The 72,089-nt window shown below is 43.0% G+C and overlaps 3 non-coding genes across 3 annotated transcripts; 1 reads left to right on the top strand and 2 right to left on the bottom strand.

Moving 5' to 3' along the window:
* Positions 1–40,916: 40,916 nt before the first annotated feature.
* Trnas-cga (transfer RNA serine (anticodon CGA)) lies at positions 40,917–40,993 on the bottom strand. The gene has a single exon. It is a non-coding gene; the product is annotated as a tRNA-Ser (tRNA).
* Positions 40,994–41,217: 224 nt separating this feature from the next.
* On the bottom strand, positions 41,218–41,294 carry Trnas-cga (transfer RNA serine (anticodon CGA)). The gene has a single exon. It is a non-coding gene; the product is annotated as a tRNA-Ser (tRNA).
* A 306-nt stretch (positions 41,295–41,600) lies between these two features.
* On the top strand, positions 41,601–41,677 carry Trnas-cga (transfer RNA serine (anticodon CGA)). The gene has a single exon. It is a non-coding gene; the product is annotated as a tRNA-Ser (tRNA).
* Positions 41,678–72,089: the final 30,412 nt, after the last annotated feature.

A 72,089-nucleotide genomic window follows, 5' to 3' on the forward strand; every position in this document is an offset into this window, starting at 1 on the left:
CCTAGTGAAAGCACTGTGGACTACACACCACCCTCCGAGGTTATGGCAGTTTTACTTTTGTTGTGCTTAACCACCATCTACTCTCAGAGAGGATAAGTGCAAAAGAGGTGTATAGCACAGAGCCTACAACGCATCGTGGGGATGGTGGTTATCGCTGAAATAGCCGGTCTTCGGTTACATGGTTTTTTTTTTCACCCCGGTTTAAACTCACAGTTAAAACCGCTCAAAATAATGGGTTCCTGAAATAACCGATTTTCTGTTTTTTCATTCGAGTTTTTTCTGTTATAAACGTACAAATAGAACCAAAATTGAAATATTTTAACTTTCAAGTTTCAACGAATCGAAGTATTAAGGAGCATATTAAATACGCTAGTAAAACAAAACTTAGACCATCCACCGTTTACTGCTTTCCATGAAAAGTGATAAGTCGTTGAATACTGCGCAAAATCACCAGTATTCACCTATTGATTCTATGGTTTTGAAGGTCTGTTCAAAAATAGTGGTTTAATCGTGAATCGTACCACTGTTTGGACACTGCAAATACTGCTGAAGGGAGAAAACTGAGGTACAAGGACTGTGTTTTTCGTGATAATTTATCCGTTTTCGAGGGCTACAAACAGATAAAGGCATATTACGAGGGGCGTTTGAAAAGTCTGTGCAAAGTCAGAGAGATGACACCACCGGCGCGTATCAGGGTCATGTTTACTTAGCATCATCTTTGGAAAGAACGCACACCAAGTTTCAGCCACATTAGTCTATTTATTTGTGTTTGGCATTCGTGTGAACCGAGGAAGTCGAGTGACTGTCAAAAAATGGACGACAAAGAATTTTGTGTGGTGATTAAACGTTGCTTTATGAAAGGCAAAACGCCTCAGGAGACTAAAGAGAAGCTTGATAAATATTACGGTGACTCTACAACTTCGATTAGAGCAGTTTATAAATGGTTTCAAAATTTTCGGATTGACCATATGGGCACAAGTGATGCTGGACGTTCTGGACGCCCTGTGAAGGTTACGACTCTAAAAATCATTGATAAAATCCATGATATGGTGATGAATGACAGAAGAGGTAAGGTGCGTGAGATTGCTAATGCTGTGATCATCTCTAATGAACGGCTACACAATATTTCGCGTAAAGATTTGGACATGAGAAAGCTATCCGCAAGATAGGTTCCGCGATTGCCCACGTTTGACCAAAAACTGAATCGTGTAAAGTGTTGTAAGAATTGTTTGCAGCTGTTCAGGAAGAATACGCTGGACTTTAAGCTTCGTTTCGTCACTGTGGGCGAAAAATGTATACATTACTATACTCCTGAGACCAAAGAATAATCTAAACAATGAGTTACCAAGGGAGAATCTACACCAAAAAGGGCGAAGACCATTCCTTTGGCCGGAAAGGTTATGGCGACCGTCTTTTGGGATTCGCAAGGGATAATCCTCATAGACTATCTGGAAAAGAGTAAAACCATTACAGGTGCATATTATTCATCGTTATTGGACCGTTTAAAAACCGAGTTGCAAGAAAAACTCCGGCGATTGGACCGCAAAAAAGTCATTTTCCATCACGACAATGCACCAGCACACACCTCAGCAGTTGTGTTCGCAAAATTAATGGAAATAGGATTGCAACTCGTTTCACATCCCCCCTATTCTCCAGACTTGGTTCCCTCGGACTACTATTTGTTCCCCAATTTCAAGAAATGGTTGGCGGGACAAAGATTTTATTTAAACGAGGAGGTGATTGCAGCAACTAATAGCTATTTTGCAGACTTGGACAGTTCCTCTTATTTGAAAGGGCAATAGCTATTTTGCAGACTTGGATAATTCCTATTATTCGGAAGGGATCAACAAATTAGAACAACGTTGGATGAAGTGTATAAGTCTAAAAGGAGACTAAGTTGAAAAATAAAAAAGGTTTACCCCAAACACGTAAGTAGTTTTTATTTTTGAAGAGACTTTTCAAACGCCCCTCGTATGTAGACATAGGCAGCTGATCAGCTACTTTCTGTTTTTATTGTATACTATGAATGAATTGTTGCTAAGTTTTTAATTCATTACTGTTACTAAAATTTCCTTTCTCTTATATTACTTCATAGACATGGAGACAAATCTTTAATGTTTTAAAGCAAATGAAACATTGTACTTCATTGCTACGTCACTTCGTAAAAATATTTCCAGTGTAAGGTTGGTGCCATTCTGCAATGAAAGGAATATCCGGCGATGACAGTGAGAAACTTCCCTATAGACCAGAAGGGGGCAGGTCTTACACACTCCACGTGCACGTGTACCTTCAGGCAAGACACATAGCAAAGCGACTTTATTGTCTCAGCAATGCTGTAACAATTCTTATGACTTGTGTTTGTTGCTCGTTTCTGTCATCATTGTTATTAAAACAGCACTGATCGCTTTTCCATTATCCATAACAACGCAGTGTTTCAAACCAATCTCAATTTTACGAATAAAAATTTCTCATTTTACTAAAAAAAGTTTATTGAAAAAGGAAAAATTGTAACACTGCTGCTGTGGGTAACTGATATTTCGGTTTTACTAGGGTGACCAGACGTCCGGATTAATCCGGACGTGTCCTCCTTTTTAGGTCTTTGTCCGGGGTCCGGGCGGATTTTTACAGTATCCAGCTTTTTCGGAAAGTTAAATTTACAATTCGTCCCGTTCTATTGCTCTTTTGTTAAATACGTTAACTATTGGCACAGCCTCCGTGATAAACACGCATGAAGGCAATGTTAGTAGGTGGCACCAGGATCGTCGATGTTATCGTTGATCGACCTATAAATTTTCGTTTCTTATCTTCGCTTGGCTTCCTGTAGTGCAAGTGTGATTTGTGAGTATAATTTTTAACCGAGTGAGTTACGTAAAATATTTGGCTATGCCTAAACGAAAGTGTACATTTTCTGATGCCCTTTCCTGCAAATATCCAGCTTTCAAGAAAGGGAGAAATGAATTAGATGCGGAATGTAAGATATGTGGAGCTGGAACGTACGTCTCAGTGGCCAATAAAGGTAAGAAATAACTAGACAGATTAACTGTCATGGTTTTATTTCAGTGTTTCATAGTAATTCAATTTATTTGTATTCGGAAGGTTAAAGTGCAGTTTACATGTCGTCAGCTGCTGCTTGAATTGTAGACGTTGGTAGCGGTGCATTGAATGAAGGGAGGTGGATAGTATTACGTTTTTCGGTTTGTAAACAATTCCGTGCTGTTAACAATTGGCGCCACACTGTCACCACAATCAATGTTTTTAATTTTTTTTTGTATTGCTCAGTTAACCACCACCTGAGTGTCAGTAACAATTAACTGCTAGTTTTACCGGTAATTCCTGGCAGTCACGTGACTTGCCCAAAGCTGACGAGTGGTATCCTTTTTGTGTTAACAGAAGAGCCAACACCGTGTTACGAGTATGCACGCGTTTTAGCTCACGCAGGCTGGCGTGAGGAGGAAAGAACTATACTGACCTTAGGTCTGGAACATGACAAGGAATGAGAATTCAGAAAGCGGACGTAATTAGTTTGATACTTAACTTTAATCCATTAATGATGAACGTCGCTCTTGACGGTACATGAGTCACAATATTATCTGTTCAGAATACATTCATGAAGATAGTACTTATAGTAACTGAATATGGCGTCTTGCTAGGTCGTAGAAAATGACGTAGCTGAAGGCTATGCTAAACCGTTGTCTCTGCAAATGAGAGCGTGTGTAGACAGTGAACCATCGCTAGCAAAGTCGGCTGTACAACTGGGGCGAGTGCTAGGGAGTCTCTCTAGACTAGACCTGCCGTGTGGCGGCGCTCGGTCTGCAATCACTGATAGTGGCGGCACGCGGGTCCGACGTATACTAACGGACCGCGGCCGATTTAAAGGCTACCACCCAGCAAGTGTGGTGTTTGTCGGTGACACCACAATCCTCATCTGCAGTTGACCCGTTTGATGTGTCCTCTTTTTTCTTCCTTTGTCCTCCTTTTTGAAGCTGTTTGTCCTCCTTTTTAAACAATTGCATCTGGTCACCCTAGGTTATACTCGATTATTAGTGCCGGCCCATGTGGCCGAGCGGTTCTAGGCGCTTCAGTCTGGAACCACGCGACCGCTACGGTCGCAGGATCGAATCCTGCCTCGGGCATGGATGTGTGTGATGATCTTAGGTTAGTTAGGCTTAAGTAGTTCTAAGTTCTAGGGGACTGATGACCTCAGATGTTAAGTCCCATAGTGCTCAGAGCCATTTGAGCATTTTGCAATGAACACTCCCCCTCCTATGGCCTCAATTCTGTCTTTCCGACATATGTTCTATGACTCGCTAAATATCTCAGATCTTTCCACTTCTGGTTTCAGCTAACTGTCTGTCCCAAGAATAATTTGAACTTGAGGCCTTTCCATTTGAACAATTTTTTCGGTTATTAGTAAGAAATAAAAGAAATAATCATGTGTTGTAGTCGATTGCAGACAAATGTCTAAAAGTACCGGTATTTCAGAACTAAAATACCGGTATCGGTTTAACTTTTGGTTTTTTCCGTCCCTACTACAGCACGCGGAGCACCGGCTGCCGCTGTGGCTGCGTAGCGCTTCACCCGGGTTCACGGGCCGGCCGGGTGACGCGGCCAGTGGCGGTGGCGGTGGCAGTGGCAGTGTCACGTGACCGGCGCCGCGCCGCGCCGCGCCGCGCCTCGCCGCTTCACTTTTGTCGCAGACTGTGGGGCGCCGCGCGGGCCCCGTCCCGGCTGACTCAGCCGCTGCGAGGCGACCTTGACACCGGCGCGCCGGGCCCAGCCGGCCGGCTAATGAGGAGCTGGCCGAAGCCGCAGCCGGCGCGCCGTTCCCAGGATCGTAACTAACGCCCGCCTGACAATGCAATCAGTTAAGGCGATTCTCCCCGCCTGATTAACATAGCGCGGGGGCGTGGCCGCTCTCCCATTGGCCGGCCGCGGATGCTGCGCTGGACCGGTGGGCGTTACCTTCTCCTCCTCCTCGCCCGCCGCCGCCGTAAGAAGACATTTGCATACACTTGTTTCTGCCCCCTCTCCGTTCCCACCGCCCCCTCCTCTGGCGGGCACCCGTGCACTTCCCCTCCTCCTCCTCCTATTCCTCCTCCTCCTCCTCCTCGTCCTCAGTTTCCCCCGGCCGCTTCGCAGCGCGGGGCAGACGGGCAGTACACACAATAGAGGGAGCGCCACAGATTTACGATACGCGGCCGGCTAAACAAGCAATTCATTATGTGCGGACGGAATTAGGGCCCGCGGGCAGGAATGTTGTCTCGCGGTGTCGCTGCGGACTCTCGACAGCTCCGCTGACGCCTATCCGGATGGAATCTGTGACGGCACGCGAGGACCGGGAGGGCACTGCGGGCCCGAAGCTCAGCTGTTGGTTGGCCCACACTCTGTGTCCCAGCTACCTCTCCTCCACCTTGCACGTGGGCTACAATTTTAGCGTGTCATTTATTTACATTTTTGTTGAGATTAAGTAAGGGTGTTAACATTGCCAACAACAGCCTGTAAAATTTACTTTATGTTCTTCACTTCAGTCAACCGGAGAGAATTATCGGTTTTACAGCGTTTAAAATGAGACAAACCCCGATAAACGACCACATCGCTTTGTTCCTTATTGTATGACGTGTTTCCCAGAGTATCACCATCTTTCTCAGTCTTTCACGTCTGGTGACATTGTCCAGCACGAGATAAGCGATCTGTTGTAAATTTTTTATTTATATTAAGAACTGAAAACCCTTGAAGTCAAGATCGCACATGAAATCTTCTTTATTTGGGTTGCTTACTAGTTTCGGTTAACAATCTAGCCATCTGCAGATCACAAAACATTCTTGATTAGTGTTGGTATCATTATGGCTTTACACACCGTTATAATCTTTCTTAAAATGACAACATCTATACATAATATAATTAAAAACAGCTTTTCATTGTTTGTGGCCAATGTAATTGAACAAAAGCGCAATGACATTGCAACTTACTAACTGGTTTTGTCAGTTACTAAGTTGTTATACCATAATATATTTGTTTTATTACCATTATTCAGTTAGTCTGGCCCGGAAGCGATGGAAAGCCGTTTTCAATTACGTCAATTGTGGGTCCGAAGATGGGCATATTGTTAGCCGAAACAAATAATCAACCCAAATACAACGTAAATAAAGAAGATGTCCTCTATGATAGATGACTTCATGGGTTTTCGATCCCTGACATAAATTAAAAATTTGCTAAATAGGATATGTAAATAATTTCCATTTCTCCTTGAATGTTTTTCTTAAAGGAAGGTTCCGAGATCGAGTCCTCGTTAGTTGCACAGTTTTAATCTCCCAGGAAGTCGCAAAATAGCCACGCACTTCATGGTAAAGTGATTGCTTGACTTGGAATCATTTTTTACTTTACTTACGATGGTGTCAGATGCAGCACCTGTTAACCTTGTGCTTATAATGAGTAAAGGAGTAAACTATAGCAAAGTCTTTGAACTTCACGGAATGAACGGTTTATTTTGTCAAATAAATCGCCCAGCCTGTTAAGTCTGGACCGGTGAACAGCAAATCTGATGTTGTCTTCAGCTAGCGGCATACATGCTAGTTAAATTGAAACATCGCAAGTGATGCGAACAACTAATGCGGATTAAAAAGAATGGCGAATTATACGTTTATACAAAAAATTGAATGTATCTTCTTATAGTCGTATTTAGGCGTATTAAGTTAATACTGGAGTAAGGCGATGCCAGTTCTAAAACATCCCTTGGGCATTCACGTCCTGGATGAGAAGCTCGAAAGTTACTCGAAACAAGTACATCACCATATGTGTGTGAGTGTAGCCCCTTAATTCGTCCATAACGAAAAGGGAACAACTTCTAGTATTTCTTTCTAATAATTATAATTATTCTTTGAACTTGAGTTATCATGATATAAAGCATATCAAATACTGAAGGAAAAGGCTACATTGTAGCACGTTCCTTCTACAGACTTCTTTTGTAACGTGATTTTTATTACGAATGGAATTTATCTCTCTAACAAAAGGCATATCTGTTTTCTGCGTTGGTTCCTAGACTTCCAGGGACCATGTTTCATTCCTACAGAATTAAGCTTTAAATTTCTTATTCTTGGAAAATGTATTTTTATGTCTGTTGGTACGGTTCATAAGCATCAGCTATTTGGAAACAGACAAATGTTTTTTAGAGGGTCGTGAAAGCAAATACGTTCTCACGTCACAATTTATTGTACATCGAATTTTCACATATTCACAGTGACCCGATTAGCAGTGTTTGAGTAATTATATGCTTCAATTCAAACATGGTTGGAAATAAGTCGCCGATCTTAATTTTCTAATTAACTGTTACAAAAAAGGAAGGATCTGAAAAAAGCGATTTTTCGGAAGCGCAAACACCTATTGAAAAACAAATCTTTATCACTTACCTGTTTCAAGTATTACAAAATTATAAGTATTGTAAAATTATTTACAACCTCTATGGAAATTTGACCATGCAGGGTGCAACAAATAATTTACTGATGCTTAAAACACGTTTTTAATAAAGATTTATTTACTAGTCGCCCTTGACGGTTCTGAAATATGATTTTACAGAAGTAGACATTCATAGAAATATTCACATATTGATATTGGTTTTATCAGTGTTTTGCAATTTTATATCTGACCATGTTTTTCTGTTACTCTATACGTCTCATGTAAATTAATAAACTGTAAGAGAGTGGTGTTATTATGATTGTGGAGCTACGATTTAGCTTATCGTAGAAACGTTTCCTCTCACTGTTTCGTTTCTCAAATAACACGTATCAAATCACTATGGAAGATCGCAAAAATATTTTTTTATGGTTGAAAATTCTTAACGTCCTAATAAGAATTTTAATACTACTACTAGAAAATAATAATAACAGTCACAATAATAATAAGCAGAAGAAGGTCAATATACTAATTTTGCTTAGCACATAGTGGCTGTAATACTATCAATTACTACTTCATTCTCACACTGATGAAAATAATGTGCAGGAATGATGTGACAAATTGACAGCCTTAATTGGACCGTTAATACTTTTGAATTACTTTAGTATGCTGCCATATGGAACAGATTGAGAAAAGCAGTTATTGGCTATAGCATAAAATCCTTTCAAGGCAGATTGGGTTAATTTCCGTTCGACAATAAATAGAGCCTCAAGGTTGACATTACATCTTTTTGATTTATTCAGTGTATTCTTTATTAGCTGCCAGTGAAAATTAACTTGCGAATTCTTCCTCTTTTTTACATGGTTTCACCACCACAAATACAACCACATCTACTAGAAAACCTCTGTGCCTGTGTGTCACTTATGAAAATAGTGTTCCCAATGAGTGAAACACTTTTTACTCTGATAACCGCATTTACGTAGGTTCCTAGAGTTACTCGAATTTCTTACATAACTCGATCACTGCAGTTGAGAAGTTTGCCAAAACTTAATGAACATAATTTTTGCAAAGTTATCAGCAATCGGCAAAAAAAGCAAAAAGTTTAACTTTTCTATATAAAAATGTGATGAGTGAAAACAGAACATTAGCACTGCTTTAGCAGCGCTCTAGCAGCGCGACGTACAGGAAACTAAACTTTATGTTCTGTTCAAGCGAAGAATTTCATTATTACTTACAAGACTTTTATTTATCTGTGACTGTTTCAGTCATGACGATTTTGAATCCAGAAATTGTGAGAATTCGTGAAATTTCTGGCCGGTACCGTAGAAATGAGACTGAGATAACAGTGGGAGTACTTTGCGTCTCGTAAAATCGGATTGCTGATGGAATAAATAACCATGACTCTGTTGGTCTGTCAATAGTTTCGTAAACAGGTGACAGACATTGCCACGATGCCATTTATCAATAAGTGCCAGTACTATATTTTCAGAGTGAATACATGGTCCAAGTAGGCTGTATTCTTTCTATTTTCCGTATAGTTGGCCAGTTTCAACCGTGTGTCATTTTCAAGCACATGTCTTAGGCTCTCAGCTTCATTTCATATTCTAATACATCGCTGGTACAAGTGGACAGGAATATGTTGTATTTTTGTGTGTATCTGGCACAACAATACATTTGTATACATGATTATATCCTTTTTTTCTGTTTGTGTTGGCTAATGGATGTAATCATGTGCCGGCCGAAGTGGCCGTGCGGTTAAAGGCGCTGCAGTCTGGAACCGCAAGACCGCTACGGTCGCAGGTTCGAATCCTGCCTCGGGCATGGATGTTTGTGATGTCCTTAGGTTAGTTAGGTTTAACTAGTTCTAAGTTCTAGGGGACTAATGACCTTAGAAGTTGAGTCCCATAGTGCTCAGAGCCATTTGAACCATTTTTTTGTAATCATGTATACTAATGTACTGTTTCTGCCCACATTAACAAAAAATACGATATATACCTTCCCACGTGTACCAGCGTGTATTCGAATGTGAAATGAAGCTGGGAACTTAAGACATGTGCCGCAAAATGGCACACAGCTAAAACTGGCCAGTTGCATGGGAAGTAAAAAAATACAGCTTACTTAGGCTGTGTTATCGTTCTCAAAACTCGTTGGGAGTTTTTGTCAGTAGTGAACAGTGATATGTAATACATCCAAAATTTACTACACTCATTCGATATACACAAGACTAGTTTCCTCCTAATCAAGCAGTTCTCATTTTACTTCACGCTTTCATTCTTAGCTTACCAGTGAGCTGTTCTGTATGCTCATAGTTTTGGTTTAGTTTCTGTCACTCTACAAATATTACACATTTCTTGTACATAATTTCTTACTCGTTCCCTGGCGAAACAAACATTTTTTGAATATAGTAAAGTTAATGTTTTTGGGGAGAAAGCTAAAGAGAGTCCCTTAAAAAATTTATTATGTTTAATTTTATTCTAGGCAATCTATAATGAAAGTGTATTAAGAAATGTGTACACGTACACGCTAAGACCACTTTATTTTTTTCTCTAATGTAGCTATTGAAAAAATAGCATTTGAGTCACAAAGAGTAAGTTTGTTCATGAGACAAAATTAAAAGTATCACAGCTTGGATGTTGGTGAACAAAGAATTTCTTGTACTTTTGGTTCTCTTCAACTTGTAGAAATAAGTTCTCTTAACAATTAATTGTTTGGCTGACGCTGCATGTTGGTAGCAGTCTTTTATTTTAATAGACAAGTTTCGGGTATTGCCCGTCATTGACAGCATATTACACGCAATTTTTTCTACCGTATGACAATGACAATATTTCGTATTATAAGGTAATAATACGATAATATCAGTTACATACACATGTATGCAATCAGAATAAGGAATTTTTACGAAAATATATACATTGGCAATTGCTGTACAACTGCATATATTTTACTAAAAAAATTCCTTGTGCTGATTGCACATATGTATGTGTAAGTCATGTTGTTAGTTACTACATTATATTACAAAGTACTGTCATTGATACGCGCTAGAAAAGTTAAGTGTAACATACCGCCGATGATGGGCAACGCCCAAAACTAGTCCGGTAAAATAAAAAATTCCTACCAACAAGAAGCTTCTGTCACACAAGTAATCACGTATAGGATACCCTTTATAATAATTGACTTCCCTAAATAATTACAATAAGACCGGTTCTTTGTTGTTTTGCTTTGATTCCCTGGCGTTATTATCGTATATTAGTTAGATATGACGAATTTGCTGTTATTCTCCGTCTATATTGATTCGTATGGACAGGGACTTTGCAAGTGGTTCTGGTATATGGTACTTGCGAAACAGATTTACTGAGGCGATGTAGTATTTGAGACACTGGACGCATATTCTGGAATACTTGTACAGTTGGAGTTTGTACTCCGTCAATAACAACCTTTTTTTTATTTTTTTTATTTTATCCATTACTGTCAGTGTTGTTTCCGTGACTTTATTACTTTCGTAAAACAAAAAACAAAACGCCTTCGGTCACAAATCGTGATTTTATTTCAATGCACGATATATTTCGATTCCTCGGGTGGAACACTGGACGCATATTCTGGAATCCTTGTACAGTTGAAGTTTGTACTCCGTCTATAATAACCTTTTTATTTTTTAATTTTATCCGTTACTGTCGGTGTTGCTTCCGTGATTTTATTACTTTCATAAAATAAAAAACAAAGCGCCTTCAGTCACAAATTGTGATTTTATTTCAATGCACGATATATTTCGATTCCTCGGGTCTCATCCTCATGCGCTTTATCAGTCTACATCATTTTTCAAATCGAGGTTAATAATCGTTCTGTTAAGATCACGTAAGTATAATTACAAACTTTTACCAAACTGTGTCATCGAGTAGTTGCATACTGTTTCCAGAAGTGATGACATGGTTTTTGAGTACAGTACGGGTAGCCATATTTTATATATAGACACACACTTTTCGACCTACAGTGCATTTTTGAACTCAGTTCAAAACAGTTCAAAGAATATAATGCTACCTTTCTACAGACACACATGCGTTGTTATTTCAAAGGAGATACAAAAATTTTAGATTATTAATTGGGAACAATTATTTGTATAAGTGTTAGATGTGACTATATGTTACGAAGTGGCTGCCTTATTAAATGAGTGTTCCTGTAGAAGAAAATAAAAGTTTAAAATTGCTGAACAAACTACGGCTGTCAAACACTTTGTTCATTGAACGTGTCTTTATAAGATTTTACCATCGACGGGACTCCAATGCCTTTTTTCAAAGTCTTAGTAGCTACGGTCTCACAGGGGCCACGGATGCAGCTGCAATTTTCCTGTCTTTCGCTTGTGTGATGCTATACGCTACCTTCTCCTGGCAGACGTCCCCATACGATTGCCTCTGGGAATCAAGCGTTGTATTACATGTAATATGATCCAGGGAAATTACAACTCTCTCCCTCTAATGTAAATGTTCCAGATTATTCATAAAGAAAGTTCCGAAAGCTTAATGGTGTGCCCGTGAAGTGGTATAAAAAAACCAGATGATACATCACTGCAGGGGACCGTTTAGTGTTATTTCAGAAACTACGCAACTTGAAACGAGACTTTAATTCTACTTATCAGCAAAAGTGATCTAGAAGTAAATTACAAATCGCCCTTACAATTACTACTTTATTTGTTCACAAACCGGTTTTGGGTTTCTTAAACAACCCACTGGTGATAACGGAGTGTTGCAAAGGCAGATAATAAGTACGGACAGAGATATTAACAGATCCGAAAGTTGCACGCAGATGTGCTAGCTATCTTTCTATTATACCGTAAGTGGCACGTCCTTTCCTAAATTATACTTTAACTAACTTATATAGCTTAGAAAAAGAAATCACTCCCCAACCAAATAAAAATTTTAGAAGATCGTCAATAGTAGGTTGCGATCTTTGTCATGTTCCGCTAAACGCAGACAGAGAAGTCAATTGATGTGATCGAGTTTATTAATGGACAACATAAAATTCGGTATGTATGAGAGCTAACGTATGTATGGTTTAAACAGCGATCCGTGGCAGCCAAACACACTTTGGGAAGGACGAAATGTTCACTATGCTAGTATGATGTTTAAAAAAAAAAAGGTGTAAAAATTAATTGCGAGGATGAATAATTCAACGACACACAGGAAAACACACACACACACACACACACACACACACACACACAGGTATACACACATTAAGGTAATGAATTGGAAGTTCAGTCTACAGATGCTACTCATTTTTATCAGCAGTGATTAGTTACTCTAGCATAATAATCCGATCTAACTCTTTTTCCTTGTAGTGAAAGTTGTTTTATTACTATGAAAGATTCCCGCTAGTAACTGAACGATGGGTGAGTAGAAGTGATTAGCGGGTAAGTACCTTAGAGACAGCAGACTGTGCTGTAATTAGAAGCATCTATGCATTCATTACTTTTGAAATTGCTTGCTCAGCCGATAAAATCACATTGTCATTACGTTGTTTCTTATCACCGACATGGCACAAACAAATTATTGTACAGGATGAGTCCGTGATGACGTCACAAACTTTCAGGGATGATGCAGAAAGGTAAATGTATCAATTTGATCCAAGGAAACCTCGTGCAGAAACAACCGAGTCAAAAAAAAAAAAAAAGTCCAAATGGCTCTGAGCACTATGGGACTTAACTTCTGAGGTCATCAGTCCCCTAGAACTTAGAACTACTTAAACCTAACTAACCTAAGGACATCACACACATCCATACCAGAGGCAGGATTCGAACCTGGGACCGTAGTGGTCGCGCGGTTCCAGACTATTGCGCCTAGAACCGCTCGGCCACTGCGGCCGGCAACCGAGTCGAAAGTTCAGAATTGCTCTAGTACCTCCGACAGTGGAATACATGTAACGCTATTGTTCTTCCTAAGACTGTTTGGTAGACAATCCAGACGAGCACTCTAGTATAGAGCTTCCTGCTTTACGCAGTCACACTTCCCTTTGGACTGAGGGTGCATGAAGACCTGGATCAGATAGCCTCTGAAAAGAGCATAGGCAGAGGACGTCCTGTTTTGTGGTCAGCATGCTCATATGATCTCACCCAATTTGATTTCTTCATGTGGGTCCATGTGAAAAGTCTTCTGTACGAGACGCCTATCGAGACTGAGTAGGATCTCCTCCCATTGATTCTCGCTGCGTGCACCACTCTTCAGACCACACCGGCGATATTAGAACGAGTACGAAAGGACTTTGTGCGGCGATGTCATGCCTGCATTCATGCTGGGGGACGCCATTTTGAACAGTGGTTGTATATAAGCGTAATTCATTATTTCTCTACCGTAGGCCTTGGATTTTTCAGTCTTTTTGGCATCAAGTCCATCAACAAACGGGGGTTTACTAAGGGTACTGGAGAGTATTCAGATGGAACTCTGATGTGATCAAGATTCGGAAGTTGGGGTCTTTAGTTCAAGCGCTGCGCGAGGCTAAGGCGAACTTGAGTAGATTTTTGCTTATAATCCATCGTTTACACACCAGGGTCCCTTACCTCAAATTTATACGTTTACCTTCTCCATCATCCCTGAAAGTAACTAACATCATTACGGAATCACCCTCTATGTTGAAACACATGCTATATCAAAGCTGAAAAACTTTAGTTTTCATTTGTGAAGTTGTTGCTTATCAGACGAATGCGTAACACTTCACTGCTGCAGTCCGTTACCGGTGGGCTCATCCTACAACACTGATCATCTGGTGAGACATTTCACTAAAAATACTGTAAACATCCTCTGCTTACGTACATGGTTTGGTACTCCTGCAAATAATTTTAAGTGCTTTACAACTTACAGTATACATTTCTATGGACTGTAATTGGGATTTAATAAACAAAATCATTAGTGCAAATATAATGACACCGTACCGCAGCAACTTTTACTAACAAAAATACGATGATAAGGCTCATCAAACAACTTTTGTGGTTTGATTGAGAATTTCGGTTGTGCTAGCAAAAGGAGCGAAAAACAATCGCTTGTACGCTCCATTGTGCCCTGGTTTCTCTTGTCTTCGTGATCATCATTCGAGAAGTACGTTGCTAGCAGTAAGATCGTTGTATATTCCGTCAAAAATGGCACTTCACTTAATTTGCTCAATAGTGTTTCGCGAAAGGAACGTCTTCTTCCTTACAAGGTTTCCCAGTTGAGTTCATGTAGCATTTCGGTACTACAAGCCTACTAATGGAACATGCTGGTAACAAATATAGCTGCACGCCTTTGAACTGCTTTGATATCTTGATTGAACCCGAACTGGTGTGGACCCCAAAAGCTCAAGCAGTACCCAAGAATGCATCACACAATGGTTCTGTATGAGGTCTCCTTCATAGATGAGCTACACCTACCTCTACCTCCTTTCCACTTCTCCAGAAGATGATAAGAATGACACTCATCCAAACGTCGCATGATTCGAAACCATTCACCCGGATGGAAGGCCGTGAAGATTTCATCAGCAGTGCACGGCGGGAAGGCCTACATTCAAATTTACCTATGAATCTCCTCATAAACGTAGGTCGACCATTCGCCTTGCCAGCAACCAACCTTACGTGCCCGTTCCATTTCATGTTACGCCTAGATATTTAACTGACGTGACTGCGTCAAGCATCGTCGGCATTAACTTTCATGCTTTTACGTTTAGAGCCACGACACCAAACATAGATTCTATCCAAGCCATCCTCTACCCGTCAGCTAGTCCCACAAAGACAGCCTCCCATACACTACAATGTCATTAGCTAACTGCTGCTAACGACTTCCGTCAATTTACTTAGGTATAAAGAGATAAAGAAGGGTCCTATCGCACTGCCCTGGGGCACTTTCGACCACACCTTTGAACTCACCTCCATAGCCAAGGTCACTAAAGCACATCTTTGCGTGGATGCTCGCCTTGGAGGTAAGCCCGATGGCGAAAGAAACGTTCGCTCCCAGTATTTGGCCGGCAAGTAGTGAAGTTCCTGATCACAAGATTATACGAGGGTTGACTGAAAAGTAATGCCTCCACCTTCGTAACTCTTCAACAGTTGGCAGCATTGGTTTGCAGCAGGTACTGGCTTGTTCCATAGCCTCTGCTCTACAGCTCCTGTTGCCGGGAAGCCTTACAATTGAACGGTTGTGTTGTTACTGTGTAAAGTACGGAACCCTGCACAGACGGTCGGTCAATGCGATTTAAGCAACGTGCAGTCATTGAATTCTTGACAGCAGAAGGTGTTGATGTGAATACTGAGCGTCGTGGCCGAGTAAGTTTAAAGATGTTGAGGTGGGAACATTTGACCTGCGCGACAGACAAAGAGTTGGACGTCCTGCGACAGCAACCGAGTTTTACAAGCAAAATGTTGAGAGATTGATTCAGGACAATCGTCGAGTCATTCAGAGAGAAACTGCAAGCGCAGTCGGCATTTCACAAGAACGTGTGGGTCACATTATTGCTTTGCTCGGCTATAGGAAGGTCTGTGCACGAAGGGTACCCCGTGTACTGACCCCTGAAATGAAAGCGCACAGACTTGAAATTTGCCAGGAACTCCTCTCACATACAAGAATAAAGCTGACGCCCTTCTCAATTCAGTTGTGACAGGAGACGAAACGTGGGCACACCATTACGACCCGGAGACGTTGAGAGAACTGTGAAAGTGTGGTTGCGGAAACAGTGTCGACTTCTTCCGTGACGGTTTCAGAAAACTTGTTCATCGTTGGCAGAAATGTATCCAACTGGCTGGTGATTAGGTGGAAAAGTCAATATAGGAAATTAAAGATCACATTCTAAGAATAATTTCTGCGTTTGATTTATTAAAATAATCCCATCCGAACCCGATTAACGAAGGTGGAGGCATTAGTTTTCATTCAACCCTCGTATTGTAAACCTCTACAGCATTTCGTGAAGTGGGGGCCTGAGACACAATTGATGGTAATATGTCTTTCAGATTGAGACTATAAATCCGACGGCCCCCTTGTTGGTGTTAGAGAGGAATAGGCAATGTACCGGGTTTCACTGTCTCCGTTCTCTCATCATAATCATACACCAAATTTCAGAAAAAACAGAACACTTTGAATGTCGGGTGATTCGACGTTCACATTTACAGGACATGTACATTAGTATGTTCTGCAGAAATGATTAGCATCTGAACCATGTCGACTCGAGGGCTGAAAGCCATCATCGATTACACCGCTTACATGTGAAATGTGCCTGCGACTCTCGTCATTGGTATAAACTGAACAGATTTGTGTGAGATGAGCAGACGTGGAGGATGCCTCGCATAGGTATGTGCGAACCGCAGCGTCAAATCGGTGAGTTTGAAAGAGGGCGCATTATTGGCATGAGAGAATGTGATGCATCCATCTGGGAAATTGGTGCTCATTTGAGACTAAGTGTTTCTGTAGTTCAACGGGTGTCCGCAGACTGGTCCACGGAACGCCGGAGAACAAGAGACGGCCCAGGTCGCACCAGCAAGATCAACCCCGAGAAGGTCGACGCCTCATCCAAATGACATTGCAGGACAGGTCTGTGTCCTCTTCGACTCTGGCGCAATAGTGAAACAGTTTAACACATTGTACACAATCAGGAGTGACCGTCAGTCGCCTTTTATTATGGTACGGATTAGGTGCGCGTCGTTCATTCTCCTCCTATTTTTGAGAAATGTTCGGAAACATACTAGACGACAATGGTGCAGGGAACGACGTCACTAGGAACAGAAATGGCATCACATAGTGTTTTCGGACGAATCCAGGTTTTGTTTGTTCAAAAATAATAGCCGCATTTTCGTTCGCCGCAGATAGGGGGAGCGGCACCACAGCACTGCATTCGCACAAGACATACAAGTCCTTATGCTGTAGGGTGCTGTTGGGTACAACCAGAAATCACAGTTGGCGCGTATCCAGGGCACAGTGACCAGCGTGACCTACGTGAAAGACACCCTACGACCCCTAGCCGTACCCTTTCAGCAGAACGCCCTAGACGCCATTTTTCAGCAAGATAATGCATGACCACATGCTGCTGCACGAACACGTGCCTTCTTGGTGTCACAAGATGTCAGCCTTTTGCCTTGGCCCACCAGATTACCAGACCTGTCGCCAGTCGAAAATGTATGGAATATGGTGAAACGATGGGGCCAGCGATGTGACCCAGTGCCGACCACCATAGGTGAACATTGGAACCAGGTGATGCAGCATGGATGGCTATACCACAGGACGCTACTCGTGCCTTATACGCATCGATGGAATCACGAAGGGAATAAGTTATCAGGGTTCGTGGCGGACCGTGCGCCTACTAGGCAACAGCAAACATGTTGAACCATGGTGACTGAAATGCTAACCATTTCTGCAGGAAACACTAATGTACACGTCCTGTGAGAATGAACGTCCTATCTCTAGTCATTCAAGGTGTTCTGTTCTTTCTGAACATGAGTGTACAACACAAACGTAATACTACATTACATGGTGATTCTTATTAATGTTTAAAAACATCCGGAAGCGATGTAGATGATACTGAGACAAGTCATTTAATATATGATAAACGGGGCAGCAAACACCGTGAAATAACGCGAAAGTGGATGACAAATGTGGAACACGTGGCGTCACTAGTTGCCGTACATCGATGCACGTGTAGCGGTGGAGATTATCGGTCTGCCGCACCTGATGACCCAGCGTTCCAGTCTTGCCTCTGGCAGGCAGTGTTCTTTTGCCTTGCATTACTTGTCTGTTTACAGTGAGGCCAAATTTATTGTTTTATTTACCGGTGTCGCGGTCTCCGCTAGTGAACTGCAACGTACAGTGCAAGAAAAAGCTACCGTATTGCGTCACAAGTAAGTAAGTATAAGCTTCCGCACTGCATCTCTAGCAGAAATACAAAATTAGAACAGCTTTTGCTTCGTTATCGCGAGGACAATAATTCTGTAATTTCTACGTTTACAGCACATCACGTTTAAAAAAGGTGTTCGAAAGCAGGGTAGCCTAGGGGAGCGATGTGTAGCACCGCCCTCCCTGCGACGGTAGGGTAGACAAGCCAAATCGCTGCACCTGCAGCGAGGTACGTCATTTGTTGACGTCACATGTTCAACATTTGTCATCCATATTGTGGGTGTTTCCCGATATTTGCGGCCCGTGTGTCTTATATTAAGTTACTTGCCTCAGTGTCATCAAAGTTGCGGCGGTGTTTTTTAAACACCCTGTTTACACACATCCCTTACAATTACCTACGCTCGGCAAATACACCTAAGACGCAACTCTCACGCATCCGCCAGGGGTTGGCCTGTTGTGTTGACCTGTTGTGCACGGAGGAAGGAACAAATGAAGGAAAATTGGCGTTTAATGTCATTTAGAGGCGTAGGGGAAGGTGCGATGAGTGGGTTGGTCCGCCATGGGGGAGAAATCGAGCGTGGGCGCAAAGGTGAAACGACTGTGTATTCATGAAGCGTAATTTCTACATACTGCAAAAGAACTAAATCAGAGGGACTGGCCGTCTGGCCTCGCCCATTCACCCTATGAGTGACATGTGGTCGTTGCTTCAGCAGGGTCCGGGGGAGGGATTTACTAGTTATCGGGAGATCCAACGATAGGCAGGTTATGGAGCCTCTTAGACAGATAGGGTTCAGGGATGGAAAGAAAGCTAATGTGCGCTCTATATGTCTGCCAGGGGCCTTATCCGAGATGCGGAGGCAGCCCTGCCTGCGGCTCTTGTGCGTGCAGGGTGCAGTCATCTGCAAGTTATGGCTCACGTTGGCACCAACGACATCTGTTGAGTGGGTTCTGAGGCCATCATCAGTTCATACAGGCGGCTGGCGGAGGTGGTGAAGACTGCTGACCTCAAGTGTGGGTCCAAGTAAAGCTTACAATTTGCGGTATTGTTCTCAGAGTTGATCGGGGTTCTCTGGTTTGGAGGGTCTCAACCAAAGGCCTCGTCGACTCGGTGACGGTCTTGGATGCAGATTTCTAGACCTGCGTTATGGGGTGGGGATTTGTACGTATCCCTTGATAGGTCATGGGTGCACAGCACGAAGGAAGCAGCTACTCAAGTGGCAGAGTACTTGTGAAGTGCACATGAGGGGTTTTTAGGCTAGACGGTAGTTTGAGATTAATGAGCACTCACCAGTCAGTAGGCATCAAGGAAATTCAGACCGCGTTCAGAGTAAAGGCACTTCGACTGTCAAGATTTTATCAGTACACTGTCGAAGTATTCGTAACAAAGTTCCCGAATTTGCTGCCCTCCAGGAAAGCTCTCACATTCGAATTATTCTTGGGATGGACAGCTAGCTGAAACCCGAAGTGGAAAGATCTGAGATATTTAGGGAGTCGCAGAATATATGGCAGAAAGACAGATTGGAGGCCATAGGAAGGTGAGTGTTCATTGCAGTTGACAAAAATATTGTCTCTCTTGATGACGAAGTTCAGTGCGACAGTGACGTTCTCTTGTTGGATGTTTCTATCGGCGACTCGATTTCGCTGTTCAGTTCTAGAGTCGTTCTAAGAAAGTTTAAGGTCAGTAGCACCTAAGATCCACATCATGCAGTACTAAGTGGAGTTGACTTTAATCTCCCAAGTATAGACTCTGATTTTTATGGATTCTTTGCGGGTGGTACAGACAGACAGTCATGCGAAATACTTTTGAACACATCTGCTGAAAACTGCCTTCAGCAACTATCTCGGCAACCCACACACAATGGAAATATCTTAGAATTTGTCGCTACAGATAGGCCGGACCTTAACGACAACATCCTTGTAGAAACGGAGATTAACGATCATGTTGTTATTATAGCAGCTATGATTACAAAAGTTAACCAATAAATCAAACAAGATGGCAAGGAGAGTGTTTGTGCTAGATACAGCAGATGAGCAGTTGTTCACGTCTCACTTAGAGAGTGAATTGACGTCACTTAGTTCCAGTGAGATGGACGTAGAGGAATTATGGGCAAAGTTAATGCAGGTTGTAAATCGTGATCTGGAGAGATATGTGCCCGGAAAAGAGCCACCATGGTTTAATAACAAAATTCGGAAGATGCTGAAAAAGCAGAGGCCGCTGCACTCTCGGTTCAAAAGAGAACGCACAAATGACAAGCAAACGTTAGTAGAGATTCGTGCTTCAATGAAAAGATCTATGCGTGAAGCATGCAACAACTACCACCATCATATCTTAGCAATAGGTCTGGCAGATAACCCGAGAAAATTCTGCTCCTATATAAAACCTCTAAGCGGGTCTACGACTTCCATCCAGCCCCTTATTCGCTAGCATGATGTGGCAGCTGAAGATAGCAAAACGAAAGCCGAAGTTTTAAATTTCGCGTTCAAGAAAACATTCACGCAGGAGAATTGTACAAACATACCGTCATTTGACCGTTGGACAGACTCTCGTATGGAGGACGTAGTAATAAGCATCCCTGTCGCAGAGAAACAACTGAAAGATATGAAAACAAATAAGTCACCAGTGCGGACGGAGTCCCAATTCGGTTTTACAAAGAGCACTCTACGCATTGGCCCATTACCTAGCTTTCACTTATCGAGAATCTCTTACCCAGCACCAAGTTCCAGGCGACTGGTAAAAGGTGCAAGTGACCCTCGTGTATAAGAAGGGTAAAAGAACGAGGCAACGTCCTAATAAAAGTTGAGTGGATGAGATCAGAAAACTTGCAGAGGCAATAATAGCTGCAGATAACTGATGACTGCAGCGCATAGAAAAGTCTAGAAGAGGAATATAGCCTTTAGGTGGACGGATCCGCAAAATTTTAGACCAACATTCCTAACTTCGGTTTGCTGCAGATTCCTTCAACATATTCTCAGTTCGAATGAACTTTCTTGAGACTGAGAAGCTTATTCCACAATTCAGCATAGTTTAAAAAAAAAACACCGCTCGTACGAAATTCAGCTTCCCCTTTTCTCCCATGATCTACTGCGAACTATGGATTTAGGGCAACAGGCAGATTCCATATTTCTAGATTTGCGGAAAGCATCTGACACGTTGCCCCCCTGCAGATTGTGAACGATGGTACGAGCATACGGAATAAGTTCACAGATATAAGAGTGGCTCGACGGGTTCTTAAGCAACGGAACCCAGTACGTTGTCCTCGACGGCGAGTGTTCATCAGACACAAGGGTATCGTCAGGAGTGCCTTAGGAAAGTGTGATAAGACCGCTGTTGTTCTCTGTGCACGTAAATGATTTGGCGGACGGGGAAGAGCAGCAATCTGCGGTTGTTTGCTGATGATGCTGTGGTGTATGGTAAGGTGGCGAAGTTGAGTGACTATAGTAAGATATAAGATGACTCGGGCAAAATATCTAGTCGATGAGATGAATGGCAGCTAGCTCTAAATGCGGGAAAATGCAAGTCAATGCGAATGAGTAGGAAAAACAGACCTATAATGTTCGGATACAGCATTAGAAGTATACTGTTTAACATAGTCACATTGTTTAAATACCTGGGCGTAACGTTGCAAAGCTATATGAAATGGAACGAGTGTGTTAAGACTGTGATAGGGGAGTGCGACTTCGATTTATTGAGAGAATTTTTAGAAAGTGTGGTTCATCTGTAAAGGAGACCGTAAGTAGGGAGGGCACTGATGCGACCTATTCTTGAATACTGCTCGAGTGATTCGGATCGGTACCAGGTTGGATTCAACGAGGACATCGAAGCAATTCAGAAGTGGACTGCTAGGTTTGTTCAAATGGCTCTGAGCACTATGGGACTTAACTGCTGAGGTCATCAGTCGCCTAGAACTTAGAACTACTTAAACCTAACTAACCTAAGGACATCACACACATCAATGCCCGAGGCAGGATTCTAACCTGCGACCGAAGCGATCGCGCGGTTCCAGACTGTAGCGCCTAGAACCGCTCGGCCACCCCGGCCGGCTGCTAGGTTTGTTAGCGGTATATTCGAATAATAAGTAAGTGTTACTGAGATGCTTCGGGAGCTCAATTGGGAATCCCTGGAGGGAAGGCGACGTTCTTTTCGAGGAGCACCACTGAGAAAATTTAGAGAACCGGTATTTGGAGCTGACTGCGAATAGTTCTACTGCCACCAACATACATCGCGCATAATGACCATGAATATAAGATACGAGAAATTGGGGTTCATACCGAGCCATATAGATGGTCGTTTTCTCCTCGCTCTGTTTGGTAGTGGAACACGAAAGGAAATTTCTAATAGTAGTGCAGCGTACCCTCCGCCACGCACCGTACGGTGGCTTGCGTAGTATGTACGTAGATGTAGAAGTAGACATGAATCTGAATCTCACCTCTTCAGTATAAAGGTATAGGCTCAGCCACGTCGTGTCCGTTGCTGGCAACAGCAGTAATGGGGGACTACACGTCCTCTTCGCGAATTTGGCGTATCATTGCACGCAGAAGCCAGACTACAGTTAAAAGAGCCGAAGGAGGTGAGAAAAAATACGGAGCTGAGAAGGGAGAGAGACAGGATTATAGCCTATACATCATTTTTTCAAACATCTTCAAGATCTGTCTATGACATTGTAAATCTGTCAGAAACGGTATAGGACTTGGTAGAGCTGTTGAACACAGGATGGTCAGTATCCTGAAGAACAAAAAGAAAAAACATTTATAATATGAACTTCAACAAAGGTAATATAAGTCTAATGGAGTGTAGTCCAATTAAATCAAGCATTCGTGAGGGAATTAGATTAGGAAATGGGTCACTAAAAGTGCCAACTTAGTTTTTCTGTTTGAACAGAAAAGCAACTTATAACGGCTGAAGTAAACAGAATGTAAAATGGTCACTGGTAATAGCACTAGAAGCTTTCGGAAAATGAGATATCTGTTAACATATAATATCAATTAAAGAGTTATGAAGGAATTTCAGAAGGCAATTGTCTTGTTGTATCCCTGTAGCGAAGTATAATGTGGACGGTTAGCAGTTCAGACAGGAAGAGAACTGAATATGTGGCAGGGGGAGGGGGGGGGGGGTGTTAAAATTGTAAAGAGAGACCATCGCTTGGATGCGGCAAGTAGGTGAACATGAAAGTAGTTTGCTGTAATTATGTAGACTAAGACTCTTACATTTGGTAGACGGGCAATGAGAGCTAGGTCAGACCATTGTTCCGAATGAAGACCAAAACAACAGCAACATCCGATACGTAACGGTAGAGGTTGTGTACCTGTGCGGTGCGGAGACGTTTTGATACCAACAGTTCCCGCTCGTTATTAGCATCTTTGGCCACACTAGCTTGTCGAGCGGTTTGTCGCCGGTAAAGGGCAGGTCTGTGGCCCAGCACATAAACGCTGTCAGAAGGTGCTCTCGAAGTGGCAGGCGGTTGAGCGCTGTGTTTAACAGCGGCTGCAATAAACGCCGTGACGTCGTGGCCGACAGTGTCCTTGGCAATGCGGGTTCGGTGGAATTGAGTGTCGGCTTAGGCCGTGAAAATTGCTCGTTGAAAAAGTCATTTCTGCAAGGTACACGGAAACTGACTTGAAATTGCAAGAAGATTGTGTCTATTGTGGTGCCGGATTGGGTTCCTGTCTGTCAGTTTCAAGAACCGGCTGCAGGTGTATCTGGTGAATAGCATCCGTTAGTTCCAGATTCTTAGCAAAGTCGCCATTACACCTATTTGGTGACAGCCTCTGGTCGAGCGGTTCTGAACTTACGCTTCGATCTGCAAGAAATTATGGTGAGCGTCCTATTACCATGTGCATGATTATGTTGTGTCATGCCGTTGTTATTGTAGCTCGCATTCTGGTTATCCACTGCAGCATGTAAACATTCTCAGTCACGATTACTTCAAATGATCTCACATCAAGTTACGTTTCTATGAAAGTGTGTTAGTAAATTAATGGTGCTCTAGCTGTCTAAGTTTAGCCGCACCTACAATGAAAACCTACAATTAAAATTTGTTGTTATTTCGCATCAGGTGCTTCATACGCAACGTTCGCCTTTTCAAGTGTATTTACAGAGTCTATTTGTGTTGGAAAGGGAAATTTTCAGTTAATGGTCTGTATGTTACAGGATAACTTGTTGTGTCTGTTGTTTATATTGCGGCTCAAGCTAAACAGGGCTTTACTGAGAGTGTGGGTCTAGTATCGATCGTGAAAGAGAAATTGCTTGCCACCGCAACTCCCAGTTCTAACATTCGTTGAATTTAATATGGTCATGTTATTTTCCTTTCTTGGAACCAGTAGTCTTCCTTTCAACTGTCTGCAGTCAGGTGATAGTGGATGGCAGATGTAAATACCTTTCAGCTATTTCCAAAATGTTTTTGTAACTTTTAATGTGGAATACGCAAGTTAATTTTACACACTTGTGAACTAATTAGACCGCCTTGCAAACCATTTATCAAATTTTTAAAAATTTAGTTTTGTTCTCAATTTTTAAAAATTTCATTCAGTGATTTCTGAATGTTATGTAATATCTACCAACAAAAAAATGGCTCTGAACACTATGGGACTTAACATCTATCGTCATCAGTCCCCTAGAACTTAGAACTATTTAAACCTAACTAACCTAAGGACATCACACAACACCCAGTCATCACGAGGCTGAGAAAATCCCTGACCCCACCGGGAATCGAACACGGGATATCTACCAACAGCTGTGTTGTTGAAAATTAATTTAATTCCTGGGGAAGCTGTTCACATTGCATTGCATAATTTTCTGTGTTTCAATAAATTGGCTGGTGCTTTTAATAAATATGTTAATAAATTTGTGGCCCAGTATCCCTCCACTGCCACATGGGCGTACGTCACCCTACTTTACAATAGTAAATCAAAGTTAACATGTAGGAATAAAATTATGAAAAGTGAGGACAAATACAAACCACATCCCAGAAGATAAATTAATGTAGCACTGCTAAATCAAAATTTTTGTCGTGTAGTTCAAGGAATACGTCTCATCCGCTCGGAAAGGCTTGATGCATTGGGAGCTTGTTAATTTTGAGAACTTTTCTCGTGGAGAAACAGCGGTCTGGCTAAAAGTACTTTGAAAACGGATTACAAACAGTCTCGACCGCAATAATACATTTGTTTCAGTGGTAACTGGTTCGGTCAGTATGTGATCATCCTCTCATGGTATAATATCATGATGGTGGGCGGTGGCGGTGAACGGAGCAGCCGTTATGACTCCACGTCTGCTAAGTGCTAGGAACTTGCTTTAGAGCTTTTCGTCGCTAAAAGCCGCCTGCTGCGTTTGATTAATTACCAGTCGGCTGCCGAGCTAAACGGGTGTATTGTAGTTTTAGATGGTATTCCATATCTATTATGGTAAATTCCTCATTTGAGCCTCATAAATTAAGTATGTAGAGCAGCATTCAAGCCACTCACAAAGATATCGTGTAGCACACATTTTTCTCTAGTGCAACGACGGTTAATTCACAGTGTCAAGGAATGTAGTCTGCCGGTTGTGGATCCTGTGAAAACAAGGATGGACTGTTAGTTTAAATGGTTCGCTCCGGCATAAGGATTCTGGCTTCTGCTGACTGACTGTATTGCAATTTTTCCAGCTAAACTTATTTAAAATACGTGTCTTAATTAACACATCAAACAATAATTTACCAAATAAAAATTATTTTGTAATTAAGACTATTCAAATCACCATGAAAGTTTGAGTGCTCCTAAGTTGTTCAAGACAACGAAGTTTTCATACTGAAAGTAGCACAGTCACAGTTTCAAAGCTATTTTTATTTAAAAGTAACGCGTTTCGTCGTGGCTAGGTATCAGCACATTACATAAAAATGTCAAAGTTCACTGTGGTGGCTACCGAAGCTCCTTCAATCCCATATACATAAAATCGTGTGGATGAAAATCCGGTCGTCAGAAAAACTAAAAGGAACTGCGGGGACCTTTGAAGTGTTATAGGTTTCCACAGTTAGTTTTAATTGTTCTCACGACCAGATTTTCATCCAGACGATTTCATGTGTTTGTGGTTGACATAGAGCTTTGGTATCAGGCGCAATAAACTGCATTTGGCAGTTTTACATAATCTGATGATGTCTAACAATGGTGAATCACGTTATTTTTAAATAAAAATATCTTTGCAACTGTGACAGTTTTATTTTCAATATAACCCTGAAAACCGATTGTTTTATCAAGCAGGCAACGACAGATGTTTCCTTTATTTCTGGTGTTAAATTATGTCTCCGGAGAGAGGCAACTTGTGTGAACAAGGAATTCACAAATGGTACGTATTTAGGTATGTCACATAGTGTCCTACACTGAAAATCAACCGTCAGCTTTCCCCCCAATCCGTCAGAACGTCTGAGATAGGTTTTGTGGCCAGTGAGAAACTGTATTATTGCCCTTATTGGCTAAAACTCTCTTATTCTTTCTCTCTCAGACGACAGAAACATCTGAAATGTTCTTCGGCCAGTGTATATTTCCCATGACTGTTACTGCTGATCGAAAATGTCTTGCTCTAGACTTATTAAATGTTTGGAAATTTAGTATCAACCAAGTTTCATTCAAAATAACTCATTTTATGAATAATGCGCAGCTTGCTATGCAATTATTGCGTCCAAAGGAAAGAAAGACGTCTGCAGGAGATACAAAACCTCGCGTCTTCTCACGGCGATGTATGTCTGCTCTCTACTTATAGCCATGGCAGTTTCCATAAGGCTGAATCTGTGAATACACACCCTAGGGCCATAGCTACTGATGAGAGAAGGAAACTTTAATACACGATTTTGCAACACCTGGTGACAGATGGAAGAGTCTCTGTTCAGTGCATATAAGCTTTGCAGCTAATATGAGTGCTGTTTATGGGTAAAAAATGGTAATTGGTACACAAAATACAAACTCTGTTTACCCATGTTTTCTTACACCACCTCAATTCCTGGTTACAATCGCATTGCAAGTTGACCTGCAGTCTACAGCACCTGGCAAAAAAGTGAGTCACACAGAAAGTGTGGACGGATGTCAATACAACTTTATGCACACACGTATCATTGACAGGTATGTAATTGACTGGAGTTGCAATTTTTCTGAAACCAGTAGAGTGATCATCAGAGTGGTGTTTGTGTTTAGTATTGTGCCTTGCTAATGTTAGTCGACCAGAATATTATTGCGCCTGGCAGTGAAGGCTCTTCAGTCAGTGCATCGTGAACTTTTTATTGTGATATTTCACGAGAAAGTGCTGAACCACTTGACATTGAACGCACAGTTGTCTTGAAATCATTCACATTGCGGTGTGTTTTCCTTAGTCACTGCTGTACTTATTTACTGTAACATCACCGCATCTTCCCAGTTATGGCCACGAGAAGTCAGGTGCAGTAATATCGTGGTCAGATAGTAATATAATGGGAGTAAACAACGTCAGATTTTGAATGGTGACTGTTGAAAAGGAGCAACTTTGTGAATCTCCATGTGCTGGCTGGTTGAATCGCGCAGTATCGATACTTGTGCGGCATTCAGTTGCGACAGCGGCTCGATGTTGGACTACATGTGAACGTGGGAGCAGGCACATTCGTCAAGGCTCCTGTCGACCACGTGTGACGCTCGCAATGGAGTATCGTCGTACTGTGCTCCAAGCACCGTAACTGCCGTAACTGCCTCACATCTGTGCCAGCCATTCGAGAACAAATAACGAAAATGAACTCCGTGCATCACTCTGTGTCGTCCTGCAATACGGATCGGAGACCAGCAGCGGCCGGCGAAAGGGATTACTGTCCAATGCGTGGGCTGCCATTAACACAACAACACAAACGGTTGCGTTAGGACTGGTGCTCTGACCGGGGAGCATGTACTGCTGATGAATAGTGTCGCACTGCGTTAAGCGATCAGTCGCGGATCTCAGCTGCTCCGGATGAAAAACGTAGGCGACCATGGTGACTACCTGGGGAGAGGTCCAATTTTTCCAGTGTTTTCGAAAGCATGGTTTGGGGAGCCATCGGGTGTGACTTCAGATCACACCTATTGAGTGAGGGAATTGTGACAGTTCAACGGTACGTCACGGACATTCTCTGTCCGCATGTGCTACTGTTCATGCACTAGTATCGTGGCGCCATTATTCAACAGGACAATACTCGAACAAGCATGGAACGCGTCTCTTAATCGTCTGCGTGTTGTTGAGATACTCCCATGGCCAGCAAGGTCACGAGATGTGTCCCCTACAGTTGCAGAACCTGCTTGGAAGTGAACTTCGTCCCACTATCAGCATCCAAAATATCAAGGGTCAGTTAAAGCATTTGTGAGCCAGCTGGTCTCAGAAGAGGATACAACGGAATTATGACACGTTTCCCAACCGAATCCAGGCCAGAGGGGATACAAAGTCATACTATCATGTTCTTTGTAAATTTGACGACGTTGTAATAACTGAAATAACATCACATATCATGTCAGCTGGCGCAGTTACATTTCGTTTCCTTCTCCCCTTCTGCCTACTTCACTTTCTTGGAGCCCGTATATTTAAACCCATATGTAGTAAGAACGATACACGACGGTGAAAAAAGTTGTGGGGTACCTCCTAATATCGTCCCTGAGCTCCTTTTGCCCGGCGTAGCGCACCAACTCGACGTGGCATAAACTCAACAAGTCGTTTGAAATCCCCTGCAGAAATAATGAGCCATGCTATCTCTACAGCCGTTCACAATTGTGAAAGTGTTGTCGGTGCAGGATTTTGTATAGTATATGGCCTCTCGATTATGTCCCGTAAACGGGTCGGGAACAATTGCGTCATCCATAAAAATTGCATCGCTGTTTGGGAGAATGAATGGCTGCAAATGATCTCCAAGTAGCCGAACACAACCACATGGAGTGAATGAACGGTTCAGTTGAACCAGAGGACACAGTCCATTCCAAGTAAGTAGAGCCCATACCAACAGCAGCCACAGCCAGCTTGTACAGCGCGTTGTTGACAACGTGTGGTCTGCCCCACACTCAGATCCTACCATCTACTCTTGCAAGCTGAAATCGGTATTCATCTGACCAGGCCACGGTTTTCCAGTCGTTTAGGATCCAACCGATATGGTCACGAGACCAGGAGAAGCACTGCGGGCGATGTCGTGCTGTTAGCAAAGATACTCGCGTCGATCGTCTGCTGCCGTAGCCCATTAACGAAAATCTGGCCCCCCTGTTCAAGCGGTTACGTCCGTCGTACGTCCCAGATTGATTTCTGCGATTACTTCACGCATTGTTGCTTGTCTACTGACAGCTCTACTCGAGCGCCGCTGCTCTCGGTCGTTACGTGAAGGCCATTGGTCAGTGTGTTGTTTCTGGCAAAAGGTAACGTCTGAAATTTGATATTCCGGCACTCTCTTGATACTGTGCATCTCAGAGTAATGTATTCCCTAATGACATCAGAAACGCAATGTCCCAAGCATCTAGCTCCAACTACCATTTCGTGTTCAGACTGTCAATTCCCGTTGTGCTGCCACAATCACGTCGGAGACCTTTCCACATGAATCACCCAAGTACAAAAGACAGGTCGACCAATGAACTGCCTTTTTATGCCTTGCCCACGCGATCCTACCGCCATCTACACATGTGCATATCGCTATCCCGTGACTTGCCAACTCGTTGTATTTACTACGTTATTTATTAGAGATTACCTCTCATATGTCCGCCCCCGGCAGCTGATGCCGGGCTATCTACAGACGCTATTTCCGCATGGTACAAAACAGTTAATAATGTCATCAGCACCAACGAGAGACTATATGGCATCGTTTAAACCAGACACACCTTTGTGGAAAATGCAATCTGGTGGATACACTCAGCCACAGATTCACCTGTGGTGGCAATGTGCATAACTGGAATTGGATGAGACAACAAATCGCTTTTCTCACCAGATCCTCTACGGAATATACACTCCTGGAAATGGAAAAAAGAACACATTGACACCTGTGTGTCAGACCCACCATACTTGCTCCGGACACTGCGAGAGGGCTGTACAACCAATGATCACACGCACGGCACAGCGGACACACCAGGAACCGCGGTGTTGGCCGTCGAATGGGGCTAGCTGCGCAGCATTTGTGCACCGCCGCCGTCAGTGTCAGCCAGTTTGCCGTGGCATACGGAGCTCCATCGCAGTCTTTAACACTGGTAGCATGCCGCGACAGCGTGGACGTGAACCGTATGTGCAGTTGACGGACTTTGAGCGAGGGCGTATAGTGGGCATGCGGGAGGCCGGGTGGACGTACCGCCGAATTGCTCAACACGTGGGGCGTGAGGTCTCCACAGTACATCGATGTAGTCGCCGGTGGTCGGCGGAAGGTGCACGTGCCCGTCGACCTGCGACCGGACCGCAGCGACGCACGGATGCACGCCAAGACCGTAGGATCCTACGCAGTGCCGTAGGGGACCGCACCGCCACTTCCCTGCAAATTAGGGACACTGTTGCTCCTGGGGTATCGGCGAGGACCATTCGCAACCGTCTCCATGAAGCTGGGCTACGGTCCCGCACACCGTTAGGCCGTCTTCCGCTCACGCCCCAACATCGTGCAGCCCGCCTCCAGTGGTGTCGCGACAGGCGTGAATGGAGGGACGAATGGAGACGTGTCGTCTTCAGCGATGAGAGTCGCTTCTGCCTTGGTGCCAATGATGGTCGTATGCGTGTTTGGCGCCGTGCAGGTGAGCGCCACAATCAGGACTGCATACGACCGAGGCACACAGGGCCAACACCCGGCATCATGGTGTGGGGAGCGATCTCCTACACTGGCCGTACACCACTGGTGATCGTCGAGGGGACACTGAATAGTGCACGGTACATCCAAACCGTCATCGAACCCATCGTTCTACCATTCCTAGACCGGCAAGGGAACTTGCTGTTCCAACAGGACAATGCACGTCCGCATGTATCCCGTGCCACCCAACGTGCTCTAGAAGGTGTAAGTCAACTACCCTGGCCAGCAAGATCTCCGGATCTGTCCCCCATTGAGCATGTTTGGGACTGGATGAAGCGTCGTCTCACGCGGTCTGCACGTCCAGCACGAACGCTGGTCCAACTGAGGCGCCAGGTGGAAATGGCATGGCAAGCCGTTCCACAGGACTACATCCAGCATCTCTACGATCGTCTCCATGGGAGAATAGCAGCCTGCATTGCTGCGAAAGGTGGATATACACTGTACTAGTGCCGACATTGTGCATGGTCTGTTGCCTGTGTCTATGTGCCTGTGGTTCTGTCAGTGTGATCATGTGATGTATCTGACCCCAGGAATGTGTCAATAAAGTTTCCCCTTCCTGGGACAATAAATTCACGGTGTTCTTATTTCAATTTCCAGGAGTGTATAACGCCATCGCTCCTCCTGAGACCAGACGTGACATACTTTCCGAAATTAAAAACCAACGCCATTAGCTGGTTACTGGGAAAATATGTTAGTTATGTCATCCACACACTTGGGTCGGACAACGAGATAGAATCCCGCGTTTACATGAAGTGTGAATATGCAAAAATCAGCACGTATCGCAACCACAAGAAGCACTACGGCAACATGTTGAAGATCATCTTTGAAAGAATGGGTGTTGGTTAAATATGTGGAACCACTACAACACCTTGAACGAGAACGAACAGAAGAAAATTAAAAGTCACTTGGTTTCTTATTATTATTTACTATTACCTTGCTTCCTGAACATTTTTTTTTATTCCAAAACATTTTGTTCAAAATTACTCGTGTTCGACTTCCGAAGTATTTGTGTGATTCGAGAAGAATTATTAAGTTTTTTTTTTTTTTAAATCAGTGTTCAGTTTCTACTCAGAGAAGAGGTTTCTTTGTCTTTCTTACATCGGAAAATGGAAATTTTGTGTTAAGATTTCTGCACACTTAGTGTTATGACACAACAGGGAACATGAAAAAGGGGTGGGAGGAGTTTGGGCCTCGGCGCACTGGCAGTGCCGTGAACAGACCCCACTGCTAGTGCGGCGTGTACCACGCCCTGACCATCCTAAAAATAACAAAAAAAATAAAAAATAAATAATAAAAAATAAATAAAAAATAAAAAGAAAATAAAAGTGGTTGATAAAAATTGGATTGCTGGGGAAAAAGGATGGATAAAAAAGTGGATAGAGAAAAAAAAGTGGTCAGCGTGACAGACTGTCGCAAAAATTACTCCAGAAAAATAAAGTTTTTCGAAATGTAAAAAAAAAGTTCCATGATCCCAACTTGGTCATGCACCTGGGTACTACTGATCGCGCACTTTTATTTGGCCCATATGTAATCGGTGGAAGTCGGCTAACGTCGTGTCGTTCCAGGATGTTTACGGTTGCTGCCAACGATAGTTACGTAACTATTTTGTGCGCCGTAACAATAAGCAGCCGCTGTGATTGTTAACATCATTTACAAAAGCGAGCGAAGAGACTATGCCTGGTCTTGTAGCGACTAGCCATCACCTTTCGTGCTACTTCTGTGACGCATTAACTTATTACAAGCCCTTTCCTTTTATACACTGTAAGCTGGCTGCTCTGGGAAATTAGGCTGGACTTGCCTCAGCAGCCAGTATGCTGAAGTCGATCGTAAGCTCCCGCTCCCAACATCATCCGCTTAGGGGCCAACTCAAAGTGTGTGATCAGTACAAAAAGCCTCCTGACATTTCAAAGTGTTGCAGTTTGTTACACTATTATTCTACTGCACATCTATATAAACAGCAAGTAAAATCAAATTAAGCCGATATATTACCAAAAAGCAAGTTAGGTATATTTTGAAATAGAAGCTGTTGCGAACTAACACAATTTCCGTTTTTGAGGAAGGTAAAATTCTTAAGGAGTTAAAGAAACACAGTTCATTTGTAAATATGACATGTTCTGTTCCAACGTGCACGACTGATGAAGTTTGGTTTAACTGTCCATACTCTTTATAACTACACTCCTGGAAATTGAAATAAGAACACCGTGAATTCATTGTCCCAGGAAGGGGAAACTTTATTGACACATTCCTGGGGTCAGATACATCACATGATCACACTGACAGAACCACAGGCACATAGACACAGGCAACAGACCATGCACAATGTCGGCAGTAGTACAGTGTATATCCACCTTTCGCAGCAATGCAGGCTGCTATTCTCCCATGGAGACGATCGTAGAGATGCTCGATGTAGTCCTGTGGAACGGCTTGCCATGCCATTTCCACCTGGCGCCTCAGTTGGACCAGCGTTCGTGCTGGACGTGCAGACCGCGTGAGACGATGCTTCATCCAGTCCCAAACATGCTGGCCAGGGTAGTTGACTTACACCTTCTAGAGCACGTTGGGTGGCACGGGATACATGCGGACGTGCATTGTCCTGTTGGAACAGCAAGTTCCCTTGCCGGACTAGGAATGGTAGAACGATGGGTTCGATGACGGTTTGGATGTACCCCTCGACGATCACCAGTGGTGTACGGCCAGTGTAGGAGATCGCTCCCCACACCATTATGCCGGGTGTTGGCCCTGTGTGCCTCGGTCGTATGCAGTCCTGATTGTGGCGCTCACCTGCACGGCGCCAAACACGCATACGACCATCATTGGCACCAAGGCAGAAGCGACTCTCATCGCTGAAGACGACACGTCTCCATTCGTCCCTCCATTCACGCCTGTCGCGACACCACTGGAGGCGGGCTGCACGATGTTGGGGCGTGAGCGGAAGACGGCCTAACGGTGTGCGGGTCCGTAGCCCAGCTTCATGGAGACGGTTGCGAATGGTCCTCGCCGATACTCCAGGAGCAACAGTGTCCCTAATTTGCTGGGAAGTGGCGGTGCGGTCCCCTACGGCACTGCGTAGGATCCTACGGTCTTGGCGTGCATCCGTGCGTCGCTGCGGTCCGGTCCCAGGTCGACGGGCACGTGCACCTTCCGCCGACCACTGGCGACAACATCGATGTACTGTGGAGACCTCACGCCCCACGTGTTGAGCAATTCGGCGGTACGTCCACCCGGCCTCCCGCATGCCCACTATACGCCCTCGCTCAAAGTCCGTCAACTGCACATACGGTTCACGTCCACGCTGTCGCGGCATGCTACCAGTTTTAAAGACTGCGATGGAGCTCCGTATGCCACGGCAAACTGGCTGACACTGACGGCGGCGGTGCACAAATGCTGCGCAGCTAGCGCCATTCGACGGCCAACACCGCGGTTCCTGGTGTGTCCGCTGTGCCGTGCGTGTGATCATTGCTTGTACAGCCCTCTCGCAGTGTCCGGAGCAAGTATGGTGGGTCTGACACACCGGTGTCAATGTGTTCTTTTTTCCATTTCCAGGAGTGTAGTTTAAAAAATATCTTCCAAATTGTTTTAATATACAGTATTATGTTGTTGTTGTTATTGTGGCTTTCAGTCCGAAGGCAGGTTTGATGCAGCTCTGGATGCTACTCTATCCTGTTCAAGCCTCTTCATCACCGAATAACAATTGCAACCTACATCCTCTGAATCTGCTTACTTTATTTATCTCCTGGTCTCCCTCTATGATTTTTACCCGACACCCCTCTCAACACTTCCCTCCAATACTTAATTGGTGACCTCGTGATGTCTCAGAATGTGTTCTATCGATCTATTCCTTCTTCTAGTAAGGTTGTAAAACAAATTTCAATTCTCCCCAATTCTATTCAGGATCTCCTCATTAATTAATGGTCTACCGATCTAATATTCAGCATTCTTCTGCAGCACCACATTTCGAAAGTTTCTATTCTCATCTTGTCTAAGCTATTTATCGTCCACGTTTCACTTCCATAATGGCTACACTTCAGAGAAATACTTCCAGCAAGGGTCCCCTAATACTTAACTCTGTATTCGATGTTAACAAATTTCTCTTCTTCAGAAACTATTTTCTTACCATTGATAGTCTACAGTCAGTTTATATCTTCTCTGCTTCGGCCATCAGCAGTAACTCTTTTCTTACATACATTATTATACATTATACAACACTTATATACAGAACTAATAATATGCTGCACAAAACATAGTATCATGTCTCGGAATAACAAAGACAGCAGAAAGAAACCAGAAACTGCTTATTGCGGTCTCTAATGCGCATTCATTCACGTGATTCTAAAATCGGTCACAAGACTGAAATAACAGCCAGGAAACGTCGTGAGTTCCTAGGTACATTGTCCTCAAGGTCCAATACTCTCCCCTACACCCAGGTGTAGCGTCTTCCTTTACTTGTACACACAAGTAGATAGTAGCTGGCAGTACGCCCATTGTGAAACGCGTTTGTCTGACCGAATGCTCGCATTTAACACGTACTCGTTATGTGAAATAGTCATACTAGCCACCTGCGTGTGATAAAGTCCCATCCTATAATTACTTTTCAGTATGTCTCACGCTTAATTCGTTGCCTGAGATAAAGGTGTTACATGTAAAATGTATATGCAAACATAACAGTTTGTTGGAAGGCATCCACAGCCAAACATCAGCATCTTGAATAAAAAACTCTGCAACTATTGCAAATCCTTTATTAAAGGCACGACTGGTTTCGTAATTTAAATTACGTCATCAGGTGCAAATCTGAATAAAAAGAAGGTGACTGTAAACAATATGTTGTTGTTGTTGTGGTCTTCAGTCCTGAGACTGGTTTGATGCAGCTCTCCATGCTACTCTATCCTGTGCAAGCTTCTTCATCTCCCAGTAATTACTGCAACCTACATCTTTCTGAATCTATTTAGTGTATTCATCTCTTGTTCTCCCTCTACGATTTTAACCCTCCACGCTGCCCTCCAGTACTAAATTGGTGATCCCTTGATGCCTCAGAACATGTCCTACCAACCGATCCCTTCTTCTAGTCAAGTTGTGCCACAAACTTCTCTTCTCCCCAATCCTATTCAGTACCTCATTAGTTATGTGATCTAACCATCTAATCTTCAGCATCCTTCTGTAGCACCACATTTCAAAAGTTTCTATTCTCTTCTTGTCCAGACTATTTATCGTCCTTGTTTCACTTCCATACATGGCTACACTCCATACAAATACTTTCAGAAACGACTTCCTGACACTTAAATCTATACTCGATGTTAACAAATTTCTTTTCTTCTGAAACGCTTTCCTTGCCATTGCCAGTCTACATTTTATATCCTCTCTACTTCGACCATCATCAGTTATTTTGCTCCCCAAATAGCAAAACTCCTTTACTACTTTAAGTATCTCATTTCCTCATCTAATTCCCTCAGTATCACCCGACTTAATTCGACTACATTCCATTATCCTTGTTTTGCTTTTGTTGATGTTCATCATATATCCTTATTAAATAAAAAAAATAACAATGTGTGCTATTATGAATACTTATACTGCAGCGCCAAAGAAACTGGTATAGACATTCGCATTCAAAATAAAGATATTTGAACAGACAGAATACGGCGCTACGGTCGCCAACGCCTATACAGGGTGTTACAAAAAGGTACGGCCAAACTTTCAGGAAACATTCCTCACACACAAAGAAAGAAAATATGTTTTGTGGACATGTGTCCGGAAACGCTTACTGTCCATGTTAGAGCTCAGTTTATTACTTCTCTTCAAATCACATTAATAATGGAATGGAAACACACAGCAGCAGAACTTACCAGCGTGACTTCAAACACTTTCTTACAGTATATGTTCAAAATGTCCTCCGTTAGCGAGGATACATGCATCCACCCTCCGTCGCATGGAATCCCTGATGCTCTGATGCAGCCCTGGAGAATGGCGTATTGTATCACAGCCGTCCACAATACGAGCACGAAGAGTCTCTACATTTGGTACCGGGGTTGCGTAGACAAGAGCTTTCAAATGCCCCCATAAATGAAAGTCAAGAGGGTTGAGGTCAGGAGAGCGTGGAGACCATGGAATTGGTCCGCCTCTACCAATCCATCGGTCACCGAATCTGTTGTTGAGAAGCGTACGAACACTTCGACTGAAATGTGGAGGAGCTCCATCGTGCATGAACCACATGTTGTGTCGTACTTGTAAAGGCACATGTTCTAGTAGCACAGGTAGAGTATCCCGTATGGCGGTGAATCGAGGAAGTACAGTACATACTGACGAAACTAAAATGAGCTCTAACACGGAAATCAAGCGTTTCCGGACACATGTCCACATAACATCTTTTCTTTATTTGTGTGTGAGGAATGTTTCCTGAAAGTTTGGCCGTATCTTTTTGTAACACCCTGTATAAGACACCAAGTGTCTGGCGCAATTGTTAGATCGCTTACTGCGGCTACAATGGCAGGTTATCAAGATTTAAGTGAGCTTGCACGTGGGGTTATAGTCGACGCACGAGCGATGGGACACAGCATCTCCGAGGCAGCGATGAAATGGGAATTTTCCTGTACGACCATTTAACTAGTGTACCGTCATAATCAAGAATCCGGTAAACATCAAATATCAGACTTCGCTGCCGCTGGAAGAAGATCCTGCAAGAACGGGACCAACGATGACTGAAGGGAATCGTTCAAAGTGACAGAATAGCAACCCTTCCGCAAATTGCTACAGATTTCAATGATGGGCCACAAAAAAGTGTCAGGGTGCGAACGGTTCAACGAAGCATCATCGATATGGGCTTTCGGAGCCGGAGGCCCACTCGTGTATCCTTGATGACTGCACGACACGAAGATTTACGCCTCGCCAGGTGCCGTTAACACCGACATTTGACTGTTGATGACTGGAAACATATTGCCTGATCGGACGAGTGTGGTTTCAAACTGTATCGAGCGAATGGACTTGTACGGGTATGGAGCAACCTCATTAATCCATGAACTCTGCATGTCAGCTGGGGACAGTTCAAGCTGGTGGAGGGTGTGTAATGGTGTGGGGGCGTGCGCAGTTGAAGTAATATGGGACCCCGGATACGTCTAGATATGCCTCTGACAGGTGACGCGTGCGTAAGCATTCTGTCGGATCACGTACATCCATGCATATTCATTGTGCATTCAAACGGACTAGGGCAATTCCAGCAGGACAATGTGACACCTCACATTTGTTACATAGTGGCTCCCGGTACACTCATCGGAGTTTAAACACTTCCGTTGGCCACCATACTTCCCAGACATGAACATTATTGGGCATATCAGGGATGCCTTGCAACGTGCTGTGCAAAAGAGATCTGCAACCCCGCGCACTCTTAAGGATTTATGGACATCCCTGCAGGATTCATGGTGACAATTTCCTTGTGAACTACTTCGGACATTAGTCGAGTCCATGCCAAGTCTTGTTGCAGCACTTATGGTTGCCCGCGGGGACTCAGCACGATATTAGGCAGGTGTACCAGCTCTTCAGTGTATATTTTATAGTGGCCAAGCCATCTTTACAGTCTGATCCCGACCCTTTCTTTAAAATTTGGGAAGTTTCGCAAAAAAGATAGTCATGGATTAAACCGCAGTAGAGAAGCGGGAAGCTACGAACAAATAGAACGAGAGAAAAGATTATGAAAAACACTGGAAATGGGGGGGGGGGGTGGGGGTGGGAGGAGGAGAGAGACGAGTTATATGATATCAAAAGCCATTGTGCGCTATTTATAAACATAACGTTTGGAATGTAAAAAATCATAAAAATCTTATAAACAAGGTTTGTGTCTTTAGTCTTTATTGGAACTTTTTAAAATATTTCATTTTTTTAATTTTTAAAAATTAATAATTTTTAAGATTTTTTCTGTTATGTTTTTCTGTTATGTTTATCAATGGTTCACAATAGGTTCTAGGCTATGTCAGCTATTCAATCGACATTTGCTATCTTTATTAATATGTTTATTTTTGTACAGCCATTTCCAAACCGTTTCCTTAAAGTTCACTGGATGTTACTTACACTTCCGCATGTGCACTGCTTCCCTCGAGGCCTTTGTTTTGATGTCCTCTCAGTTCGTGTATGTCGGTCACAGTGTTCCGTCCCGGCGAGGCTTCAGTTGAAGGACTGTTTACATTATAACATTATAACATGCTTATTACGACAAAGAAGCCTTATAGTCTGTACGACCCAAAAGGAGTTATTTACGTCTATCAGCTAAGGGATAGTGTCCCGAAGACAGTCCAATGATGGTCGGCCGGCGTGTCATTGCCAGTAATACTGGACGTGCATGCGGTCATCGCACCGCTCTCTCAGCCGTTGTCAGCTTTCCGAACCTTGGAGATGCTGCATATCGTTCACGTACCTCCTCGACTGACTTCATTACACTGAGTATATACAGTTCCAGTCCTTACTTAACTAAAAGTTCATGGTAGAGCGAAGAAACGAACACGGATTCTGCGCGCGGTAGTCAGGCACGCTGACGGCGCATCTCTCTATCTGGACAGTTGTGTATACAGAATAAGACAGGAGAACATTAACCCAGGTGGTCTTCTCAGACATGATTTCCTGTATTTGTATTACTTTATTCCGAAAACCACAACGCGAGGTATACGGTGGGTGGATAAAAATACGAAAATATTAAGAGCACAACACATGATGTAGGAAAACCGTTAGTATTCAAAATAGCTTCCGCTTGTCTCGGAATGGTTAAAAACAGATCCCGTATGGCTTTCAAGCGAATCTTTTACCCCTATTCTTGCAAAATATTGGCAAGTTCAGGTAAAAATATGGACGTGCATAGCGATCATGACCCATTATCCCCAAAGCAGACCACGAACGCGCAGTACCATAGACATCTTATGAGTTTGGTGGCCAGGGAAGATGCGACAAGTACACAAGACCGGCCCTGGACGATACGAGCCGTATGAAGAGGGCACCTGTCGTCTTTGAACAGAACGTCGGGAAACATACATGGTACCACTGGAAGGATCTGATCAGCCAAAACTGTCACGTAATCTTGACAGTAATGTGACCTTGCAGAGTAACTACGGAATACTAGTTTATGACTGCCCAAATCAACTTCAGAGCGCCGCTATGTTCCACTGTTGGGACCTAAACTCGGCCAGATGTTGTAAACAGTGTGAAACAAGACTCATCTGACCAAATGAAAGTCTTCCATCACCCCGAAGACCAGGTTTTATGGCTTGGGCAGCACGTTTCCTGATAAAGGAATTTGCATCACTGATGTATGGTTTTGCAGTTCCAGCTCGCCCTGCTATTATCTGCTTATAGAGCTTCTTTCGAGTTGCTCTATCGCTGGCAGTTCAGCAGCTGTCGTCTTCTTATTTTTCATGGCAGTCCCCTTCAATGACAGTCCGACACGATCACTCAACATACATTTTCGTCCGCTTTGTGACTTAGCAGACGATGCTTTTCCGCTTTCCATGTATGTGCTGTAAATAATCGGCACGGTGCCTCTTGAAACGCGAAATACTTCGGCTACCTTGGCCACGGAAGCACGCACCACACGAGCACCGACAATATGCGCACGTTTGAATGCACTTAGGTTCGACATAAAGCACTAATTACGCAGAACACTGTTCTGACCATGATTGACACTTGCAACGAACTTAGGACACTGCACGGGTACTGTTCATGAGCAAAAACAACAGCGAAACCCGTACGCTTCGTTAGAATGTGCATTTACGTTCAAGCATGCATTTCTCACAATGTTTCCATGTTTTAGTGCAGCACCAGAACAATAGTAGCAGTAGAGTCGACTCTTCGTATACGGGTTCTTCAAACTGAATCAAAAGCTTTATGCGAGAATAACATCTTCTTTCCAGAATGACATTTTCACTCTGCAGCGGAGTGTGCGCTGATATGAAACTTCCTGGCAGATTAAAACTGCGTGCCCGACCGAGACTCGAACTCGGGACCTTTGCCTTTCGCGGGCAAGTGCTCTACCAACTGAGCTACCGAAGCACGACTCACGCCCGGTACTCACAGCTTTTCTTCTGCCAGTACCTCGTCTCCTACCTTCCAAACTTTACAGAAGCTCTCCTGCGAACCTTGCAGAACTAGCACTCCTGAAAGAAAGGATATTGCGGAGACATGGCTTAGCCACAGCCTGGGGGATGTTTCCAGAATGACATTTTCACTCTGCAGCGGAGTGTGCGCTGATATGAAACTTCCTGGCAGATTAAAACTGCGTGCCCGACCGAGACTCGAACTCGGGACCTTTGCCTTTCGCGGGCAAGTGCTCTACCAACTGAGCTACCGAAGCACGACTCACGCCCGGTACTCACAGCTTTACTTCTGCCAGTACCTCGTCTCCTACCTTCCAAACTTTACAGAAGCTCTCCTGCGAACCTTGCAGAACTAGCACTCCTGAAAGAAAGGATATTGCGGAGACATGGCTTAGCCACAGCCTGGGGGATGTTTCCAGAATGACATTTTCACTCTGCAGCGGAGTGTGCGCTGATATGAAACTTCCTGGCAGATTAAAACTGCGTGCCCGACCGAGACTCGAACTCGGGACCTTTGCCTTTCGCGGGCAGAAGTAAAGCTGTGAGTGCCGGGCGTGAGTCGTGCTTCGGTAGCTCAGTTGGTAGAGCACTTGCCCGCGAAAGGCAAAGGTCCCGAGTTCGAGTCTCGGTCGGGCACGCAGTTTTAATCTGCCAGGAAGTTTAACATCTTCTTTGTTCCAGGGATTCCCATTTAAGTTCTGGAGCATCAGTGTTACACTTTCGTATCGGCGGTACCTGCCAGTTGTGGCTGTTATCTGTGTGTCCTTCCATATCGGTTGTCATTTATACTTGGTAAGGGCTTCAAACGCTGGAATAGCACTCTAGAGCTTGGTGCACTAGTGTCTTATATCCAATTTACTTTACAGATCTACTACATTTTCGCACTGTCAGTCTTAGTGTCAGTAATGCCTGGCGTGTTCTTACATTTCTACGGATTCCCAAACTGATCTTCCCCGAGCTCGGCTTCTAACAATATTTCCATTCGTCTGAAAAGAATTCGTGTTAGTATTTTGCAGCCGTGACTGTTTAAACTGATAGTTTGCTAATTGCTTTCTTGGGGATTGGAATTATTACATTCTTATTAAAGTCTGAGGGTATTTCGCCTGTCACATACATCTTGCTCACCAGATGGTAGAACTTTGTCATGGCTGGCTCTCCCAAGGCTATCAGTAGTTCTAATGGAATGTTGCCCACTCCCGGGGCCTTGTTTCTACTTCCATCTTCAGTGCTTTGTCAAATTGTTCACAGAGTATCATATCTTCCATTTCATCTTCATCTACGTCCTCTTCCATTTCCATAATCCTGCCCCCAAGTACATCGCTCTTGCATAGATCCTCTATATATTCCTTTCATCTTTCTGATTTCCTTTCTTTGCTTGGAATTGGTTTCCCATCTGAACTCTTGATACTCATACAGGTGTTTCTCTTTTCTCCAAAGGTCTCTTTAATTTTCCTGTAGGCAGTATCTAGCTTACCCCCAGTAATATATGCCTTTACATCCTTACATTTGTCCTCTAGCCATCCCTGCTTAGCCATTTTCCACTTCCTCATTTTTGAGACGTTTGTATTCCTTTTCGCCCTCCTCATTTACTGCACTTTCTTACTCTCTCTTTTCATCAATTAAATTCAATAACTCTTGTGTTCATCAAGGATTTCTACTCACCCTCGTCTTTTTATCTACTTGATCCTCTGCTGCCTTCACTATTTCATCTCTCAGAGCTACCCATTCTTCTTCTACTGTAGTTCTTTCTCCCATTCTTCTCAATGGTTCCTTTCTGCTGTCTCTGAAACTCTCTACAACCTCTGGATCTTACAGTTTGTCCAAGACCCACCCACTTAAATTACCACCTTTTAGCAGTTTCTTCGATTTAATTACAGTTCATATCCAATAAATTGTGGTAAATGAAATGAAATGTCGTCTGGCTAAGGCCTCCCGTCGGGTAGACCGTTCCCCTGATGCAGGTCTTTCGATTTGACGCCATTTCGGTGACCTGCGCGTCGAGGGGGATGAAATGATGATGATTAGGACAACACAACACCCAGTCCCTGAGCGGAGAAAATCTCTGACCCAGCCGGGAATCGAACCCGGGACCTTAGGATTGACATTCCGTCACGCTGACCACTCAGCTACCGGGACCGGACAATAAATTGTGGTCAGAATCCAGTTCTGCCTCTGGAAATGTCTTACGATTCAAAACTTGACCGCGCTGGGTAGCCGTGCGGTCTAGGGCGCCTTGTGTCGGTTCGCGCAGCTCCCTCGGTCCGAGGTTCGAGTCCTCCCTCGGGCATGGATGTTTGTGTTGTCCTTAGCGAAAGTTAATTTAAGTTAGATTAAGTAGTGTATAAGCTTAGGGACCGATGACCTCAGTAGTTTGCTCCCATAAGGTCTTATCACAAAGTAAAAAAAAATTCAAAACTGGTTTCCTAAAGCTCTGTCTTAGCATTAATAATCTATCTGCAACCTTCCAGTGTCACCAAGCCTCTTCCACATATACAACAGTCATTCATAATTGTTAAACCAAGTGTTAGCTATGATTAAGTTATGCTCCGTGCAAAATTCTACCAGAAGGCTTCCTCTTTCATTCTTTATCCCCAGTCCATATTCACCTACTACTTTTCCTTCTCTCCCTTTTTCTACTATTGAATTCCTGTCGACCACGACTATTAAATTTGCGTCTCCCCTCACTACCTGAATAAATTGTTTTATCGCATCATACATTTCTTCAATCTCTTCATCATCTGCGGAGCTAGTAGGCATATAAATTTGTACTACTGTGGTAGGCGTGGACTTCGTGTCTATCTTGGCTACAATAATGCGTTCACTATACTGTTCATAGTAGCTTACTCATGCTCCTATTTTTTATTCATTATTAAACCTATTTCTGCATTAGCCCTATTTGATTTTGTGTTTATAACTTAGTATTCACCTGATTAGAAATCTTGTTCCTCTTGCCGCCGAACTTCACTAATTTCCACTATCTCTAACTCTAACCTATCCATTTCCCTTTTTAAATTTTCTAACCTACCTGCCCGATTAAGGGACCTGACATTCCACGCTCCGATCCGTAGAACACTAGTTATCATTCTCCTGATAACGATGTCCTTCTGAGTAGTTCCCGCCCGGAGATCCGAATGGGGGACTATTTTACCTCCAGAGTATTTTACCCATGAGGACGCCATCATCGTTTAACCGTACAGTAAAGCTGGATGCCCTCAGGGAATGTTACAATTGTAATTTCCCCTTGCTTTCAGCCGTTTGCAGTACCAGCACAGCAAGGCCGTTTTGGTTAATGTTACACGACTAATTCAGTCAATCATCTAGACTGTTGCTCCTATAACTACTGAAAAGGCTGGTGTCCCTCTTCAGGAAGCACACCTTCGTCTGGCCTGTCAGTAGATACCCCTCCGTTATGGTTGCACCTACGGTACGGCTATCTGCATCGCTGAGGCACGCAAGTCTCCCCACTAACGGCAAGGTCCATTGTTCATGGGGGGGGGGGGGGGGGGACATGGGGACATTCAGCCTATAAATATGATACACAGGCTGAAGAAAACTTCGCGCAATCGGACTTCGCAGCGTGATTCCTCATATACCAGCAATACAGAAATGTCACTCACAATTCTTCCTGTGCATATTATCGGCGGTAAATGAAGGTTAAAGATTGGCAGCCTGGCAACACTGTAACCATATGTACTAGAACTACCTCTGTCAGCAGATATGAGTACTGCTGTGCCGTTGGTGCAGTGGATAGCATTTTGGGTTCACATGGAGGAGGCCGAGGATTCGACTCTACCTTGAGGCGTATTTGTTTTTATTTGCTAAATATCGTCTGCGTGGTACGAATATGGCCTCTTAATCGTCATACTGCGATTACAATGAGTCTTATAGAAAACGTTTGCACTTACGTATTACGAACACAGAAGTAGACGTACAATCGTTTTCATTGGTCAGCCTTTAAAGAAGCCACTTCATCTACTAGGTTACAAGCCCGTTTCCTGTTAAGCCTTCCCTCCCCCCCCCCCCCCCCCCCCCCACTCACAATAGTCCCATCCATTAGTACAAACTATTATTCTTACCACTTCCAGGTCCATTTTATTTCGTTAGGGCTTTACGTGACCAATAGGACTAGCAAGGTGCTTTGCAAAAACTCCTAATTTCCAAACTTGGTTACCATTTGTATTTATTATCACCATGGAACCACTAATTATCCCCTTCAACACTGAGTCTGATAAGACATGCTGTTTAGTAAGCATTTTCATGCGTTAGTATTATTATTATTATTCTAATATAATCGATGGAAATGTGGAAACATCACGTCCATTACCGTTTGTGAAACAGTACAATTCAAAAACGAACATTTCACAGTTAACTGTGTTGGGATGAATGATGCAAAGCAAAAGCTGTACGAGAAGTGATGTCCGTTACGTGGCATAACCCTCTGAGACTAATGACGTGTTTACACTCTATGGTTCTATGCGCTCTTCGCCAGACGGGGACTAGTTGATAGGGGAGTAAAGCGGCCGTGACAGACTCCATGTACATTCCTACACACTTCATATTCTCTCCTTGTGTCATTCTAAAACAGTATGGCATACACAGACGATGAATGTGTGGATATGCTTGTGGTCCTTGACGCATCTGGCAACCAGGCTGGTGTTGCCGCTGGTGAATATGCTACAAGATATCCTGGGCGACGTCATACAGCGAGAAATGTGTTTCACCGTCTGGAGCTTCGCCAGGCTCTCTCCTTCCACCAACGCGTAACGGAGGTCGTCAACGGACTCACCGTACTCCAGCTGCTGAGGAAGCTATTCTGTAGGTCATACACCAAGGATCCCAGCAAAGTATGCGTAGCTTAGGAAGGAAGCTGCGTGTCTCGCAACGCATGTTCGTTGACTTGCTGCATTAGCGTGGGCTGTACCCCTATCATTATTCTTTAACGCAACACCTGTGTCCTGCAGATCGCCGTCTCCAGGTGCATTTCTGTGAATGGTTCCAGCAACAACATGAAGCCAACGACGACTTCACAAATACTGTAATACAGTCGAATGAAGCAGCGTTTACTCGTGAAGGTTGCTTTAGTATGCATAATGCCCAAGACTGGTGTGACGTTAACCCACACGTCACCCGCGACTATGGATATCAAGTTCGCTTTGGCATCAACGTCTGGGCCGGAATATCGGGAGATAGGTGATCCGATACTAGTTGCCTGACCGGTTCACTGCACGGAGTTATATGCATTCTTCTGAAACCATTTGGCTAATGAACTGAAAGATGCTCCACTTCACGTTCTGCAGAGCTTATGGTTCCAATATGATGGTGCACCTCCACACTTTGGAATTAATGAGCGGGAGGGCCTTTAGACAGAACATTTCCAGGGAAGTGGCTCCGACTGGGAGGTCCATTTGCATGGCTTTCGTCTAACCTAAATCCTCTGGATTTCTATCTGTGGAGATACTTCAAAGAGCACGTGTATCCTACTCCACCATAACACGTGAGAAGAGTCCAGAGCTGTATGATCCGGCGGGTCGCGCAATGTTTGGACGTACAGGGGGATCGCTTTGTGCGTCTGCTCTAAGGACAACATATTCTTTTGTAAACGTCGTGAGCCATTAACATGGAAATTATTATTTTCACTGATTGATAATGTGTTACGTCTGAGGCGGCTTGTCACGGTCCGGGCGGCTCCCCCTCGCCCCCCCCCCCCCCCCCCGGGGATTCGAGTCCTCCCTAGCGCATGGGTGTGTGTGTTGTCTTTAGCGTAATTTAGTTTCAGTTAGTCAGTTAGATTAGGTAGTGCGTAAGCTTAGGTACCGATGACCTCAGCAGTTTGGTCCCATAAGACCTTACCACAAATTTACAAATTTTGTTACATCTGAGCGGACTTACTGCATGTAGTAAAAACGACTAGTAGATGTTGAGTTATTTAACTGTGCAGTCATTTTTAGCACCTCGAAATCGATATTATTTTTGTACTTATTCTGTCCTATGAAAATGTCATTTGTTGCGACTGTCTATTTTTAAATTGTCTGGCCATGTTTTCGTTATGTTCACCGACAAAAGACACTGTACCATGTTAATGTCCGATACGTGTAGCTTAAGAAATTGTGTACACTGCACTATTATATGGCATAATGAAACTGCCAAATTAAAACAGAGACGCCTCGACCCACAATCTAACCTTCGACCCTTGTATGCTAACACAAAGCGCAATGCGGAACACCAAGTGCACAGCACTGCTCGTTTTATTTGACTGAGGTAGTTGTATTACATTTAATTACAATGTTGCCAGATTTCCAGTCTTTAACGTCCATTTACTGCCGGAGATATGCACAATCCTTAATTTTGTAGGGGTCATTTTTGTGTTACTAGTATGTGATGATGATGTTTGGTTTGCAGGGCGCCCAACTGCGCGGTAATCAGCGCCCGTACGAAGTTCCAATTTTTATACAGTCCAATTTTTTACTCAGTCCAATCTAGCCACTGCCACGAATGATGATGATGATGATGATGGAATGATGAGGACAACACAAACACCCAGCCCCGCGCAGAGAAAACCCAAACCCGGCCGGCAATCGAACCCGGGACCCCGTGATCCAGAGGCAGCAACGCTAGCCACTAGACCACGAGCTGCGGAGTGTAGTATGTGAGGAATCGCGCTGTGAAGTCTGGTTGCGCGAATTTTTGTTCACTCTGTATATTATATTTATGGGCCTAATGTTATAGTATGTAGATTTTCTGCTAATAAATTATCATCTTAAATTCATCCAGTGAGGAGCAGTAAAGCCCTCTCCCTAAAAGAAGAAAAAAAAGCCCTTGTAACATAAAAATACTTTAGATAAAAAAATTCATCTTCGTCGAGTATAAAACAGATTAATTAGTCTACGGTTAATATTCTTTGCTTGAGTGCCTGTCTAATAATTTCGTCAGTATAATCAACAGTTTCATAAGTCCAGATTTTCGTCAGTATCGTCATCCTGGGTAAGATCGGTAAATGTACAGAAAGAACAGTTGTAAGGTAATGCGTTTTCTAATCACAATTACAATTACAAAAAATCTGTGAACCATAATGAATTTCAATAAAAACGAACTCGCTTTCACAATAACGCATATAACCTCTACTTCTCCTCCTCCTCCTCCTCCTCCTCCTCCTCCTCCCTCGATAACTATAACGAAAAACAAAGAGATGGAGCATTTTCCCACAGACAAGCGGAGAATAGAAGGTTCTTATGAAATGCAGACTACTGATTAATTACGTAGGTCAGGTAACAAATGAAAGGGCAGAGCATCGACTCGTAGACAAAAAAAAAAAAAAATTATGGGATAGCTCGATAAGATACTTCCTGAGATGTCATAAACAGAAAATTTAGAAATTTTGTGATGGAATTAAGTGTGGATGGTAAAAGATTATAGCTAGAGACCAATTCTTGAATATGGCGTATTGAGAATCAGTTCTCTCACCCTCTGCTGCTACCACTGTCTTTGCTCTGCTCAGAGTTAAAACAGACACTGGACTTAGAGCGTTGTATGACGACCCACTATTTTTATTAGAGATTCATATCCACGACGTAAAAATAGGCTTGTAACCAATATTTTATGATTTTGAAAGCAATAGTTCAGGAGCTATTTGAAAGTGATCGATATTTAAAAATGAAATCGAGAATCTGTATACAATTCAGCTACGAATACCAAATTTCGTATGATGGTTTAGTTACAGTTACATTTACAGTGTGTAGTCTCTGAGTTTTTGTGCTAATGAACTATCGTTTTGAAATGCTTCAGCTGCAGGCTTTAAGTAACTTTCGCAACAGAGGCACATCGCGTATGCGTAAAGCAAAAGGTCTGAAACTCTCAACAGAAAAAGAATTAAACGTAGTTGATTACCAGGATTTGTGTTAAATTATACCGAAAATTGGCTATGCCATGTGCGATTCAATCAAAGCTGCACGCAATTTCGGAGTATGTGACGCTTTCACGGAGTGACACTTGTACGGAGAGGGACTGTATTGACGTTTGTACAGGGTCCAGGACACTGCAGGTTGTGGACAGGATGTCCCAGAGATAGAATACCAAGGCCTATCCTCCTATCTGCGACGTATTCTGGAGGAGGCTAAAACCCATTTCCTGCATAATGTTCCCTGTCTCCGCACCAGTCTTGTATTTTCTGAATAAAAATCTACTCACGGTCTTCTTGAGGAGGTGCAGTGGTAGGAATACCTGATTGTAAGCTGGTGTCTATTTCCTTGGAGCTTTTTGATTTGTATTGAGCGGGACTTCAGTGTATTCGTTCCAACGACTTGCTGCCAGTTTTTTCGTTTCAGTCTTCCTCGAGATTTTGCGACTTGTTTTTCCCAGTTTGTTTTACCAAGGTCGGAGTAAAGATGGTTCTGCTTGATGGTGATAGAAATCAACAATTATTTTGGCATCTTTCGGTGTGCAACAGTTCCTTAAGCAGTCCTTACTTCATGCATTTTTTACCTGGAATACAGCCAAATCGGTTTGGGATCTAAGAGTGAACATTCCAGAGATGTGACATGGCTATTAAATTTATGCTTGAAGAATGAAGTTTAAGCGTGCAGTCTATCCTTCAAATGGAGAGTAGCAGTTTTCAAATGGATGAAAGGTAGCATGATGATCGGGTTACGAGCTTCAAAGGGGTAAGACACATCAACATCAACGTATCACTGCAGGATGCCAAATCTATATGTTAGGTGTATGTGATGCAGATGTGGACTATGACCAAAATTTATTACTTATGAACTGTAGATTAAAACTGAAGAAACTGCAAAAAGGCAAGAATTTAAGAAGATGGGACTTGGATAAACTGAAAGAAGCAGAGATTGTAGAGGGTTTCAGAGCGATCATTAGGGAACGACTGACAAGAACAGGGGAAAGAAATACAGTAGAAGAAGAATGGGTAGCTTTGAGAGGTGAAATAGTGAAGGCAGCAGAGGATCAAGAAGGTAAAAAGACGAGGGCTAGTAGAAATCCTTTGGTAACACAAGAAATATTGAATTTAATTGATGAAAAGAGAAAATATAAAAATGCAGTAAATGAAGTAGGCAACAAGGAATACAAATGTCTCAAAAATGAGATCGACAGGAAGTGCAAAATGGCTCCAAGACAAACGTAAGGATGTAGAGGCATATATCACTAGGGATAAGATATACAGGGTGGTCCATTGACAGTGACCAGGCCAAATATCTCACGAAATAAGCATCGAACGAAAAAACTACAAAGAACGAAACTCGTCTAGGTTGAAGGGGGAAGCCAAATGGCGCTATGGTTGGCCCGCTAGATGGCACTGCCGTAGGTCACACGGATATCAACTGTGTTTTTCTAAATAGGAACCCCCATTTTTTATTACATATTCGTGTAGTACTTCAAACTAAACCAGTTTCCTACTTTGTAGTTTTTTCGTTTGACGTTTATTTCGGGAGATATTTGGTCTGGTTACAATCAATGGACCACCCTGTATACTCCCTACAGGAAAGTTAGAGAGACCTTTGTAGAAAAGAGAACTACTTGTATGAATATCAAGAGCTCAGATGGAAAACCAGTTCTAAGTAGAGAAGAGAAATCAGAAAGGTGGAAGGAGTATATAGAGGATTTATACAAGGGAGATATTGAGCAAGCAGTAAAGGAAACAAAAGAAGAATTTTGAGTAGGAATTAAAATCAATGGAGAAGAAACAAAAACTTTGAGGTTTGACGACGACACTGTAATTCTGTTAGAGACCGCAAAGGACCTGGACGAGCAGTTAAATGGAATGGACAGTGTCTTGAAAGGATGATATAAGATGAACATCAACAAAAGTAAAACGAGAATAATGGAATGTAGTCGAATTAAATCAGGTGATGCTGAGGGAATTAGATTAGAAAATGAGACACTTAAAGTAGTAGATGAATTTTGCTACTTGGGGAGAAAAATACCTGCTGATGGCCAAAGTAGAGAGGATATAAATTGTAGATTGGCAATGGCAAAGAAAGTGTTTCTGAAGAAGAGATATTTGCTAACATCGAGTATAGATTTAAGTGTCAGGAAGCCTTCTGAAAGTATTCGTATGGAGTGTAGTCACGTATGGAAGTAAAGCATTGATGATAAACAGTTTAGACAGGAAGAGAATAGAAGCTTTCGAAATGTGGTGCTACAAAAGAATGCTGAAGATTAGATGGGTAGATCACGTAAGAAATGTGGAGGTGCTGAATAGAATTGGGGAGAAGAGGAATTTGTGGCACAACTTGAAGAAGGGATCGGTTGGTAGGACACGTTCTGAGGCATGAAGGGATCATCAATTTAGTATTGGAGGGTAACGCGGAGGGTAAAAATTGTAGAGGGAGACCAAGAGGTGAATACACTAAACAGATTCTGAAGGATGTAGGTGCCGTAGTTGCTCGGAGATGAAGAAGCTTGCACAGGATAGAGTAGCATGTAAAACTGCACTAAACCAACCTGTGGACTGAAGACCACAACAACAACATGTGATGTTGTCTTGATAAGCCTAGTGTTCTATTAATATACTTTAAAACTTTGAAAACAACAAAAAAATTCGTTTTACAGCAACATTACAATAGATTCGATGAAAACATTATCCTCACTCGGAAGGTGTACAGCGAGAAGCCGATGTACAAAAATTTTTAAAAAAAAGAGAAAGAAAAGCCCTCTTTTACGCGATGTGACAAAAGACATTATTCACCATATGGGAGCAGAGAAATAAACGTCTCAATAATTTGGCAACGTTTTCGCTATGAAAATTCATTTTTGTTTTCAGAAGGAACACTCAGTGAATGAATCTGCAGTTAGATCAAGTTACCATACTCCTTTATTGTTTGTAAAGAGTTGCGCAGTTTAATTGTTTTTTGGTTTATGTTGACAGTGTGAAAACACGACAACAGTTAGAACTTGTACGTATATACTATGACGTTTACGTGATTATTTTCATAGTAAAATGAGTTTCGTATCCTTCTGTTTCCTCACTGTAAATTTTCACGACTTTACAAGTTTGCAGCTACGATTATGTCGATGTTTAGACTTACATGTACACGCTACCTTTTTACATAATGAAGATAATTAAATCCACTCACAGAAGCTCACAGGCAGACTTCAACTTAAGAGCGTCTTCGAATTAGCATTATTCGAAAAGTTGTGCCAGAGATTGGTCCTTAAGTGATAAGCAAAAGTTGTAATAATTGACGACATTCTGTGATTTTATATTTATGATTTAGATAAAAAGTTATCGAAATATAAATTTGTGAGTTTAAATTTAGTCCTGGAACGTCAGTCATCATATGGCTGTAAAAGTCGTAAGAAATACCACGTACCTTACTTAGTCACCTCCCGTTCTTTGCGTCATCAAAACAGTAAACGGGATGTTGAATTTCACTGTCTGTTCTCATTATGTTGAATTTAACTGTCAGTTCTCACTAATACAACAGTCTTGAAAATAAATTACTCACGAAACGCATTAATGTTCCACTCTGAAGCGATAAGTGGTTGCTCACCGCTGTGATGTGAGTCCGAGCCAGCTCGCCCGAGCAGCTGCGCTGAACTGCTGAACTTCCTAGAAGTACGACTGTACCTGCGAAAAGCCGGTTAACCCGGCAAGAGCGCCATGCTTCGTGTAAGTGCCGCAATCTTCCAACCCTCAGTTTCGATCATAAAGCAATTTGAGTAAGAACTTTCGCCTATGCATGATCAGCGTTTGATACTAGATCATAAACTGAGCACTGTTCTGCGAGGTTATTGCTCTGTGCACAAACAATTGATGTGTCTTAGCTTAGGTCACTACTGCCTCCTTGTTTGGCACCAAGACGCTGAGTGGAAACCCCATTCCAAAAGGAAGTGATTTAAAGATTCTGAACATTTTACTGCTCTTGAAGTGTATCGCGGGTATGAAAGAGCAGCTTCTGTTCCATTATGACAAACTGATTGACTGTTACAGTGATTTATTATTTATGTTGTATTCAGTTTACCCACAAACTACGATTCAATCCTAATTCAATTTTATTAAGACAGATACATTAATCATAACTTGGATGTCTGTTTGAGCTGTTTCGAATACAGAAGTATTGAAGATAAAGCGGAAAGTGTATTAAACTGATATGCTTCCGCTGTGAGTGATACCATAAAATGACAAACGATGTTTACTGTAAGTCAAAGCTAACTGTGATTTATTGTATGAAGATTTAAAACAAAAATATAACCAAATTTATATCTAAGTACGGTATTTTTTTGTTTAGAGTCTTTATCCTTTCATTCCCCCTGTTATATGCTACAATGTTGTTGCATCATTACAGAGAAATGAAATTTGTTGATTATGATTATGATGAGGCAGATGTGTAAATACTGTTAGCAATTTTCTTTATGTTGTGTTGACACATGTGAGATGAAATTTAATGTTGAGACCGTACAATATTTGTGTATATGTTTGAACAAAATACCCGTTTACTTTATTCAGAGGCAAATATCTTTGAACATGACAACAATTTAAGTGAAACTCACGTAATTTTTTCCGAAATATTACATATCTTCTAACTTAGCGCCATTTTTACACATTCGGATGACTGACTGCCTCATTTTAATACTACACTGAGATTGCATGGAGAGTGGTATGGGAGAGAGAAGGGGAATGGTGACCGGGGGGAGGCGGAGGGGTAGGGATGTGGCTCGTCACTTGACGTCATTATAAGGGGATGAGGCTTGCCACAATCTCGGAGTGTGACGCCATTGCCCCTGCACGTAGGCAACACTCATTAGCCTTACTTCTCTCTCTAATTCATATCAAATTTAAATTTAACCTAAACTTGTCTTTACCCTTCTTGGATGGACAGCCGAATCTTCAAGTTGAGACAGTATTTCCACGATCCACCTGACTGTTGTCTTCCATTGCCACTCTGTATTTGATAAAGTTTGTCGAAATATTGTTTCTACCCAAATTTCTGGCTATAAACCAGAGAAAAGTGTCACAAGGTATTCTGCAGGGAAAGCTTGTGAAGCAACATTAAATTTTTACATGTTGCATGGAATTCGCCGATATCTGTGATTGGCCGGCCGGAGTGGCCGAGCGGTTCTAGGTGCTACAGTCTGGAACCGCGCGACCGCTACTGTCGCAGGTTCGAATCCTGCTTCGGGCATGGATGTGTGTGATGTCATTAGGTTAGTTAGGTTTAAGTAGTTCTAATCTGTGATTGTATTACGAAATGAACAAATAATACTTGATCATCTTCAGTTATGTTTATTTTCCAATATTTGTTAGCACAATGTGGTTCAACAGAACTATCCCATCATCAAGGGCTCAGTTGTTACTTATGTACCAGTTGTTAATTACGTGCTAACGTGAAGTGCACGAGATATCGATATAATCCTGCAATATTTGAGTAAAGAGATTGAGCTTATGCGTAATAGTGTACACTAAAATAAATTTCTCTTTTTACACAGGGCAACAACATTTTGGAACGTAACCTCACTGATACACCCAGTATCAAAGTTTTTCGTAGTTCATACGAATCTGTAACCTAATATAACGGTTTTTGGATTTCTAAACAACACGCATTGTACAGACCAAGTCAAATTTGTATCACAAGCATGGGGAAAGATATTCATATACTGCAGTGTTTACATACTCCCAATATGCTACAGATCCTATCCTCAGTCACCTACAGCGATGGGATGCTCTTCATAAGATTGTGCAATTTTAAGAGGGACAAGGTCAGGCAACGGATAACGTCTTATTAAGTGAAAACTACTAGGGGTATCCAAATAACGACGAAAGCATGTATACCATACCTCATACGGACATATTAATGAAGGGATGCATCACACTACTAAAGGAAGCTGATGATCACTGTGACAATCTGGTTTATTGCCAAAAGACATCGAAAAATTCATTTACCCACCTGTTCGGAGATTACACACACGTAATAAGTGGAGAAGGGATTGCAGATACGAAATACAGCCTCGGCTCAGACGGGTGGGTACATAAAAGTGTGACATGAAACTATATCACCAATATGGACAATGATTGTGGAAAATGGTAATGATTCAGAAAAGGTCCTAAGAAAAGCACAAACAAATACCAATACTCTCACCTAAGCGTACAATAGGTTAAACTAGCTGCCTGTGAAAATTAGATCTGTGAAATGAAAGCCTGAAGCAAATTAACTGACTTCACACTAATCTCATCTCGTTGGCTAAAGTGACAGCACATGTTTACTACTCTTCAGCTGTTCGAGGGTAGAAGATGGCTGCAGTGGTACTTGAAATCTCCAACTCAGCTTATTTGCTCTGCTCTAAGTTGGAAACATCTCTCTCTGCAACTACCTGCAACGACCAGGTGTAAGTACCTTCTACAATTGCCTTCAAGAAAATGTTTTATGCAATCCCCCCGAACAAGTGTGTTCTAACTTCACTATAGAAAACTTAGTTGGTTCTGTCAATGTTGGGATCTCGCTGGCCTACTGCGCAGACCTTGTGCGTTCTAACTAAAGATAATTTAATAACAAATTTTACGATTTTCTACTCTCTCAGATAATGTTGCGATTAAACAAGGTCAGTTTTCTCCCATAGCATGGGAAAGAACGCAGAAAATCTCTCCCATCACAAGACAGATTTTTACTTATGGCCAACCAAATGCAATCCACATAAACACGCACAGGAACTCACCCGCCCCCCCTCCCCCACTACTGGTATAATTACTGTGAGCCGACCACAGAGCCCCTTACCAGAGTTTGAACAAACGTTCCAGCAGGCCACACCTGGCTTAATGGGTGCTCTTACACTACACAGTCTTGTGTTTCTCAGCCAAAAAGGATTCCTTTTCGTTTCTTGCACACTATCTGGATTCCTCGACGCTCCTGCTGTGCTGATACGGCTAGCTGTCTGCCTCTGCTAATTGCATAAGTAATGGGTTTCAGCAGCAAACAGCTTTATGACTACTGCATTATGGTAAGTGAACTTTCCTTTTGCAAGCCAGTTAAAAGCGCCAAGGCTTCTGGAATAACAAGATTCCCTCACCATACCAAGTGGATAGGAGATACAGAAACAATTTGAAATGCGATCACTGCATATAGTTCTCATTTAGTATAAGTGATTTGGCTTCTCTGACCATTGTGATCTGCCCTTTGAATTACAAAACAGGTTAGGGGACAGTTTGGGAATAAACTGCAACATTACAATATATACAAGGAATGGCATTTGGGATACTGTAATAGTTTACAGCAACGTTCTACGCATGTACCACATTAAATTACAATTTTAATTACATCACCTATGCTATATTTAAATATAATGGGGGCGATCAACAAAGATTGAGACTGATTTTTTACTGCAACTTCCAGTAGTTTTCTGTCTGTGGCATTAACGTTTGTAAAGAGCAGGGCTTTATGTATAAAGTCCACGCAGCCATCTCTATAGACAGGTTGTTAGTAATGTTCTATACTGTAGATGTTCTTTGCATTTTGCATACGAAACAAGGGAGATGACGTGAGAGGAGCAGTAAAGCGAAATAAAATTTCGTATTCGTTTAAACATAGCGCTTTACGATCGGCTTCCCAGTCCTGACTTGTCATTGGTAGCTTGGTTAGAGCAGGGACGACGTGGTGGGGATAATGCAAAGCCGTGTAGTGTCCGTTTTCGCCTTTCATGCTGCCTATTTCTAGTAGCTTAGGTGGGAAAATTGTGTTAGCTACAATTTGTTAGGCACTTCGTAATATTCTGACAGTTGAAATTCTTTCTCTAGAGGCTCTAAGGCACAGAAATCAAATTTGTCTAGCTGTGGTAACCCTTAGTTTTCCATGGCGCCTTTCTTCAAGACTACCAAATTGTTGATAACGACTCCTCTTTCTCTAAATTAAACCTCTTCCAGTATTTAGAGCTCTTACACCATCAACTAGTGTTACCTGATTTTCAGTTATGCCAGTCGTCTCAAACATTTCATCTTGGTTTAAATGACGACGATCTTCCATATCATTAAATCTATTCTCAAGTGTTTATTACGATTTTACACAGTTATTAGTAACTCGTGTCTCCTGTTGAAAACACTCTTACTTAAATTTTGTAACAATACAAAATTACAGCATTGGTTACACCGTCCGAACACGCCTCGGAAGGCCGATCGGTGCCGACCGACCACCGTGTCACACTCAGCCGACTTGTGTCATCGGATTTGGAGGATCTTCAGGGTCAGCACACTCCACTGCCGGCCGTTGTCGTGACCTGGAGCCGCTACTACCCAGTCATGTATCTCCTCAATTAGCATCACGTGGCTAAGTGCACCCCAGTACGTCAGCAGCAGGGTGGGCCGGATGGTCACCCATACAAGTGTCAACCACGCCCGACAGTGCTTGACTACTATGGTGACATTTGACTTTCGTTCAGTTTTGTAACTTGGTCCATTTTTTCAATGTTTCCTATTTCTTGCTTGGTCCTTTAACAATGGTGACGTGTGTATTTGACAATAACGTGTCAGAAACTGATTAAGTGTTATTTTAGAAATCGTAATTAGTTAAGTGTTTGATGCAGCTGTTCTTCGTAGTAATTTTTTTATATCTTAGTGTCGCTGTTGTGGTCTTCAGTCCTGAATCTGGTTTGATTCAGCTCTCCATGCTACTCTATCCTGTGCAAGCTTCTTCATTTCCCAGTAGTTACTGCAACCTACATCCTTCTGAATCTGCTTAGCGTATTCATCTCTTGGTCTCCCTCTACAATTTTTACCCTCCACACTGCCCTCCAATGCTAAATTTGTGATCCCTTGATGCCTCAGGACATGTCCTACCAACCGGTCCTTTCTTCTTGTCAAGTTATGCCAGAAACTCCTCTTCTCCCCAATTCTATTTAATACCTCCTCATTAGTTATGTGATCTACCCATCTAATCTTCAGCATTCTTCTGTAGCACCACATTTCGAAAGCTTCTATTCTCTTCTTGTCCAAACTATTTATCGTCCATGTTTCACTTCCATACAAATACTTTCAGAAACGACTTCCTGACACTTAAATCTATACTCGATGTTAACAAATTTCTCTTCTTCAGAAACGCTTTCCTTGCCATTACCAGTCTACATTTTATATCCTCTCTACTTCGACCATCATCAGTTATTTTGCTCCCCAAATAGTAAAAATCCTTTACTACTTTAAGTGTCTCATTTCCTAATCTAATTCCCTCAGCATCACCCAACTTAATTTGACTACATTCCATTATCCTCGTTATGCTTTTGTTGATGTTCATCTTATATCCTCCTTTCAAGACACTGTCCATCCCGTTCAATAGCTCTTCCAAGTCCTTTGCTGTCTCTGACAGAATTACAATGTCATGGGCGAACCTCAAAGTTTTTGTTTCCTCTCCATGGATTTAATTACCTACTCCGAATTTTTCATTTGTTTCCTTTACTGCTTGCACAATATACAGATTGAATAACATCGGGGAGAGTCTACAACCCTGTCTCACTCCCTTCCCAACGACTGCTTCCCTTTCAAGTCTGTCGACTATTATAGCTGCCATCTGGTTTCTTTACAAATTGTAAATAGCCTTTCGCTCCCTGTATTTTACCCCTGCCACCTTTAGAATTTGAAAGAGAGTATTCCAGTCAATATTGTCAAAAGCTTTCTCTAAGTATACAAATGCTAGAAAAGTAGGTTTGCCTTCCTTAATCTTTCTTCTAAGGTAAGTCGTAAGGCCAGTATTGCCTCCTGTGCTACAACATTTCTACGGAATCCAAACTGATCTTCCCCGAGGTCGGCTTCTACCAGTTTTTCCATTCCTCTGTAAAGAATTCGTGTTAGTATTTTGCAGCTGTGACTTATTAAACTGATAGTTCGGTAATTATCACATCTGCCAACACCTGCTTTCTTTGGGATTGGCATTATTATATTCTTCTTTAAGTCCGAGGGTATTTCACATGTCTCATACATCTTGTTCACCAGAAGGTAGAGTTTTGTCAGGACTGGTTCTCCCAAGGCCGTCAGTAGTTCATCTTAGTACAGTAGTGAAATGCTGTTGATTAAGCTCTTTGAGAACTACTACAGCTTATGTTTTTACGACGTGTGAGTCACACGGAACTGCAATGTAGGGAGAACAATAAATAGTTTTGCCTGCACCTTGCGCGCATTGAGAGAATACCGAATTTTCGAGAACACCCGTAGAGAAGTTTCGTCTTGGGCGTCTGAGACGAACGACTCGGCCACCGAGGAAGGCGAGCGAAAATATAAATTGCAGCCGAGAGCTGAAGGCGACGTAAACTGGGAGGCAGAGCCCCCGCTGTTACGGAGATGTGAGCTATCGCAGGGGGGACACGTCAGGGTCTGCAGGCGTCTCCAGCGATCCCCTGGACGCAGTCGGCGCTGCGGACTAGGCAGGCGAGGCGGCCGGTCCCGCTCTTTGTTTCTGCGACCCACGTCGCCCCGGGCCCAATTTGCAGTTAAGCTGGAAGACGAAGTGCGCCGCGGGCCGTGGGAAGTCGGGAGGCGCCGCACCCCCCGCGGGGTGGGGGCGGCGGTGGCCAGGTAGCCGGTTGGACCCAACGATTCCAGCTGGCTTCGGAATTCCCTAACGTTCATGTCGCAGTCACTTTTACGACAGCCTGCGATGAATTTAGTGCTGTCAGGAAGCGAACCTGTAGCGACGTGGTCGGCTGGCGAAAAGACCTTGAGAGAACAGTCTCCTCTTCTTCCGATGACTGGAGGAACGCCGTAGCCATTCGCTGAGTAACGTATGATATTACAGAGCTTGATATGTGACTGTGCTAGGAAGCTCTGACAGTCGACTTGGAACGTTGCCTTGGACGAAAGATCTTTCAGCAAGATGGCTGTAGCGCTGTGTGTCTCATGATTAGGTACAAGCTACGGTTTGGCATATTTCTGCGTTCGCGAAATGAACTTCCATAATGTTCTCCATTTATTATCCTATTTCTCATTGTCATCTATTATCTATTGTTCCGAAGGATTGATAAATTCTCGGGTTATCAGCCAAGTGGTGGCGCCGTCTTGTCGCAACGTTCCGATGAGTTTCGTACCCATCATCTTCTGGCGAAGTGATAGGTACGAAACTCATCGAAACGTTGTGACAAGACGACGCCACCTCTCGGCTTATAACCCGAGAAGAATTCATCACTGGAATATTCCGAGAAAGACTGGAATCGCATATATTCCGAAGGATTTTCTGCACTACTACCGATTTTCTAGGTAACGCTCAATTATGGAACCGATATTCACGAGTTTTTTTTTCAATAAAATAACAATTAATTACAAAACTGCTAAGATTGTATTATGTAATTTTTAAGTAGCCTATAAAATTCGCACTCAGAGGACATTAAACACAGTCGACGAAAGGCGTTTGCTGAATGTTAAGGGTGCATTGTGAGCCATTGAATGCCATAATTTTCAACCATGAACAAAATTTTAAAAAGTGCTTTGAAACTGATGATATCTAACGTAGCACGTAGGGATATTTAAAAACAATGTTTTTAACAATACCACGGCATTCTGAAATAAAAGTTAATTTTTCGACGATAAAGTTGTTATAAAAATGTGCACCAAAAATCGAAATTAAAATATGAAGTAAAAATCCTACGAAATAGAGTGTAAGAGAGCTGCCTCACAAGTTACAAAAAGGTGTACTGTAACTGCATGTATATTTTGTCAGTTATAGCCATCGCCAACTTGAAAAGTGTTTTTCTGCAAAAACAAGCGCTTTAAGTTACAACTTGTGTTTTTTAATATTGATATCGGCCGTGTCATCACCGTACAGTTGGCATTTTTTTCGCCGATTTGGAAACTATATCGATTTGGCGAAACTATATCGATTAACTGGCTTCAGATCACGTATCAAAGCGCATTTTGAACGAATGGGACTACTTTGACTACTTTTAGAACATTTTCTATTCGTATAAAATCGTTTGTTTGTCGTTTTCTAGTACTCGCATCATACTTCATATAGAAACCAAGTGAAATGACGTCACGAGACAAGCACATTCTTTGAGACTGTTTACCATTAACGAATCCTGTTACGAAGAGAAATCTTGTTCAGAATAATATTTTAGTTGATACTAATGCCCTCTGTGATACTTTCTTAAACTAACAGGTCTCTATTCCGTCGCTAATTATGTAGTATTACACTGAAGAGCCAAAGAAACTGGTATACCTACCTAATACCGTGAAGGGCCCCCGTGAGCACGTAGAAGTGCCGCAACACGACGTGGCATTGAGTCGACTACTGCCTGAAGTAGTGTTGGAGGGAAATACCATGAATCCTGCAGGCCAATGCATAAATCCATAAGAGTACGAGGGAGTTGGATTGAGACCTCTTCTGAACAGCACGTTGCAAGGCATCCCAGATAAGCTCAATAATGTTCATGTCTGGGACGTTTGGTGGCCAGCGGAAGTGAGAAGAGCGTTCCTGGAGCCACTCTGTAGCAGTTCTGGGCGTGTGGGGTTTCGCATTGTCCTGCTGGAATTGCCCAACTCCGTCTTAGTCCACAATGGACATGAATGCATGCAGGTAATCAGACAGGATGCTTACGCATGTATTATCTGTCAGAGTCGTATCTAGACGTACCGTATCAGGGGTCCCATATAATTCCAACTGCACGCGCCCCACACCATTACAGAGACTCTTCAGCTTGAACAACCCGCTGCTGACATACGGGGTGCATATCTATGACGTTGTCCCCATACCCGTACACGTCCATCCATTCGATAAAATTTGAAAAGACACTCGTCCGACTAGGCAATATGTTTCCAATCATCAACAGTCCAATGTCGGTGTTGAAGAGTCCAGGCGAGGAGTAAAGCTTTGTGTCGTGCAATCATCAAGGGTATACGAGTTGGCCTTCGGCTCCGAAAGCCCATATCGATGATGTTTCGTTGTATGGTTCGCACGCTGACACTTGTTGATGGCCCAGAACTGAAATCTGCAACAATTTGCGGAAGTGTTGCCCTTCTGTTACGTTGAACGATTCTCTTCAATCGTCGTTGGTTCCGTTCTTGCAGGGTCTTTCTCCGGCCGCAGCGATGTTGGAGATGCGATGTTTTACCAGATTCCTGATATTCAAAGTATTAAAAATCTGTTTATCATCTTCAGTCTCCACACTACTCTATCCTGTGAAAGCCGTATCATCTCTGCATATCTCCCGTACCCTCCATTCATTTGCATCTGCTTACAGTATTCAAACCTCAGTCTTCCTCTGCAAGTTTTACATTCCCATCTCCCCAGCCCCAACCAACACACACATTTCCCTCCATCAATAAAGTAACGATTTCTTGATGCCTCAGAATATGTTCTATCAAAGGAACCTTTCTTTTAATCAGTTTGTGCCATATATTCCTTTTTTCCTCAGTTAAGTTTTGTACCTCTCTGTTACTCATTTAATCTAGTCATCGAATTTTCAGCAATCCTCTGCATCATCAAAATTCCAATTTTTAATATTATTCTTGTCTGAATTCCTTAACATCCACGTTCACTTCCGTACAAAGCTACACTCCATACAAATAACTTTAGAAAAGTGTTTCTAACGTGACTACTTTCCACATTCCACTACCCTTATTTTACTTTTCTTGACATTCACCCTAAGACGTCTTTACCATCTCTGACGGAATTACAGTGTTACCAGGAAACTGCCAATTTATTGTACACAGAAAGGAAGTACACTGTGTCATCAAAAGTATCCGGACACCTAGCTTAAAATGACTTACAAGTTCCTGGTGCCCTTCATCGGTAATGCTGGAATTCAATATGGTGTTGGCCCACGTTTATCCTTGATGACAGCTTCCACTCTCGCAGGAATAAGTTCAATCAGGTACTGGAAGCTTTGTTGGGGAATGGCAGCCCATTCTTCAAGGAGTGCTGCTCTGAGGAGAGGTATCGATGTCAGTCGGTGAGGCCTGGCACGAATTCGGTGTTCGGAAACATTCTGAAAGCGTTCTACAGGATTCAGGTCAGGTCTCTGTGCAGGTCAGTCTATTACAGGGATGTAATTGTCATGTAATCACTTCGCCACAGGTCTTGCATTATGGACAGATGGTCGATCGTGTTGAAAGATGCAATCGCCATCCCCGAATTGCTCTTCAACAATGGGTAGCAAGAAAGTGCTTAAAACTTCAGTGTAGACCTGTACTGTGATAGTGCCACGCAAAACAACAAGGGGTGCAAGCCCCCTCCATGAAAAACACGACCACACCATAACACCACGGCCTCCTAATTTTACTGTTGACACTACACAAGCTGGCAGATGACGTTCACCGGGCATTCCCCATACCCAAACCCTGCCATCAAATCGCCAGACTGTGTACTGTCAATTCTCACTTCACATAACGTCTTTCCATTGTTCAATCGTCCAATGCCTACGCTCCTTGCACCAAGCCAGGCGTCGTTTGGCATTTACCGGCGTGATGTGTGGCTTATGAGCAGCCGCTCGACCATGAAATCCAAGTTTGCTCATCTCCCGCCTAACTGTCATAGTACTTACAGTGGATCCTGATGTAGTTTGGAATTTCTGTGTGACAGTCTGATAGATGTCTGGCTATTACACATTACGACCCTCTTCTACTCTCGGCGGTCTGTGTCAGTCAACAGTCGATGTCGGCCTGTACGCTTTTGTGCTGTACGTATCCCTTCATGTTTCCACTTCACTATCACATCGGAAGCAGTGGACCTAGGAATGTTTAGGAGTGTGGAAATCTCGCGTACGGACGTATGACACAAGTAACGCCCTATCACCTGACCACATTCGACGTCCGTGAGTTTCACTTAGGGCCCCATTCTGCTCTCTAAAGATGTCCAATGATTACTAAGGTCGCTGATGTGGAGTACTTGGCAGTAGGTGGCAACACAATGTGTCTAATATGAAAAACGTCTTATGTTTTTGGAGTGTCCGGATACTTGTGATCACGTAATGTATATTTCTCTCTAGTCAGATTAACTTATATTTTTCATCTATAGAGATTTTAAAGCAGCTAAGTTTTGTTTTTTCTTCTTGTTTCGAAAAGAAATATATACTTTTGTTAACAGCCTTTGATATTGCTTGAGAAGACCAACGCAGTGATATGGAACCTAATTAAATGTTTGGTACAACTAGAGAGTAATGTGTTAAATGACAATGTTCCGACCGCCGTAACACTGCAATTACACCACTTTTCTCATGTCACCATAAAATAGAAACGTCGGTGTGAGGGTAGATTCCATCTTGAAATGTAAAAAGAAACGAATTCGTGCTATCTCTCCTTTTGTGTGAGACTCTAGAGGAGTATAGTATAGCAACCAAAGAGACTTGTATGGTTGACAGTTGTGCATAATGGACACAATATTCTCGCTTCCAAACCGAATCAGTTCAGATGACGAATCCTAGATTTTTATTAGTCTCATTGCTATCATTATAATGATGATGGTATTGGAATACATTAAAAGTTCTGGTAATTTATCTGAAATGATGCAGTACACGGGGGGGGAAATCTCGAGGCCCTGTTGCGCATTGTCTACTGAGAAATAATGAGTATCGTCGAGTATCTATAGTGGCGAAGGAATTATCGACCACTGCAGAGATCCTGCACAGCATGAATGTATATCACGAGGCGCCAATGAGATGCTAGGAAGAAGCCCTGCCTCCCGTAGTTATTAGGCCCCTCTGTCGCGCCTTTGCCCTGAAATAACGTCGCCAGAGGCCAGGTGGGCAGTTTTGTTCGAGTTTGGATCCAGTAAGTTCTTTTCGGAGTGACGTCGTTGTGCTGCCTACTGGCTGTGACACAGCCAGTGTCAACCGTCGGGGAGTGAAAATACTGCCGCCTCCTGTGAACTGTGCCTACACGCCAATGCTGTCACAACTGCGTCAAGAAGCACGTGCGAACTTCTGTTTTACTAGTGACTGCAGCGAAGCCAAAGTACGGCCGTTCTGAACTTGTATCGATTCCACAGTTTGTAATCGTGGCTCATTTAGTGTGTTTTGAAGAGCAAGTTCACGTGTACAGTTTCACAGCCAGAGCTTACCCTGGCGAGCAAAGATAAGTTTTGTTGTAATTAATGAAGTATTACTTATTCAGAGAGTTCTAAGTAACTGTATTATTACTTGTCACCTCCGTGTCTAAGAAGTCGGACACAACAACTGAAGTTTAGTCAACTGACAACATAATGATGGAGATCCAGGATAAAGTACTGGTGGCTGAAACAGTTGTACATCAAGATCTGGCTTCACTGAAGTAACTTAACTAGAAAGGAGCGGTTCTGAAAAGGCTGTGCTTGTATCACCTCATTCGTCGATGTTTCCTGAAGTCAGTTTGCTTGTGGACAACACATTTGCAGTGAATGGTTGCTTCATCCGGAGAAGATGAATGTTAATCACTCTGGAAAAAAATTTTCAAATGTGGTAAGAAACCATTGGCTCTCAAGAGATGGTGGTGTTTCAGACGTCACATGCAGGAAATGGCAGTAACAAGTGCATTCGTCTGTGCATTTATGAAATTGTAAGCATCCTGTACCACCAGAGCTCATCCCGCTGATACCCTGTAACATCGACTCTAGCTTTGGTAATGGTCCCATTTCGACGATGAAGAAACTCCACAACTTTATTGAGGTTTGCAATACCCAGCTGACTGATTCGTTGACGAGTACTTCCTGTAGAGTACCGAATTCTGGGTCGTCCGTCGCTACGCTTCACGGCTGTTCCAAATAGCCCCAGACATTTTCAGTGGGACTAGATAATGGTGATTTAGCGTGACAGACGGGGTTCGTTTGGGTGCCTGATAGTTTGTCAAACCAAGAACGTATGCCTGCAGGTCTGCGGAAAGGCTGTCATCGTCTTGGAAGACAGACTTGCCTACATTAAATCTTCATGAAGATGTAGAAGACAACGACAGTGATGAAATAAACATACTGATAGCATGCAACAACAGGCCCAAGTCACGTTACGAAAAACACCTAAAAAACTGCCGAAGCGCTTCTTGCCTGAACTTCACCCTCCACACTGCAGATTAAACACCACTTGGGCCATCTGTGCACTCAACTCGTGCAATGTGGGAGCAGGCAAAATCACGACACGTTGGACCAGAACACACGCTTCTAGTTTGCGACCTTCCAGCTCCTGCATAGTTTGATTCCTTTCAAGACTATTTGCTTTATGTGGCACTGTCAGCAATGGACTTTTGCGAGGACAGACCATGGTCGATATACAAAATTAGTCCCTAATGTTGTCTGCGACTGCGGGGTATATCTTCGGAAGTAAAACGACTCACTGCACCAAGCGCTCGAGCGAGTGCTGAATTTACCGAGCTACATAGAAGTCATCACCATTCGTCACATCATGCCGATTGTGGGATTATCTCCGGCTGTTCTTGATTAAAAGTAATCGATCGTCATTATGCCAGCGCAAAGTCGACATCAATATTTTATATAACTTAAAAGCTTCTTCCTTCCTGTTGAAATTATTAGTGTATTTTTTATTTCTTTATTTTGGCTTTAGGTTACAAGCACCATACAGCCAACAACGGTTATAAAGTGCCAAAGAAACATAATCGCGAAAAAGCAGAACAACACAAAAATACGAAGTTGGCATATAAAGACACTTTTAAAGTAAAATAAAAGCGCAATTTGACAAATATCAACCGATGGCAGTGGTGACAATGACATTGGAACATAGTTATAAACAGCGCTATACTACAACATTATGACAAACATAGATATACTCTTACAGAAGAGACAAAACATCGAATGGCAAACACCGTACGTCACACAATAAGTACAGCAATAATTGAAGAACAGAATTGCAAATAACATCACATAACAATGTGAGATTTATAGCATAAGGACAGACGTACCTAAAAGAAAGGCCGGAAAATGACAAACGCAATACAATCAATGGTATGTAAAACAGTTCCAGTAACATGAACTACACGGGAGAGCAATAATGAAAATGTAATTTACAAGTAGAGGTCCGTACGCAAGTTAAAACACAAAATTACGCAACCGATATCGAACCGGGACATTGATGCCATATGAATATAAAGATCTCGGTAACTCATCAATTAAATTGGATGCCGGTGGATTTCAAATACTCCGTGAGCAAGTTATATTTATCAAACCAGTGGGGTAAAGCAGGAAAACTGGTAGGGAGGGGATATCTTCTCGCAACCAATTTCTTATACAAAGTCTCATAGTGCAGTCGTGTACCTCGAATATGCCAATACGATGTGGTTCGGCTACTGTCGTTGGGATCTTATCGCAAAGTCCAGACGTCATAATGTTCAACCGATACAGGTGAGCGGGATAACACCCGTGTCCCAGCCTCATGCGAATGAAAGAAGTAACATGACGTCTACGAAGCTACGCCGAGGCGAACCATGGTCGGGAAGAGATGTTCGGATGTATGGTCGTCATGTAGTCTCCCTTAGAGTGCTGAGAGACATGCCATTCACAATACCAAAAGTGATAAACAGCCTTTTGTATCGTCGATGTGATATCAGTATAAGGGATCGGTGTTGGGCGTAACTGGCCTTCTGTAATACGCCTCTTGGCAAGGCGATCAACAGTTTCATTATAAACAGCGCCATGATGTTCTTTCATTCAGAGTAACGGAACCAATGGTCTAGGGGTAGCGTGTTTGATTAGTAATCAAAACTTCCTCCGTCCCGGGTTCGAAAACCGCCAGTGGTTAAATTATTGATTAATAATCAGCATTGGCAGTCGAAACCTTCCGGCATAGGAAGTCACTCTCATTCTGCCAACGGCCTTGTCAAAGAGGATGGATGATCGGACAGAGATTCAGGGCACCCCTTGTCTTTGGAGTGGGAAACTATCCCTAAAGGCGGAAGAATGGTTCAAATGGCTCTGAGCACTATGGGACTTAACTTCTCAGGTCATCAGTCCTCTAGAACTTAGAACTGCTTAAACCTAACTAACCTAAGAACATCACACACATCCATGCCCCAGGCAGGATTCGAACCTGCGACAGCAGCGTTCGCGCGGTTCCAGACTGTAGCGCCTAGAACCGCTCGGCCACCCAGGCCGGCAAAAGGCGGAAGAATCAGCAATGATCAACGGTATGAGGATGCTGAAGGCGATGGAAACCACTGCATGGAAGACACATAACGTGTGTCCACAGGCAAGTGCCCTCAAATGAAGAAAGTGTCATGATGATCTCTCCATCGGCAAAATATTCGCGAATAGTTCCCCTTCGGATCTCTGGGAAGGGACTAGCAAGGGGGAGATGATCATGAGGAAAAGACTGAATAGCCAACGAAAGGATAACGTTCTGCGAGTTGGGGCGTGGAACGTCAGAAGCTTGAATGTGGTAGGGAGTCAAGAAAATCTGAAAAGGGAAATCCAAAGACTCAATATTGATGTAAAAGGGGTCAGTGTAGTGAAATATGGAAAGAAGACAAGGATTTATGGTCAGATGGGTACAGGGTAATATCAACAGCAGCAGAATATGGTATAAAGGGAGTACGATTCGTCATGAATAGGAAGGTAGGGCAGAGAATGTGTTTCTGTGAACAGTTCAGTGATAGGGTTGTTCTCATCAGAATCGACAGCAAACCAACACCGCAACGATAATTTAGGTAAACATGCCGACGTCGCAATCTGAAGATGAAGAGACAGAGAAAGTATTTGAGGATACTGAAAGGGTAGTCCAGCACATAAAAGGAAACGAAAATCTAGTAGTTACGGAGGACTGGAATGCAGTTGGAGGGAAGCAGTAGAAGGAAATGTAACAGGAGAATATGGGTTTGGGACAAGGAATGAGAGAGGAGAAAGACCAATTCAGTTCTGTGATAAATTTCAGCTCGTAATAGCGAATACTCTGTTCAAGAATCACAAGAGGAGGAGGTAAACTTGGAAAAGACCGGGTGATAAGGGAATATTTAAGTTAGATTACGCTATAGTCAGACAGAGATTCAGAACACAGATACTGGATTGTAAGGCGTACCCACAATGCAGTAGTGAGGAAGAGTAGGCTGAACTTCAAGAGATAAGTCAGGAAGAATCAATACGCAAAGAAGTGGGATACTAAGGGATGACGAGACACGCTTTAAGTTCTATAAGGTTATAAATACAGGAGTAAGGAATAGCCTGGTAGGCAGTACAGTTGAAGAGGAATGAACATCTCTAAAAATGCCAATCACAGGAGATGGAAAGAGAAACATAGGCACAAAGACGGTAACCGCGAAGAAACCGTGGGTAACAAAAGACATACTTCAGTTGATCGATGGAAAATGGAAGTACAACAATGTACAGCGAGATTCAGAAATACAGAAAGACAAGTCGCTGAGCAATGAATTAAACAGGAAGTGCAGAGAAGCTAAGACGAAATGGCAGCATGAAAAATGTGAAGAAATCGCAAAATAAATGATTGTTGGAAGGACTGACTCAGCATACAGGAAAGTCAAAACAATCTTCGGTAATATTAAAAGCAAGGATGGTAACATTGATTGGAATTCCACTGTTAAATGCAGAGGAGAGAGCAGAGTACATCGAAGGCCTCTATAAGGGGGAAGATTTGTCTGATGTGATAGAAGAAGAAACGGGAGTCGATTTAGAAGAGAAAGGTGATCCATTGTTAGAAGCAGAATTTCAGAGAGCTTTGGAGGACTTAAGATCATATAAGGCACAAGGGGGTAGATAACATTCCATCAGAATTTCTAAAATCTTTGGGGAAAATAGCAACAAAACGACTATTCATGTTGGCGTGTAGAATATGTGAGTCTTTCCATCGGACTTCTGAAAAATATCAGCCACACAATTCCGAAGACAGCAAGAGCTGACAAGTGAGACTGGTAATATACAATATGTACAAGAGTCAACAATGAATAATAAGAGTGGACGACCAAGATTAAAATGAATGCAAGAGAGGAATGTAGTCTTTCTCCCCTACTGTTTAATCTGTACATCGAAGAAGCAATGATGAAAATAAAAGAAGGGAATTAAAATTCAAGGTGAAAGGATGTCAATGATACGATTCGCTGATGACATTGGTACACTGAGGGAAACTGAAGAAGAATTACATGATCTGCTGAGTGGAATGAACGATCTAATGAGTACAGAATATGGATTGATAGTGTGGTGTCACCGCCAGACACCACACTTGCTAGGTGGTAGCCTGTAAATCGGCCGCGGTCCGTCAGTGATTGCAGACCGAGCGCCGCCACACGGCAGGTCTACAGAGACTTCCTAGCACTCGCCCCAGTTGTACAGCCGACTTAGCTAGCGATGGTTCACTGAAAAATTACGCTCTCATTTGCCGAGACGATAGTTAGCATAGCCTTCAGCTACGTCATTTGCTACGCACTAGCAAGGCGCCATTATCATTTGCTATTTATCTTGTGATACATGTACCGTCAGACCGATGTTCACCAATTATGAATTAAAGTTAAGTATTCCAGTAGTTACTTACGTTCTTTGCTACTATAAATTCCCTTACCTGTTCCAGACATCACGCCAGCCTGCGTGAGCTTAAACGCGTGCCTTTCGGCTTCCTCTCCTAGTGGCTTGGCTGTCTTGCCAAGTCACTACAGATAGTAAATCCAAGAAAGGCGAAAAGTTATGAGGTGTAGCAGAAACGAGAATAGCGAGAAACGTAACATTAGGATTGGTGGTGACGAAGTAGATGAAGTTAAGGAATTCTGCTACCTGAGCAGCAAAATAACCAATGACGGACGGAGCAAGGAAGACATCAAAAGCAGACTAGCAGTGGCAAAAAGTGCATTCCTGGCCAAGAGAAGTCTACTAGTATCAAACATAGGCCTTAATCTGAGGAAGAAATATCTGAGAATGTACGTTTGGAGTACAGCATTGTATGGTAGTGAACCTGGACTGTGGAAAAACCGGAACAGAAGAAAATGGAAGCATTTGAGATGTCGTACTGCAGAAGAGTGTTGAAAATTAGGTGGACTGACAAAGTAAGGAACGAAGAGGTTCTGCGCAGAATCGGATAGGAAAGCAATATGTGGGAAATCAGGAACAAGGAGATGGGACAGGATGATATCACGCGTGTTAAGACAACGGGGAATGGCTTCCATGGTACCAGAGGGAGCTGCAGAGGGCAAAAACTGTACTGGACGGCAGAGATTAGAATGCATCCAGCAAATAATTGAGAGCGTAAGTTGCAAGTGTTACTCTGATAAAATACCTGTTGGTCTGTTTATCAAATGCGGTTCAAAATTGTTCAAATGGCTCTGAGCACTATGGGACTTAACATCTGAGGTCATCAGTCACCTAGAACTTAGAACTACTTAAACCTAACTAACCTAAGGATATCACACACATCCATACCCGAGGGAGGATTCGAACCTGCGACCGTAGCGGTTGCGCGATTCCAGACTGAAGTGCCTAGAACCACTCGGCCACACCGGCCGGCATCAAATGCGGGATGTTGCAATTTCTTCAGCACAGTTCGAGAGTCCGCAAGTATCAGAAGGAATCTGAGTGTCCGGGCACCATAACGAATACCTTCCCTGATGGCCAGTGCTCCACCGTGATTCAGGCGGAATCTCAAGCATTTGGTAGGCGCCACAAGAAGGGCAAAAGAAGGCGTATCCCACACCCGCCTCAGATTTAGAACAGACCGTGTAGATTTGAGCGTACTGCGGCCATTGTGTGCTGAGAAAATGCTACAGCTCGCCTGTGATGTTGGTCTCCGTTCGGAAATCGGACGGCCGGTATACCACTGGGTTGGAGTGAAGAAGAGACTAAACGAAAAACGAAAGCAGGTGAATTCTGTCTCCTGTAGAAGAGGCGAAAGAGATGGCGCCACTTTTCGTAGCTGTGAAATAGTAAAGGAGTTCTGGTCAGTCGTCGTTCTTCAGGTGCCTGTGTGAGCCTCCAGAATCGAACCACCGCCTTAAGAGAGGTACAATCAGATATCGTAGATTGACTCAGGAGAAAAATACCAGACATCTGGCGTCTTGTAGACAACGGTATGACGGATGCTTCCACTAGCAGGACGTTGGTGGGCGTTGATTTCATGGTTCCGAGGACAGAACGAATCACTCTGCAATGGATCACATCGAGCTTGCGCAAAGCTGATTGCGTCGTAGTGCCGTAGACGATGCTATCATAATCTAAGAACGGATCAAAACCTTA

This window comes from Schistocerca serialis, chromosome 1 (assembly GCF_023864345.2).
Source record: "Schistocerca serialis cubense isolate TAMUIC-IGC-003099 chromosome 1, iqSchSeri2.2, whole genome shotgun sequence".
NCBI lineage: Eukaryota > Metazoa > Arthropoda > Insecta > Orthoptera > Acrididae > Schistocerca > Schistocerca serialis.